Source organism: Lampetra planeri, chromosome 5 (genome assembly GCF_965212315.1).
Source record: "Lampetra planeri chromosome 5, kcLamPlan1.2.h2, whole genome shotgun sequence".
NCBI classification, from domain to species: domain Eukaryota; kingdom Metazoa; phylum Chordata; class Hyperoartia; order Petromyzontiformes; family Petromyzontidae; genus Lampetra; species Lampetra planeri.
The window spans coordinates 18,481,783-18,549,598 of record NC_136111.1 but is presented as its reverse complement, the minus strand read 5'-3'; the positions used below and the strand labels follow the sequence as shown (position 1 = coordinate 18,549,598).

At 50.3% G+C, this 67,816-nt stretch overlaps 2 protein-coding genes across 25 annotated transcripts; one reads left to right on the top strand and one right to left on the bottom strand.

Moving 5' to 3' along the window:
• The first annotated feature begins 8,295 nt into the window (after window positions 1-8,295).
• Window positions 8,296-22,008, top strand: SYT17 (synaptotagmin 17). The gene is made up of 6 exons (XM_078593962.1): window positions 8,296-8,540; window positions 8,673-8,848; window positions 10,191-11,044; window positions 13,503-13,623; window positions 16,430-16,585; window positions 21,812-22,008. Exons 1-6 carry the CDS (start codon window positions 8,296-8,298, stop codon window positions 22,006-22,008), a joined length of 1,749 nt encoding a protein of 582 aa, XP_078450088.1.
• Window positions 22,009-34,280: 12,272 nt separating this feature from the next.
• LOC144719079 (CCR4-NOT transcription complex subunit 3-like) lies at window positions 34,281-66,690 on the bottom strand. Of its 24 annotated transcripts, none has more exons than XM_078594888.1 (22): window positions 66,605-66,672; window positions 61,623-61,798; window positions 61,146-61,218; window positions 54,432-54,499; window positions 53,754-53,792; window positions 52,866-52,940; window positions 51,081-51,102; window positions 49,006-49,134; window positions 48,232-48,258; window positions 48,000-48,068; window positions 46,647-46,866; window positions 45,752-45,888; window positions 44,626-44,673; window positions 43,936-44,177; window positions 42,853-43,022; window positions 41,253-41,490; window positions 40,258-40,594; window positions 38,803-38,908; window positions 37,772-38,009; window positions 36,538-36,670; window positions 35,181-35,306; window positions 34,281-34,785 (listed from the first exon to the last, which is right to left on the bottom strand). In XM_078594888.1, exons 6-22 carry the CDS (start codon window positions 52,931-52,933, stop codon window positions 34,687-34,689), a joined length of 2,409 nt encoding a protein of 802 aa, XP_078451014.1. In that variant the 5' UTR covers window positions 52,934-52,940; window positions 53,754-53,792; window positions 54,432-54,499; window positions 61,146-61,218; window positions 61,623-61,798; window positions 66,605-66,672; the 3' UTR covers window positions 34,281-34,686. The 24 variants fall into 24 exon arrangements, with proteins under 24 accessions (XP_078451014.1, XP_078450994.1, XP_078450999.1 ...); XM_078594868.1 differs by lacking the exon at window positions 51,081-51,102 and adding an exon at window positions 50,900-50,989 and having other exon boundaries at window positions 52,866-52,974; window positions 53,755-53,792; XM_078594873.1 differs by lacking the exons at window positions 51,081-51,102; window positions 61,623-61,798 and adding an exon at window positions 50,900-50,989 and having other exon boundaries at window positions 66,605-66,690.
• Between the last annotated feature and the right edge of the window lie 1,126 nt (window positions 66,691-67,816).

Sequence of the window (67,816 nt, the reverse complement as noted above, 5' to 3'; positions counted from 1 at the left end):
GGTAGAGAGAGAGGGGGGGTAGAGAGAGGGGGTAGAGAGAGGGGGGTAGAGAGAGAGAGGGGGGTAGAAAGAGGGGGTAGAGAGAGAGATTAACAGGTGGGACATAGACATGGAGTAGGGAGAGAGGGGGTAGAAAAAAAGTGAGGGCGGGGTAGAGAGAGAGGGGGGGGGTAGAGAGAGGGGGTGGAGAGAGAGGGAAGGGGTAAGAAGGAGGAGAGCGCAGAGCGTGAAATCTTTCGTGAAATATTTCATTTAAAAAGGGGGGTGGGTGCCCTTAAAGCAAAGCATTGGAAAAAAACATAAAAAATGATGAACGAAGCAAAGTGCCGCCTACACCGAGCATCTTCTTGTTTCCACTGATCGTAAAAAAAAGAGAGAGATGGCGGCGAGACACACAGAGAGAGAGAGGTGGGGAGAGAGAGGGGAGAGAGAGAAAAACAAAATGCAAATTGAGAAAACCGTGAGAAAGCGAGTGGGGAGGGAGGAGAGAGGTAGGAATGAGAGAGGCTGGAAGGGAAACATGGAGAGAGAGAGAGAGGCGAGGGGGGGGGAACTGGACAGAGAGTGAGTGGAAAAGATGAGGGGAGGAGGGAGTGGGGTTAAGAGAGAGGGCGACAGCGGACGGACGAGAGAGGGAGACAGAGGGGGGGGGGAGAGAGACATAGATGAGGAGGGCGATAAGGAGAGAAATAAACTGAACACGCCGATAATGGGACACTGATGATCAGACAGGTGCACGCTTCAACCGTGTTCGCATCATTAACATCATCATCACCAACATCATACATATCATCACCAACATCATCAACATCATCACCATCATCACCAACATCACCACCACCAACATCATCATCATCAATATCATCAAAATCATCATCATAAACATCATCACCATAAACATCATCATCACCAACATCATCATCATCATAAACATCATCACCAACCTCATCAACATCATCACCATCAACATTATCATCAACATCATCATCATGAACATCATCACCAACATCATCATCAACATCATCAACATCATCACCATCATCAACATCATCATCATAAACATCATCACCATCACCAACATCATCAACATCATCATCGACATCATCAACATCACCACCGTGTTGTCCACACTGATGGGTATATTAATCGATCTCCGTGTCCTGGTGTTTGTCTGTGGCGTGCACACAATCGTGTGTAGGGGTGCGTGCGTGTGTCTGTGCACAAGTATAAAGATCCCACCCCTCCCCGTGTAGCCCACATAGACTCTTGGGGCAAGGGCTTATTATTGAACGCCTATTAAGGTTGGCACGTCGCACGACATCGTAGTGTGGCCATAACCACGCCCGGCCGCCTTTGTCTCCCCAGTGCTCACATCTAGATATGTCACGCAGTTTGGTCGTGGTGGTGGTGGTGGTGGTGTTTGTGAACGTCATGGGGAGCGGTGGCGCAGCGCTTAACGCTCTCCGCTACGAACCCGGCGACCAGCGTTCGATTCCCCCACACGGCCAGCGTCAGTGGGACATATTTGAACCGCCCCTGGGTCTCCCCTAGGTCAACTCAACCTTAAAAGGGTAGCTAGGTGCCACGTGTAAAAACACAGGCACTGGGGAGACGAAGGCGGCTGGGCGTGATGCTGGCCACCCACCCCCTCGTGTGCCCTACCGGCCTTCTTCATAGCTTCTAGATTTGAAGCTTTCGTGACTGCAAAGATTCATATGCTTAGGTTTTTTTCGGTAAAGTCACCATGTAGGTAAAACATCAAAATTATTTTTTTTTATTTTTTTTTTATCAATTTTGATGTTTTACCTACGTGACTTTACCGAAAAAACCTAAGCATATTCTTCATAGCTGCTACTCACGAATAGCACTCGCCCCTAAACAGCATGCCTAAAGGCTATACGGGGGATATTGGATCGTCAAAAGTGGATTGAAGGCAAAGGTGGCCTAGTGTAGCATGCCACGGTTTGCATCGGCGACACCACCACCGTTATTATTTAATCGTTGCAACTTAATGGGTGCTCGCTAACAGCATGCGGCCCGAATTGTGCGGCCATCACCTGACAATTGTTGACCTCTCTCTTTCTCTCCCCGTGTCCCTCTCTCCCTCTTCCCGCCCACCCTCTCAAAGGACAGTTGGACCCTAGAGATGGGGTGAGAGTACGTATACACACACACACCACCACCAACACGTCACACACACACACCAACACGTCACACACACACATCAACACGTCAACAACAACAACCGCCATTCGCCACAAAGTGGCGGTGACGTCACCACGACGCTTGTGCCAGGCTATGTGCACGTTGAGGCCACGTGAAGTGTCGAACGCCCGCTGGCAGGAGGTCACGGGGCAGACCCAGGTGCCACGGGTCGACTGACTGAGATGCCTGGCTGATGCACCACCTGTGCCCCCTACTGTGCCAACTTGCTGTGCTTTAGCCACCCGGCACTCTGCTCGTTGTTGTGAGCATCGCTCTTTTCCCTCCGTTGTTGTTGGAGGGCGACTGCCTTCAACTGGCCAGTAGCGTCCTTCACGAGCCTCCTCCACAGAGGCTGATCTTGACACCGCTGGTACCAGTCATCGTCAAGTCCACTCAGCTCCACGTCCTCCTGTACCACATCGCTCCATCTCTTCTCTAGCCTGTGCCGCGCCTGTTTAGCCCCCTCTATCCGGCTGAACAAAAGCTGTTTAGGCATGCGGTGGCTGGGCATGCAGGCTACATGACCCAGCCAACGCAGCATTGCCTGCCGGAGGAGCTCACCGATGGGACTGTCCACATTTTTCAAGGATTTGTGAGCTCCTCACACAATCCAGCCTGGTTAAACCCAGGATGGATCGTAGGCAGGCCAGACTAAATGTTTCTAACTGGCGAAGATGTTCCATTAGGGGGGTCCACATTTCGCAGGCGTAGAGAAGGGAGGGATTGACCGTGGCCGAGAAGACCTGAAGCTTCGTGTGGAGCGACAGACCAGGTAGCTTCCACACAGCGTTACGCAACGGATGAAAAAATAATGCCACTTGACTGATTCGGAGTGAGACCTCTGCTATCAAACCGGAGCCGGTCATGAGAACACTGCCTAGGTATGAGAAACTCTCCACTTTCTCCACAACTGCCCCATCACCAATTGGGAGTAGTGGGGGTGGAGTGTCCGATGGTACAAAATACCTAGGCAGGTGCTTAGTTTTGGTGGGGCTGATGGTAAGGCCCCACCTGTTAGTGGCAAGCTCTAGGTTCAGCAGCAGCGCCTCCAACTCCTCCTCTGAGTGAGCAGCAATTACCAGATCATCGGCATATATAACGTGGTTGACCAATAGGAAGCCATCCCTTGACCGCAGCGGGTCAGGGATTCCGAAAGCACGAAGAACAACCCATTGCCCAGGCCTACTGATGGTATCACAGGCCTTGACCATGTCAATAAAGCAGAGATGTAGGTCTTGTTGGAATTCCCTACACCTCTACTGTAGCAGACGACAGAAAATATGGCATCTTTGCAGGACTGCACTTTCCTGAAACCGCACTGGTGCTCCTCAAGCCTCTCCTCAGTGTGCCTGGACCTTTCCCGGCACACTGAGAAGTGAGATGCCCCTGTAGTTGTTACAGTCTGTGTGGTCCCCCTTCTTAAAGAGGGGGACCACCAGGGCGTCCTTCCAATCCTGCGGAACCCGGACAGTGGTCCAGACTGTTGTTATGATGTCATGTAGGGCAGTCTGTGCACAAACGCCACCCTCCCTCAGCATTTCGCTTGGGAGTTCACTATGGAAGTCCAGTTCACCATGGAAGTCCAGTTTACCATGGAAGTCCAGTTTACCACGGAAGTCCAGTTCACCATGGAAATTCAGTGCACCATGGAAGTCCAGTTTACCACGGAAGTCCAGTTCACAATGGAAATTTATTTCACCATGGAAGTCCAGTTTATCATGGAAGTTCGGTTTACCATGGGAGTCCAGTTCACCATGGAAATTCAGTTCACCATGAAAGTCCAGTTTACCATGGAAGTCCGGTTTACCATGGAAGTCCAGTTTACCATGGAAGTCCGGTTTACCATGGGGGTCCAGTTTACCATGGAAATACAGTTCACCATGGGAGTCCAGTTTACCATGGAAGTCAGTTCACCATGGAAATCCAGTTCACTATGGATGTCCAGTTTACCATGCTAGTCCAGTTTACCATGGGCAACCTGCGGCCCCGGGGCCGCATGGGGCTCATCAAGGACTGTTTCTTGACCTTATTTATTAAGGACCCACCCTCTCGTACTCACCACGTGGCATTGCAGCTCTTGAAGTATTGGGGGTTATTTTTCACCAAATTCTAAAAAAAACGCAGGGCGGGTGTGGACAACAGATCACTTAATCAGAATCAGAAGAATCTTTATTTAGACTGGAGGAGGAATCCGATGCGCCATGAAGTTCTTATTTCACAGATGTCCAGTCAGGGCGGGTCAGAAAACGACAGACAATACAAAAACACATGACAGGAGTGGAAAGTGTAGGACAGGTAAGCAAGTCGCGAAAATAAATATAAAATGAATTAAGTATATAAGTACAATTAGCGAACGTTTTTCAATTCCTGGCAATTTTTCAACACTAAATGCAAGCTTGGCCAAGGCAGAAAAACAACAGCAACAACAACAGCAGTCCCAGACCACAGCAAGACAACAACAACAACCACAACAACACAGTCCCCCGATAAAATTGAAGAGCGTAAATCTTAGAAGTAGTTCTGCGAAAAGCCGCTTCCCAAGGACCGCTCTCCGACACGGCCTCATGCACGACTGTGCGGGAATGGCTTCTCGCGACACAACTGGGATTAAAGACGTCTTTAACAACAACAACTCCACTAGTCTCTCGATAATTCATTTTACGCGTGCTCTGCAATATTAACACTTTCCTGCTCCCGCACAGAAGCCTCGGCCCACAAAGTTGACAGCAGCAGTGCCACGCCAATCAACATCAATCAAACTCCGCCCACTGTGTGTAAAGATATTGCAACTACTGTACTGTAGAGGCGATCACGTGGATTTCGAATTAACCAGAGCAGCATATTTTTTGGTTTAAGCACGTGACTTGTCGTAAAGATTTCCAAGAATAAAAATATTTAACTGTTTTTAGATTACTAATTTGGGCTTAAGGGAAAATCTCAGGTGCGCGGTCAATCCGCAAATCGGATAAACCGCACGCTGGTAATCGAGAGTCTTCCACAGTAAATGTTCCCCGCGGCTCTCACTCCATTTACGCTAATGAACGGTAACGCGATCAAATTGTCCTTCTAAGCTGCGAGGCCCTCCGTCATTCCACCACAAACGAGATTGCGCGCGTGCACGCACACACGCGCATACACGTGCGTGCGTGCGCGCGCGTAACGGGCGTCCGCGTGTCGATTTCGAATTGACAGCCCGTGAATTACGCGGGCCCCCCTCTCTTGCACGAGAGGGCTCGTCACCGAGGCTAGAGACTTTGTTCGCTCGAAGACGTTTCCTGCTCCGTCGCGATGTTCGGCCGATTCGACTCGCGGGAACGCGGTTTGCCTGCGGGAGACGGAAACCGGATTTGCCGCAGGAGAAGCATTGCTCGCGCGGGGATAACACTCAAAGCTCCACACACATGGACCCTTGAATCCATTGCTGTACTTTGCCATCTCCCCTGTACACCTCCCCGAGCCCACAGGTGCCTACGACACATGTGGTATTTCGATTTAAAGCTTTCGTGACTGCAGGGATTCATCTTCTTGGTTCTTTCGGTAAAGTCACGTAGAAGGGAAATAATAAAATAATAAAAATAAAACATAATAAAATACAATTCTCACGACGTTTCGGCCACAACGCAAGCAGCCGTCCTCAGGTGAAGAAGAGGTCTTTCCGACAGACCTTGCGTTGTGGCCGAAACGTCGTGAGAATTGTATTTTATTATGTTTTATTTTTATTATTTTATTATTTCCCTTCTACGTGACGTTACCGAAAGAACCAAGAAGATGAACCTGTGGTATTCTTATTTCGTACGGCAAGGTGATGTAAGCCACGTCACAATCATCGGGTGCGCCTCAATAACCTCCTTCCGCTCTTCGCTTGAAGCCTCACCTCCATCGCCCATTCTCTTCCTCTTCCCTCCCCTCGCCCCCTCCCCTCCTTTCACCCCTTCCCATCCCTCCCCTAACCTTTCGTGATCCCTAAGCATCCCTCCATCGCTGTCACTCAATCCTCAACCCTTGTAGCCACGCCCCTGCCATCCAAGTCATTCTATTCTGTCAACGTTTTTTTGTTTTAAAACTGTGTCGTGCGCCTAGGCCATGAGCAGAAATCGAACTCAGGTTGGCCAGAGTTCGTCGCGCTAACCGCTGCGCCACCGCTCCCCGCAATACGGCAGAACGCTCACTCGCTCGGCTGGCTAGCAGTAGTCGATTATCAGCGTAAGGTACTACCACTAGAGTACAAGTTACCGCTTGTTCATAATAAATCCCAAGTATAATTGTACCCTACGTTACTAAAATCCGACGAATGGTTGTTGTAGAACAAAATGAGTGGCAGATGGATGTGACGTGCCCAAGAAATACCCGGGGGGAGCGTTCGGGACTGGTTCCGTCTGAAAGTACAGCACTCAAAACGGCAGATTCCAAGAACACAGGATGAGATGTTACTATCCTTTGTGCAAGCACTTCCAAGAGTTCATGAACAGCGAGCCTGGTGACATTTGGGGAGCGCATCGTCAGTAGTGTGCCTTTGGATCCTAGGGTGTTTCGGCCTTTCACACTATACACCCTCCCCAAAGGCGGCCAGCGACAGGGTGATCAATCCTACGCTTGCGTCCCATTCCCAATTAGTCATAGGAGTTGCCTTGTTTGATTGTACAGGGCGCTGTTCACACGTTCAGCATCGCGGGGAGCTCTACGGGATGGTCCAGATGTCTCGTGTCCCCCAATTAATGATAACTGCATATTCTCTGCAAACGCTCAGATGTATGTTGATTAACTCCGAATAGCCCAAGCAATAATAGGTTCTGCAATTTAGCAAATTAACATGATTCATTGTAACTTATATGACGTAATTAACCCCCCCTCCCTCTCTTGTTTTCGCATCTGATAGGACCACAGTGATGACATCACCTTTACCCCCTCTATTTAAGACCGACATACTGTAGGAGGACTGTCTTCACAACTCTGGCTGTCGCCTGATGAGGCTGGTTGTAAGAACTGGCAAAACGTCGCAGTACTCGAATTGTAAATGTTCGTGGGTTTACTCTCCAACACACCGGGGTGCTGAACTAGTAACGAATTGGCGTTTGTTGACGTGACAAACCTTACTAATTGGCTGTGTCGGGTGGTGGCTGGTTTAACGACACATTTATATTTACGAGATCTAACCCCCCCACCCCAAAAAACTGTATTATGGATAATATTGGTTGTGAAAACCTAATACGTATTAAACTGACCCCCAATTAATATTGACCCCAAACTTTTTTTCCCTTTGCCTATTAATTTCTCTTTTAAATAAACCTTCCTTGAAAAAAATAATTAAGGTTAAGAGAATTCAATGGGGGGGGGGGGTCACAAGACATCTGGACCAGCTCCTGTAGTATTAAAACAAAACCTCATTGGACAATCAATGCAGCTCAGGAGGAGCAAGCTCACTCAAATATGTTTCTTCATTAAATTTCGATTGTCGCACTGACAGTGTCTTCCACCCCCCCTCCCTCCTCCATTGATTCCTCCATCTGCTACGACTGCATATGATGGGCAAGTGCTCTTAGCGAGCACCTATTAAGGCCGGCATGGCACAAGTGGGGGGTGGGTGGCCAGCACCACGCCCGGCCGCGTTTGTCTCCCCAGGGGCGATGCTCACTACACACCACACTAGGTACTCATTTGAGGCTGAGTCGACCTAGGGGAGGCCGAGGACAGGTTCAGATAGTCGTCACTGGTATTGGTCGTGAGTGGGAATCGCACGCGGGTCGCTGGGTTCGTAGCGCCACGGTGGCTAGGAGATGTTAACTCCCTCGCCAAGTGTGCAGGAGGTCGTGGGTTTGATCCAGACCTGACGCCTGCTGCTGTATATTTGGAGTTTGCGTGTCTTTCTCGTCGTGGTCACGTGGACTTTTTTCTCGGGGATCCTCCGGTTTTTCCCTCCACATTTAGAATCCACATCACGCGTTCAGAGTACTTGGCTGATATACATTTCCACACGATGATAAGCCACTTCCTCGAGCCATCATTTGTGACCAGGTCGCTTCTGAAAAAGAGCTACGTAGAACTCAGTGGGCCTCACCTGGTAAAATAAAAAATAAAAACGAGTAGCGCACCATGCTAACCGCTCCCCACACATGCTCGCACGCGCGCACACCCGCACACGTGCGCTCGCAGGGTGTGTCTTCTCGCGTGGCCGAGCTTCTCCGGTACCGCTGGAGCTGCCCCCAGTCCTGGAGCCGCTGCTGGAGCCGCTGCTGGAGCCGCTGCTGGGCAGCGCTGTGCGCCTGCCTGGAGCCGAGCCACGACCAGGAGGAGGTGCAGATCCTGGGCCCCTTCCCCGCGCCTACTCCGCCCTGGCTGTGAGTCCCACACGGAGCCACCAGAGCCTCCTGCTGAGTGGAGCGCATTCACAGAGTGTACCCAACAAACACTGGCACATCCACTTTGACGCGCCCTCTCGCTCCGTGTCTCTGCGCGCGCTCTCGTCGCAGGCTGGAGGAGCGCGATGGCGACGCGGAGGCCATGGTCATGTCGGCGCACGCTCACCCCCCGGCGGCTGCTGCCAGGGACAGCCCCGCCAGGACAACGTCGCTGTCGACGTCGTCGTCGTCGTCGGCGTCGTCGCGAGTGCCCTCCTCATACAGCCTCGCTAGCCGCAGGGTCTCCGGTAAGATCTGGCACCCCACCCCACCGCACCCCGCCCCCCGTAGATGTCAAAATATATCCCGGAAAGAATTTCGACATCCATAACCTCAACACGGCGGCTTTCGTCCGCCTTGCTCAAGCTCAAGACTGGAAACAGGAAGAACCTTGTTCACAACTTCGGCAGATCTGCCCGATGAAGCTGGTTGTAATCGACACGCAGGCAGTGTGCCGATCGGCACGTTTCGTTCACATGGCAAACCAGCTAACTTCACAATTTTTTTTTATTTTACCAGGTAAGGCCCACTGAGCGACCTAGCTCAACAAAATGGCTTGTCAAGTGGAAATTTATAACAGCCAAAATAATGTCAATAATCTAAATGTGGAGGGAAAAATCGGAGGACCCGGAGAAAAATCCACGTGACCACGGAGAGAGAGAGAGACACGCAAACTCCAAATATACAACAAGCGTCAGGGTCGGGATCAAACCCACGACCTCCTGCATACCAGGCAAGGTAGTTAGCATCTCGCCACCGTGGCGCCCTTTCTGATTGGCTGCGTCGGCTGGCGGTGGATTTTAACGGCGCATTTATATTTACGCGATCTCATCCAAAACAACTTAGACAAACCTCGATTTGCGAATTATTCTGGGCAAACCTGAAACGTTGCATTCTGGTGCTGTGTTCTGGTGCGGTGCGTGTGCTCTCTCTCTCTCTCCCCTGGACCACCGCCACTGGCTCCTCTCCCGTCAGTGTACTGACCAGCGCGCCACGCGTTGTGCGGACCACGCGCGTATTTAACGAGACCGACGGCGAGAAGCGTTGGGGCCGATGGAAAGAGCGGCTCGCTGTGATGGCGAGCGATGGCCTCGATTGAAAAGTTGTGACCCCCGTGGCGAGTAGCCACCGGTTGGGGTTGGTAGGGAAGGTGGAGGGTGGGGGTGGGGCAATGGAACATATTCTATGAGAAATCAAGCTCTGCGGGGGGCTGACCTGGCAAGGGTGGGATCCTAGGTCCTGGTTCCAAATGCTGTTTTTAGCCACCTGCCCTTTAAACTGGAGTTGATTTCTGGGTACGTTCGCTCCTACGGGGGTGACGTTCCGCTGCTTGCAGTGAGCGTTGAAAATCGGATGTTGTCCTCGCATCGCCCCGTTCCATCACTCACCCCCCATCGCTTCCGTAAACCAACCACCCCGTCGCCCGCCGGTCACCCATCTCATTAACCACCCCATAACCTCTCCCATCACCTCCCCCATCACCTCCCCCATAACCTCCCCCATCATCTCCCACCATCACCCACGCTAATCGCGCACCTCCATCGCCTCCCCCCCCCCATCGCGTCCATCGCCGCCAACGTCGTTCGCCAGGCCTGGACTCGTACCGCCGCTCCAGCTCCTCGGCGCCGGACAGCCCGGGGCCGCGCGTCACCTCGGCGCCGCTCGACCAGTGGCCCCGCGTCACCGCGGCGCCGCTGCCGCCCGACCCGTGGCCCCGCCCGGTGCCCGGCCGCACCGAGGCCGGGCGGCCCACGCAGCGCGTGGTGGCGGCGCCGCCCCCTTCGCCGACGACGACGAGCTCGTCGTCGCGGCGGCGCGACACCCGCGGCTCCGTCCGCCACGCCGAGCGGCCGAGCAACATCGAGCCGCGCCTCTACCGCGCCGACTCGGGCGCCGGCGGCGGCGGCGGCGGCGCCGGCAGCGACGCGGACTCGCTGACCGACGAGGAGGTCCTGTCGCGCTACCGGCTGGGAGCGCTGCACTTCAGTGCGCAGTACGACCTGCCGCACGGCCGCCTGCTGGTGCGCGTCATCGAGGCGCGCGAGCTGCCGCGCCCCTCGACCCGCACGCGCCACGGCCCCGGCGACGGCCCCGGCGACGGCGTCGGGGTCGCGGGCGCCGTCGCGGGCGTCACCTCGCTGCGCCGCCGCGATTCGCCGCCGCCGCCGCACTCCAACCCGTACGTGAAGCTCTGCCTGCTGCCCGACCAGAAGAACTCGCGGCAGACGGGCGTCCGCCGCAAGACGCAGGACCCGCTGTTCGAGGAGCGCTACTCCTTCGAGCTGCCCTTCGTCGAGGCGCAGCGGCGCACGCTGGCGCTCACCGTGCTCGACTTTGACAAGCTGTCGCGCCACCGCGTCGTCGGCAAGGTGGCCATGCCACTCGCCGAGGTGGACCTGGTCAAGGGGGGCCACTGGTGGAAGCCCATCGTGCCCAGCTCGCAGGTGCGCGCACCTCTCCGCGGAGGCCCAACAAATCCCCCTGCGGTTAAATCTGCCCGATCGGGGTGGGGCGCTTGTAATCACCTTCGCTGAAACACATCACGAAAGTACCCGGATTGTCAGATGTTTGTGGGTTTACACCCTCCACCAGCACGCACACATCGGTGTGTGCGTGTGTCTTTGTGCTGAGGGAGTGACTAATGGGCAACGTTTTGTTGTGCGTGACAAACCTTGCTAATTGGCTGTGTCGGGTGGTGGCGGGTTTAACGACACATTTATAAAACGAAACTATTTTTTATTTTACTTTACGAGGTAAGGCCTCACTGAGCTGTATAGTTCTTTGTCAGAAGCGACCTGGCTATCACAAATGATAGCTCAACGAAGTGGCTCATCACGTGGCAATTTATAGCAGCCAAATATTCTCAACGCCATGATGCCGATTCTAAACGTGGAGGGAAAAACCGGACGACCCGGAGAAAAATCCACTCGACCACGTGGAGAGAGACACGCAAACTCAAAATATACAGCAGGCGTCAGGGTCAGTTTCGAACCCACGACATCCTGCATACCAGGCGAGGTTCAATCCTGATTGCTAATCAACCTAAATGTGGCGCTTGGGCAGGACACGTCGCTCGAAGGAACGCTGGCCGGTGGTCGAGACTAATCGCAGAGTGGCAGTCAAGGGAAGGAGACACGAGCAGAGAGCACATCCAGCGCAGAGATGGAGGGGGCGCTTGACGCATTGTTGCAGGAACTGATCCACGTTTATATTCTCCATCGAGTTTCCCGAGTACTTTGAGTCACAGAAGGCGCTCTGTCTAAATATAAATTAGATCGCTGTACCGTACTTCTACGCTTCCACGTCCGCGCGCCCCGCTTTCACCGAGCCGCGCTGACCGGCGTGGTGAAGTATGGTCAAACAGCCCGTCGGGGCCCGCGCTATGAGACCCTGCTGTTGACCTACAATGCACTCGATGGGTTGGCCCCGCAACATTGACGAGGTGCCGCAGATCTTGGGATCGCCTTCTTCGAAGCACTCCGAGCTCAAGGGCTCCGTGCCTGGGGGTGATCGCGATTTCGCCCGGCGCTGTGCAGCCCCCAGACTATGGAACGACGCTTTGCCCTTGCTGATAAGACGGAGTCGTTAGATTTATATTTCAAACTCACCTCTTGAAATTGGCCTTCATTACACCCCTGCCTATATCTGGCCGTTCACCCTGCAGGTCCTGCTCGTTTCCTGGCTTTCCATACAACGGCGGTGGCGCTTTGGTGCCATCTACGGATGAAATCTGCCGCCTTGAAAATGTAAATTATCATTATTTGTAGCATAGGACCGTTCGAGACTGTGATGGTTTGGGGAGGCCTTTTTGTCCAACGCTGGGTGGACAAGGTCTGATGACGACGACGATGATGATGAAGATGATGCGTGTGTGTGGGACCGCAGAGTGGGGAGCGGTAGCGTAGCGGTTTAGCGCGCTGCGCTACGAACCCAGTGACCCGAGTTCGATTCCCGCTCATGGCTATCACCGGTGATGATTATAAATTATCTGAACCGGTCCTGGGCCTCCCCTAGGTCGACTCAGCCTCAAATAAGTCACCCGGTGCGGTGTGCGGTGAACATCGCTGCTGGGGAGACAGAAGGCGGCAGAGTGCGGTGCTGGCCACCAAACCCCTTCGTGTGCGGTTTAACACGTGTGAGGCTTTCGCGACCAATATTATTAATTCATAATCACCGTTTTTGGGTTTAGATCGCGTTATTTATAAATGTGTCGTAACCCTCCACCACCCGACACGGCCAATCAGTAAAAAAGTGTCACGTTGACAAAAGACAAATAGTTCACTGCTTTAGCCCACCGGTGTGTTGAAGCGTGAAACCACAACATTTACAATTTTTGAGTAGCACGACGTTTCGCTGGTAATTGCATCCAGCATCATCGGGCAATTCGCCAGAATGGTGAGGCTCTGCTCTGGCTCCCGGTCTTAAATAGAGCAGCAGCAGCAGCAGGGTGACGTCATCATTAACTCATCAACTCATCAGGCAGAGGCGTAGCTAGGGGGGGGGGCAGGGGGGTACATGTGTCCCCTGGCGCCAAGGTAAAGGGGCGCCAAAATGAGGCTTACAACGTTACATTATAACTTATTGCGGCGGGCGCGGCAGCCTGAAACTACTGCACAAATCTACACCTCAACCTAAAAGTTTATATATCCCGCCACACACGGCCTGCATGTCATGTAATTACATTTTGGTATGTGATTAAACGGGGGGGGGGGGGGGTGGCGCCAATTTTATAGTTCGTCCCCGGGCGCAAAATATCCTAGCAACGTCACTGTCATCAGGTGCAACGATTTGAGGCCACGGTACCGGTGGCCTCCACGTGCACTGCTGCTCGCTAACAGCGCTTTGCCCCGGCAGTCTGTTGAGGGGTGGCTGGGGGATCTTTGTCTTTGTCTTTGATTGCAGAGCGAGGTGGAGCTCGGCGAGCTGCTAGTGTCCCTCAACTACCTCCCCAGCGCCGGGCGACTCAACGTCGAGATCGTCAGGGCCAAGCAGCTCCTGCAGACCGACATGGCGCAGGGTTCAGGTTCGACACTGGGCCCTGGTGCCCTCGGCTCTCCACCACAGAACGACTCTTGCCGTACTAACTGACCGTATTCTTGCCATCCTCCCTGGATTAGGACGCAGTTGTTTGCCCTGGATTTTAAAGCAGAGGTCTGGGGCGCGTTGTGTCTTACCACCCAATTGTTTTTTGATGTGGGCACGAGAGAGATGTTAACTACCTCGCCTGGTATACAGGAGGTTGTGGGTTCGACCCTGACCCTGACGCCTGCTGCTGTATTTGGGGTTTGTGTTTTTCTCTCCCCCCGTGGTCGCGTGGATTTGTCTCCGAGTCCTCCGGTTTTTCCCTCCATATTTAGAACGAACGTGCGTGAGAAGGATTTGGCTGCTACACATTTCCGCGTGATAAGCCACTTCGTTGAGCTATCATTAATGATAGCCAAGTCGCTTCTGAAAAAGAGCCATGTTGCTCCGTGGGCCTTACCGAGTAAAAAGATATATTAAGAGTTTGCGTCGTTTAAATCGTTTTAATCTGAACGAGACAATTGAGTTACCATGCGATCATTGTGTTACCGAAAGGTACGTTGTAATCTAGTTGATCGGTCAAAACTTCCGGAAGACGTTTGATGATTTCCATGTTTTCTTCGAGGTGTAAGTTCATTTTAGTTGTTTGGCTTTTGTCATTTTTGTTGGTGACGCAGGTCACTCGTGCGGACGAGACTCATGCTGCCCGACTTTGAGTTCTCACCGAGTTTAAACAAACGTCAACAAACGTATTTCTCACAGCATAATCACCTTCTGGAAGACCGCTTCCCCCGCAACTACCGCATTCTCCCAATTATAAAACACGCCCTCGTTTTTTTCCCTGCGTCCGTTCCGTGTTTCCTAACTTCATCATTTCTATATATCTTACATCCTTGTTTTACCCTTTTTCCCCCGAGACACCCTTGTACTCTGAAGGATGACCGTAACCCTTCTCTTGACTCCCACGCGTTTCATTCAATCAGGGTTTAGCAACAAGCAAAAAAAAAGTCCAGCCGTAATCTGGTCCCGAACGTCGTAAATGGCGCAGATTCTATTTGAAGACCGAGATTGTGTTTGTGCGCCTGTGTGGTCCGAGTGTGTGCTCGTGTGTGTGCTCGTGTGCGTGGGGAGCGGTGATGCCGCTGTTACGAACCCGGCGGACCCGAGTTCGATTCACCGCTCACGGCCAACAACACCGGTGACGATTGTCTGAACCGGTCCTGGGCCTCCCCTAAGTCGTCTCGGCATCAAATGAGTACCTGGTGCGGTGTGTAAGCATTGTCACTAGAGAGACAAAGGCGGCCGGGCGTGGTACTGGCCACCCACCCCCTCGTGTGCCGTGCCGGCCTTCATAGGTGCTACTCGCTAACAACACTTGCCCCAACAGTCTGTTCAGGCTATATGGGGGATCTTTGTCTTTGTGGATCGGTAGTGCAGCAGTTAGCGCGCTGCACTACCAACCTAGCGACCCCAGTAAATAGTGATAATTATTTGAACCGGTCCCGGGCCTCCCTTAGGTTGACTCAAATGAGTACCCGGTGCGGTGTGCAGTAAACATCGCCACGCGGGGGAGACAAAGACGACCGGGCGTGGTGGCGACCACCCAACACCCCTCGTGTGCCGTGCCGGCTTTCGTAGGTGCCCCTCGATCACAGCACTTGCCCCAACAGTCCGCTAGGGCCACCCGGGAGACCTTCGTCTTTGCGTGGCTTATTTGTGTCCCTCAATTTGATTTGGCGCTCTCGATGCCACGCGGTGGCTCTGCGAGCCACTCGCTCCACCGCTGAGCCACCGGCCTGGTTTATTATCTCGGTGGAAGGTGCCTGACCTCTGATGCCACCCAAGGACCATTTGTGCTGCTCAGCTCATCCTGAAGGGGCATCTGTCCTGTGTGCATGTCCGATTGATGACGTTTGTCGGAGGAAGTTGTTGAGGTTGCCGGAGGGAGTGAACTCTCTCTGTCTCTCTCTCTCTAACCACTATCCGAGAACACCAACCCAATAAACTACAGATCCTATTTTTTCTATTTTAGCAGGTTAGGCCCACTGAGTTGTGTAGCACTTCTTCAGAAGCGACCTGTCACAAATTATAGCCCAAACGAAGTGGCTTAACATCGGAAATTTATAGCAGCCAAATACTCGAAAATGCGCGATGTTGATTCTAAATGTGGAGGGAAAACCCGGAGGAGCTCGAGAAATATCTACACGACCACGGGGAGAGAGACACGCAAACTCAAAATATACAGGAGTCAGGGTCGGGATCGAACCCACAACCTCCTGCATACCTGGGCGAGGTTGTTAACAGCTGTGTACGAGCACAGGCACTGGGGTGGCTCTCGAGAGTGCAGGCGGTGCAACTGCACTGAGGCGCGTGGCTTAGAGGTGCCCAGGCGCCAGACTACGAAGACAAGGGGGGGGGGGAGGTAGGTGCAAAATGGACAGGGGGCAGGGGCCCATTGCATTCACCCGAGGCGCCCACCCACCACACTAACGCCGATTAGGCTGGAGCAAGTGACTCCTCCTTTTAATGGAAAGTTTCGTTTTAGTTGCCGGCCAATTTGTGTTTGACGGCAGTGGTTCTCAAGCGGTGGGTCGCGGTCCCCCTGGAAAAGCCTTCCCACGGGAGGGGCGGGGGGTGGGGAGCCCAGACTGTGGCATGGACACCGTGCAGGAGAAATTTTGAATGCCACGACAAACAAGTCGAGGACCGCTGCGGCTTTTGCAGGCGTCTGCGCCTACCGCTCACTTTTGCGACGAAAAAAATCAATGCGATTTCTGCCCCCCCCCCCCCCAACACACGGTGGCCAGACCCGTTTGCGAGGGTGCAGCTGGTGCACGCACTCAAGGTGGTGAAGAGCAAGCGCACGGCGTGCATCCACGGCACCGTCGACCCCTTCTACAACGAGTCATTCAGCTTCCACGTCACCCCCGACCTGCTGGACGACGTCAGCCTCGTGCTCACCGGTGAGTCCAGTCGCCGCCCGGTCGCGCGAGGCCACCAGATCCCCAGATACCCGGACCCTGGCCAACGGCCCCTGGTACCTCCGACCCCCGACCACCGGTCCCCGGACCCACGGCCGTGGACCACTTGGCGCGAGAGGAAGGACCGGGAGGGGGTTGAACTAAAACTCAACCAGTGTTTTGTTTTGTTTTACCAGCTAAGGCCCACTGACAGAGGTCGCAACCGGGTAATCGATACCCGGCTACCCGTACCCGATACCCGGGTACGGGTACCCGTTTGCAACCCTGGTGCGGCCGGGTACGGGTAGGCCGTGAGTCACTGGTGAGTCACCGTTTGTCACTCATTTCCCAACGTCTTGTCTCTTCTCACAATTCAAGTTCCTAGAATCAACCCACCCGCGCCTGCAACATGGCTTCATCCCAGAGGTCACAATCAGGTACCCGATAGGGTACGGGTACGGCCGGGTACGGATACGGGTACCCGTTTGCGACCCTGGTGCGGCCGGGTACGGGTAAGGAATCAAAACCCGTTTGCGACCTCTGCCCACTGAGCAATGTACGAGCTCTTTTTCAGAAGCTACCTGGCCACACGTGATTAGAGCTCAACAAAGTGGCTCATCATCATCATCAACACGTGGACATTTACAGCAGCGGCCATATACTCTAAACGCGTGATGTTGATTCTAAATGCGGAGGGGGAAATCCGGAGGACCCGGGAAAAAAAATCCACAGCACCACCAGGAGAGAGAGAGACACCGCAAACTCCAAATATACAACAGGCGTCAGGGTCGGGATTGAACCCACGACCTCCTGTATACAAGAGGCAGTTAACATCTCACCACCGTGGCGCCAAAAGAGATGGCGCCAGGGTTAGCGTGGGGGATTAAGGCTGGGCTTTCAGGGTTTGGGTCGGGGTTAAAGCCGGAGTTGGCATTGGGGCTAGGCCAGGGGTTAGCAACCCGTGGTTCTGGATCCGCGTGCGACTCTCTGCCAGGACCGCCGCTCCGTGACGTTGTTCATTCAGGACTCACCGTCTCGTATTCACCACGTCGCATATTGCGGCGCTCGATATATATTGAGGTTTTATTTTATTTTACCGAATTCTAAACGAAAAAAAAACCGGATCTTCTTGTCATTGTGTTTGCCGACCCCCCCGGGGTTAGGGATAAGACCTGGGTTAGGACTTGCGTTAGTGTTCAAGATAGAATTAATGATAAGGGTTAGTGCTACGGGTAACAGGAAGGGGTTCGGTATCCCAGTTCACGTTCAAGCCAGGGTTAATGAGAAGGATATCATTGAGATTTGAGTTCAGCGTTGGGTTAGGAGGCTGTGGCGAGCACCAGCGTTTGGATTTGGATTAGGTTGACCCCTAAGATGGCTGGGGCTCTACGGCTCGGGCAAATTCTTGGCTCCGGCGCTTGGTCTGTACGTCCGCATGCGTTGTGTTTATGCGTCTACGTGTGTGCATCTGCGCGCGTGTGCGTGTGTTTGCACGCGCGCCATAAAACGACTGCATCTCACAGGAATGGAACCATTAATCAAGCTATAAACCAGTGGACACACTCACGCAGAGCCATAGACCCAGCCTCATTTAGCCTGATGGAGCTGAGCTGCAACAGCTGTTAGCGAGCACCTATTAGGTCTGGCGGGGCGCACGAGTGGGGGGAGTGTGACCAGCGCCACCACAGCCGGGGCCACCGCTGTCTCGCCAGCGCTGATTGCTGGCGCGCCATCCCGCTTCGCTCGCATGTGGCTGAGTTGACCGGGGAGAGGCCCAGGACACGTTGCGAATATTACCGGCCACCGACGGCGTGTGTCGACGACCAGGGGTTGAAATCCAGGTCACTGGGATTCTAGCTCGGAGCGCAAAAACCCAGATGAACATCTCGCCGGATATTTTTTCTCTGGTCGCTGGCAGACTGCGCCAGAGTCGGTTGATTGATACGCGACTCGTAGCCAAAGCGAGAGAGGTGGTTGCTGGATCCGGCGTTGCCCGTGTGCGGCACTGTTCTCTCGGGTCGCCGACAGAGACAGACTTGCCCGAAAGGAATCCCCGCTTGTAACAACTGCACTCGCCACACGCACACACACAAGTCGCAGTGAATTCCTGCTCAAGTGAGCATTGAAGTGGTACTCATGCCCCGCCACAGTGGATAGGAGATGTTAACTACCTCGCCTGGTCTACAGGAGGTCGTGGGTTAACTCCCCACCGCCGATGCCTGCTGTATATTTGGAGTTTGCGTGTCTCTCTCTCTCTCTCTCCCCGTGGTCGCGTGGATTTTTCTCCGGGTCCTCCGATTTCCACCTCCACATTTAGAATCAACATCGCGCGTTTTACAGTATTTGTCTGCTATATATTTCCACGTGACGATAAGCCACTTCGTAGAGCTATCATTTGTGATCGCCAGACCGCTTCTGATAAAATAGCTACATAGCTCAGTGGGCCCTTACCTGGTAAAATACAAAATAGTTTTTAGTCTTGGTGTAAATTCTACATTCCTATGGCGGGGGTGGTGGGTGGGTGGGTGGGGGGCGGGTGTGAGTCTCTCCTTGCGACGACCGCTGTCAACGTCCACCACAAAGCCAACGCTCATCTTATCGACCCCGGATTGGTGACGGTCTCGGTTCAAGCCCCGGTTAAGATTGCATCCCGGAGACGTTCACGACCGCGAGCCGCCCCCTCCCACCGCTGAGCAGCGCCGAGGGGTGCACGAGCCTGGTAATTTATGGGGCTCCTCTGCGCTGGATTTTCCCCGCGCGCGCATTAATCTCACTTTGGGGCCGGGCGCGCGCCTCCCGGTATTGAGCCGCCGTTCACCCGCCCGAGCGAGCATTTTATTTACCGTGCACTTACTGTCACGCTCGTCACGGAACCGCCCGGCTCGCCTACACGCACGCGTCACCTTGTGTCACTCTGTGTGTCACCCTGTGTGTCACCCTGTGTGTCACCCTGTGTGTCACTCTGTGTGTCACTCTGTGTGTTACTCTGTGTGTCACTCTGTGTCCCTCTATGTGTCACCCTGCGTGTCACCATGCGTGTCACTCTGCGTGTCACTTTGTGTGTCACTCTGTGTGTCACTCTGCGTGTCACCCTGTGTGTTACTCTGTGTGTTACTCTGTGTCACTCTGTGTTTCACCCTGTGTGTCACTCGGTGTGTCACTCTGTGTGTCACTGTGTGTGTCACTCTGCGTGTCACTTTGTGTGTCACTGTGTGTCACTGTGTGTCACTCTGCGCGTCACTCTGCGTGTCACTCTGTTTGTCACTCTGTGTGTCACCCTGCATGCCACTCTGCGTGTCACCCTGTGTGTCACCCCGTGTGTCAGTCTGTGTGTCACCCTGCGCGCCACCTTGCGTGTCACCCTGCGTGTCACCCTGTGAAAAGTGGTAAACCTATTCTCATAAACTGGGATTGTTTGTCCGCGTGTTTGAGCCTCGCATGGGTGTGTACGCGGCATGCACATCACAGCTAGCCCTCGTTTTACGCAGGGGGTTGTGGCCTTGAAAAGCGGCGAGTAACTCAACATCGCGTCGATTAAACAGAATCGAGACGAGACAAAGTTCACGCGGACAAGATCTTATAAATGGCGAGCGAGAAGGGAGATGTTGACTGGTGCTGCTGCTGCTACACCGCAGGCATCATCGCGACTCCGACTAACGATCAGATCCCAGCGCGTTCCGTACACCGCAAGCCAATGCACTGCAGCGCGTCATCTCAACAATAGTGCGCGCGTGCACGCACAACAACGAAAAGCGTAAATTATGAAGAAATAAGGAGAGCTTTGACCCTTTCTGGCAATAAAGCAGTTGTGTTAAGATGTTCAAACACCAAATAGAAACCTTTTTGCGAGGGATCAAGTCTGTATTAACCACGCAAACTTGTGGTGATCATGAAAACAACACGCGGCTCTGATAGTATACGCACTAAATTTAGATTTAAAGCTTTCGTGACTGCAGGGATTCATATTCTTGGTTCTTTCGGTAAAGTCACGTAGAAGGGAAATAATAAAATAATATTAATATAAAACAACACAAATTTCTCACGACGTTTCGACTGCAACACAAGCAATCATCATCAATTATAATTAATATACGCACTGTCTTTGATTGGCCTACAATCAGAGACGGCTTTCTTCATGGCCTTCTCTCGCCAGTGTCAGACCAGATAACGCCAAAAGACGAACAGCACAGCTACAATGCAACTATCAGATCATTTATAGCTCGGCGCGAGCAGCTACAACACGGGACCCTTTTCCCCAATATCAAAGTATTGTATTGCCAGCAAAGGCTAAAAACCTACTCTTATTTTGCAATACTCTGATCCCGGCAAAAAGGTCCGAGGCGTGAATCAATCGAGCGCGCTGCTTCAAAAATCGCGTTACGTAAAAGCGCGTGAGACCCGAGACCACCGCCCCCCCCCTCCCTCCCCGATGTCACCACTAGAGGGCGGTCGTTGTCTCTCGCTCATCGCCACACAGGGTGGGGGGGGAGGGAGCCCCTTGCACAACTGCAATAGAGTAGAGCGGCGCGCGAGACGTCACCTGTTGTGTTTGCTGTTGTTTCCCTCCGATGGCGCTCGTAGACGAGTCGTACTTCATCGCCCGTCCTCACGCGTACGGCTGCGCGCGTTGTATGCTTGTATGTATGTATGTATGCGCTGTATGTGTGAGTGTATGTATGCACGCGTAGATGTATGTATGGTGTTTGTATGTATGGTGTATGTATGGTGTATGTATGTATGTATGGTGTATGTATGTATGTATGGTGTGTGTATGTATGTAGGATGAATGTATGTATGTATGGTGTATGTATGTATGGTGTATGTATGTATGGTGTGTGTATGTATGGTGTATGTATGTATGTTGTATGTATGCATGTAGGATGTATGTATGGTGTATGTATGTTATATGTATGTATTCTACTATGCTGTATGTATGTATATTGTATGTATGGTGTGTGTATGTATGTAGGATGTATGTAGGATGTATACATGTATGTATGGTGTATGTATGTATGGTGTATGTATGTATGGTGCATGTATGAATGGTGTATGTATGTATGGTGTATGTATGTAGGATGTATGTATGTATGGTGTATGTATGTAGGATGTATGTATGTATGGTGTATGTATGTATGTTGTATGTATGGTGTGTGTATGTATGTAGGATGTATGTAGGATGTATACATGTATGCATGTATGTTGTATGTATGTACGCGTGTCATCGCGCAGTGTTCGGCCGGAGCGCGCGGACCAGCAGCGAGCTCATCGGACGCGTCGTCCTGGGCCGCTTCCCCAGCGGCGCCCCCGAGCTCACGCACTGGCGCCGCGCCATGGCCTCGCCACGCACGCCCGTGGCGCAGTGGCACAGCCTGCGCTCCCGCGGGGCCTGCGACCGCGTCTCGCCGGCCTCGCTCGCGGTCACCTGACGCGCGACGCCGGCTCCTCTACCTGTGGTGTGTGGTAGTTGTGGTGGTGGTGGTGGTGGGGTGGTGGTGGGGTGGTGGTGGGGTGGTGGTGGTGATGGTGGTGGGGTGGTGGTGTGGTGGTGGGGTGGTGGTGGGGTGGGGTGGTGATGGTGGTGGGGTGGTGGTGGGATGGTGGTGGTGGTGGGCTGGTGGTAGTGGGTTGGTGGGGTGGTGGTGGTGATGGTGTGGTGGTAGTGGTGGAGTGGTGGTGGAGTGGTGATTGAGTGGTGGTGGAGGAGCTGCAGGAGACGAACCCATACGACGCACCTGTAAGGCACCTCGCACGCGCGCACACCTGCGACTGAATACAGCAGACGAGCACGCACACAGGTAGCTACTTAAGGGGAGGTGGGCAAACACACGCACACGAACAACTACAGGTGAACACCCCGCACGCCTGCATAGCGCACGCCCTTCAGTTCACTAAAGCACGCGTACCGTACGCCACATACCCACGTGTCCATGAGCGTGTTTTAATAGCGCGGCTGTGACGCAGCACACCTGTGACCACATGGGTGGTGATACACGGCACACCTGTAGGAAGGCACACACACTCACACACGTGTGGTAGAGTGCACCTCCGGTGACGCATCACACCTGCGGTGACGCGGCATACCTGTGACTACACAGGACACATCGCACTGCGTATCTGCAGGGCATCGCGGACACAGCGCAGGCCGGCACGTGGAGGCGACATCGGGCCCAAATAATTTCTCTCCGCGGCCTGAATTCTCAGCCCGAGTTCAGTTGACAAATACACAGAAACGCGCTGCTGGGATGCTCACTCGGGTTTCCAGTGCGAGTTACGAGGCTCGCGGAAACTCGCTACTGGAGAGACGAAACGACCTTTGTTTGAAAACGTGGAAGAATCTATTGAGGCCAGGAGACCTGGGGGAAAAAAACAACTAAAACTCATACTAATAGGGGTTTTCCACCTTTTTTCTGGCAACAAAACTGACACCTTTTGCAAGGAATCATGTTTACATTGACCACAATACTTGCAGTCAAATGCAAACAAAAAACAATACTCTGATAATGTATGCATTGTCCTTGAAACTGATTGGTCCACACCAGAGACAGCTTTCTTTAGAGCCTAGTCTCATATGGTGTTCGACCAGATGACGCCAAAAGGCGCACAGTTCAAGACAACGCACTACCAGAGTAATGAGAGCTCGGGGTGAGCAGCCACATCATGGGACCTTCTTTGCCAGTACCAACATATACTACAAGTATTGTGGTTCATGTAAACATGATTCCTTGCAAAAGGTGTCAGTTTTGTTGCCAGAAAAAAGGGGAAAACCCCTATTAGTATTTTTTGGTATTGGCAAAGGAGGTCCCATGATGTAACTAAAACTCAATTCGGCGAAACGAATTCAGAGCGCAGCAAAGCAAAGTGCCATAATCACCTGCAGCGCGCACTATGTGCTGCGTCCCATGTGCCGCACACCTGTGTACTCTGCTCCTGTGTCGCGCATCTGTGCTGCGTCCCACGTGCTGCCCGCCTGTGCTGCGTCCCACGTGCTGCCCGCCTGTGCTGCCCGCCTGCGCGCGTAAAACCACATTTCACACGGCGCCCTCGCGCGGGGGACCAATACGTGCAACGCGCGGGGTTCATGCGCGCAACGCAAGACGACGTCACCGCAACGAGAAAGCAAACGGCGATATGCAACACGTTAAGCAATACAAAACAAACAAACACATCGGTACCATTGGAACATCATTTGCCAGTAAAAAATATGATAATTGTTTTTTTACCCTTTTATCTGGCAAACTGACACCTTTTTTTTACAAGGAGTCATGTTTGCATTACGACTGCAGGTATTGTGGTATATGCAAACATGACTCCTAATTAAAAAAAAGGTGTCAGTTTTGTTGCCAGATAAAAGGGTAAAAAAACAATTATCAAACAAATCGGTACTTTCTAAAAACGCGGCAACGGTACGACCGTTGCTGAGTTCGGTGACGACGATTGACGAGGATGATGATGATGAGGAGGATGATGATGACGATGATGACGAGGGGGGCAGCAATGACGCGCGGCGTAACGTTTTCGCGAACCAACCCGCGGACGTCTCCCCTTATCCCGAGCAGTTACTTTGCGCGAAAAAAATATTTTAAAATACATATATATATTAATATATCTTTAAGCAATTACTTCATGATGGCTGATTGTAATTTCGTTGACGGCACACCGCCTCGGTGACGCCGTCCCATTTGGTTCAGAGCTGCAAACTGTGATTCATCGTTTAGTCGATCGTTAGTCGATAAGGAGTTGCGTGTACGAGTCGACCGTGTCTATTTCGCAAAGCATGCTGCCTCATTAGGATTTCGTAATAATGATCATTAATAATAATAAGAATTATAACACGGGCGGCATTCGCCTGTGCTCTGTGAGCAGTTAAAACAACCGGGCGAGATTAAGATTTAAAGCTTTCGTGACTGCAGGGATTCATATTCTTGGTTCTTTCGGCAAAGTCACGTAGAAGGGAAATAATACAATAATAAAAATATAAGACAATAAAAATTCTCACGACGTTTCAAGAAAATTTGAAATTTTCTTGCTGTGGATTTCACACCTGATGATGATTGTGCGTGTGTTGCAGTCGAAACGTCGTGAGAATTGTTATTGTTTTATATAAATATTATTTTATTATTTCCCTTCTACGTGACTTTACCGAAAGAACCAATAATATGAACCGGGCGACAGTTCTGTATCAGATGAATCGAGGGATCTGTATCAGATGACACCAGGGTTAACCGGATGAGACGAGGGTTCGGTATTGGATGAGACACATCTACTGTGAGAGGGGTTTGCGTGCTACGCGTCTCTTTGGCAATTCTCTTCTGAATGGAAGAGAGCGGCCCAATACTCTGACGCGTCACGTTGGTGATGTCACTAGAGTCTTATGCCTGGCCATGACCTGAAATGTTTTCTTTTAATTACCAAAGCTTCAAAACTCGTGTTGGACAGCCTGGGACACATAGTCTAGGTCAGTATTTGAAAGATTTTATTTTAATTTTACCAAATAAGGCCCACTGAGCTGTATAACTCAGCAGGCGTCAGAGGGTCGGCCTGGCGATCACAAATGATGGCTCTACGAAGTGGCTTATCGTCACGGGGAAATGTATAGCGGACATCTACTCTGAACGCGTAGTTGTTGATTCTAAATGTGGAGGGAAAAACCGGAGGACCCGGAGAAAAATCCACGTGACCACGGGTAGAGAGACACACGCAAACTCCAAATATATAGCAGCAGGCGTCAGGGTCGGGATCGAACCCACGACCTCCTGTAAACCAGGCGAGGTAGTTAACATCTCGCCACCGAATAGCGACGAGAGAAGAGCTGCTGTTTGGATTGTCTTCCTTTCGCCCACATTCTCGACATAAATACAGGTATCCCTCGATTTATGAAAGGGATGCGTTCTTCAAAGAGCATGCGTAAAAACGACATTTTCGTTAATCGGAATTGCTATTCCCATCCGTTTAAAAGAAAACCCTACTACCTCCGATCGGCACGGTGCAAATATACACCGATATCACTTTCCACAAGACAAAAATAATAGATGACATGGCTATTAAAACGAATAAAATAATTTAAAAGATTTAAATTTCAAACAAAAATGATTGACCTTTTCAGGGCACTCGCCAAAAGACCTGCTGCTGCATTGTTGCATTGATGCATTGTCTTGAGAGGTAATGTTGACGCCGCCTTCTGCGTTGGCTTCGCCGCGTTTGACGATCTCGCGGCGCGCGGCCAGAGCGAAGCTTCTTTCGCGAGGAACAATTCGATGCCATCAATCGGGGGGGGGGGGGGGGTGAGGGGGAGTGTCCGTAATTTGCCAAATGCCGTGAACGCGAAACGTCGTAAACACCTAAACGTTCGCAAATCGAGGGATACCCGCGATTCAAATCGCACGCTTTTTAAACATCGAAGCGAACCCGTGTCACTTACCCCAAGAACACCTTCGCAGAGTCTCAATAATTTTTCTTTATATTTTAAAGAGGCCCCTTGCCTGCCTTGCGGCGCCAGTTGCGGGACCAGTTGCGGGACCAGTTGCAGGACCAGTTGCGGGACAAATTCCGCGTGAGAGGAAACCGGAGTTCAGCTCCGCACAGACGGAGTCACGAATCCAGTGCGTTATCACTGCCATCTCCTGGCCCACCGCGCAACACAATCCCGCCCCCCTCCCAAAAAAAAACCCACCCCGGCGTCCGCAGGCAAGGGGCAGCCCCAGCCAGCCGAGCCGGGCGGTCTCCCGTCCGAGTACTTAGCGGGGTTCAAACCCCCCCCCCCCGCTTCGCTGTGGCTTCCGAGATCGGACGGGAAGCGGGGTGCATCACGAAGGGCGTTCACTTTGACGGGGGATGAAGCGGCGGCTCGTCGTCGCTCAGCGTCCGTGCCACGCGCGCGCGCGCGCGAGAGAGTTTATTTCAGCGTTGCTAAATATTGTGCATTAAACTATTACACAAGCAATCTTTACGTTACGTTCTCACACACACACACACATTGCGGTGCTTATACTTGAATATACTTCGTTCATATGCATCGTTTATGACGAGTGACGGTTACGGTAACGCACCTTTATTTTTGTTTAATTCGCGTTGCTTCAAATGGACGTGGTCGCTCGCTCACTCGCGTCGGTGTTTTGTCGGCGCTACGGGGGAGCCGGGGGCAGCAGGGGGGGGGGCAGGAACGACGTGCCGATTTACGCCAAGTCCAATGTGTGGTTTTTCTTTTTGTGGAGTCATACGGGTTTGCAATGTCACGGGGAGGAGGGGGGGGGGGGCTTCGCGTGCGCATGAGCCACGCAAGCCCCCTAACAGCCTCTGACCTCCCGTAACCTCCTCCTCTGATGATGATAATAATGTCATTTACACACCCAGAAAAGCCTCGCCGAGTCTCAAAACAGATTTTTATTTTTCAAGAGGGTCCTGCTACATTAGGGTGTTTGACCAAATGCCTTTTTTTAAATATTTTTTTAATTCGTTTTTGTTGTTGTTGTACACATGAACGTAGGCCCACAGCTAAAGGGGTTGGGGTGACCAAAAAATATACAGCCGGGGCAAGAGCATCCGTGAGGCTTGCGCAGCCGACGCGTTCAGCAATGTTCCACTCCCGTGTTTGGAGGAAATCAGAGTGTACAGTGACACCCCGATGTTTACGTGTCTCCCCCCCCCCCCCCCATCTTTCACGTCGTTTGGCAAACACGTGCGTCGCCGATCTGCGCCCACAACGACCCCAACGCTGATGGCATCGCCTCGTCCCTTCTCGTTTATCCGTCGCCTCATCCTTCGCCTCCACCACCACCTCCCCTACTGCCCCCCCCCCCACCCCCCGTAAGTCGTTGCGATTTGACGCCGTTTCGAGATTCGTCATCGCACATTTCAGGGAACGTAAACCCACCGGGGTGTTACTGTACCTGGAATAAATAAAAAAAACTCACCACCCAATTCAAGGGGAAATATTTCAATTTTTTAGACTCCGTACAGACAGGTCAGCAAGCCACGCCTGCTGTACTGACCATCTCCTGACCGCCCCATATCTCAGGAGATTGTTGAGTTTCAACCCTTGCCCTTCCAAAGCTCCGGGGGACGCTCACTTCGGGACAAGTGTCGTTTGCGAGCAGCTATTTTTAATTCCTGCGCAAGCTTATATGCCTCTAATATGTCCACACGACGTGTTCTGTTCTGCGTTGTCAAAGTACTTTGACGTCTTTCGTTCTGTGCGCCGTTGTTAGTGTTGTTACGCTTAAAGGGAGCAAAGGGTATAACTTTCTACGCATTTTTAATTAGGCACGTAACGACTCAATAATAATAATAATCGACACGTCCGCAATTGATTGCTTTTTAACGCCGATGGCATGCAGTTCGCGAAATCGAATCGTGCCTGCAAAAGCAAAAGTCGATCATTTTCTGATGTATGCAAATCATATGCAAAGTATACTGCTAATTGAGACATGCTAGGCTTAACGCAAGGGAACGAGACAGAATGACAACAACGAACGAGACCGCAAGCGAGGCAAGGAGTGAAGATTGGAGTCTCAAGTCAACCACGATCGTGACAATTTTCTGCGTCGGCTGGCGGGCGAATCATTGCATGCCCGACGATCTGGCATCGCTACTCACGACGATGACGGGAGACGTTGTCGGGACGGTCTGTCAGCGTCCACTCTGAACCCTCGGGTCAAGCAGCCCCCCCCCTGCCCCCCCCCCCCCCGAAATGGTCCCCCCGGAACTCGTCGCCTTGAATATCCCTTCCGCGTCGCTTACATTCATAACCGCAAACGCGCGCACGTAGTGACATTCGAGTAATTATACATAGAAATATTGATTTTCTCAATCGACGTGAAGAAAACATTCGAACACGACAAACATACGAAACGTGTCGCCTGTACGACGAACCGACCTGTGGAAACGAGCGATGTTGCGCAACGCGACCTTGATGATGTGATCTTCGTCGTCTGCTTTTGTTCCGATCAATGTCTCACGGTGTCGACGATTCACGTCGAGCCATTTGTGAGAACGCCGCTGTCACCTGCTTGCTCGCCGTGTCGCACCCAACATGCCAAAAACAACAACAAAAACAACAAGTAGGACGCTCGTACCCGCAAAGGGGGTCGGCCATGAACACCGAACGTGAAGAGGCGGAGTTTGAAGTGCCCGCCGTACCTTTCTGCATTATTGACGACTTGCAGCTCGGCACACGGCAGATGCCTGCGCAGTGCGACTCACGACCTCCTCTTGATACCAAGATCCAGGATGGTCACGTCTATGCGCCGCTTCTCGGTGGCAGCCCCAACAGTCTGGAACGCAATCACCCCTCTGCACATTCGCAGCATCACCTCAATCGCCTCCTTCAAGAGACACTTAAGAACTCACCTCTATAACCACGTGCTTTCGAGCGACTCTGAGCTTGGCTCCGCGCCTCTGAGTTGCGGCCGTTACGTCCGCAAATTTGCGCGCGTTATAAATTGCATTATTATTATTATTATCCGAGGCAATGAATGAGGGACCAGGCGATTTACGAAGACCCCCTGAGCCGTAGCAACTCACCAAGCTCTTCGCTGTACCTCGAACCCTTTAAGCACGCCCGTCAACTCAACACCCGAACCTCGCTCTCGAAACAAAACCCTGCCCTGCTCATAACCCTCAGCGCCACTAACCGACCAGACCCTAACCGTACACGTACTCTGACGTGTCGATAAACCCGTGGTCCTTACCACGACCAAATCCCAAACCGAAGCCCTCAACCACTGGCAATGAACCCGGTGCCCCCCCCCCCCGCCACCTTTCTTACTCGAAGTTTCACTTTCGGTGCTCACGGCATCATTCAACGGTGTAAAACCAATCTTCGACAACAATGCCATTTGCAGAATTGAACGATTCAAACACCACGCGACGTTCTAAATGGGAGTAGGACTCAACAACTCGTGCGTGATTGAGAGTGAAACCAAGACGACGCTCGATTGGGGAAAGCGATTCGAATTCACGGCGAGTGTGGGCTTGGCATTCAGACACCCAACCTCTTGTGGAAGTCGGTGAATCTGTCTCGGACTTGGGTTTTCGCAAATTCAGTCCGGAATCGCACATCGCACATCGGCATTGTGCGAGCTTAATCGTACGAGGTGTAGGGGGTCCGAGTTTGTAAGCCTTCTGTGCTCGAGGAATCAAGTAGCACCGATCCATGCACCACACACACGGACGTAAGGACCCGCACCCCCGAGCTCGACATGAAAAGTTTCCAAAAAGAGAACAACCCTTCAAGTGGGAACCATCTCCTCTGAACACCGCACAGTATCATCGATTGTGCAGCTCCGCTATTATCTTCGCGTGTGGCGATAAGACGCGATTCGACATCCGGTTGCTTAGCGCAATCTGAAGGTAGCGACTTCCAATCTGGTTTGAGGTGGGGGTGGAGGTTAACTCAGCCAATCATCCCTTTGGGGTTGATAAAAATGAGTACCATTCTGCGGGCAAGTCAAACAGGAGTTTACCCGACGGGAGAGACTCGCCCTTGCCAAAAGGAACGTGGAATTTCCACCACAGGCTCAGGGCTGCAACGGGATGTGAACACCGACTCACCGCTCGTTTGAGCAATAATTTTTTTCTTGGGACTAGTTTGAGCGATACGTGTTTATTTATTTATTTTTGTGCCGCCGATATTCTAACGAAGTGGGTTCTTCCTCTGCAGGGTCGTGCGTCAGCTGTTTTTTTTCTTTTGCTGCGGTGCGAGCTTCGTTTCTGTTCACCTCTTCAGTTTCTTGGCGTCTTTTTTCTTGTTTACGCTCTGCAATGCTCCGCGAGCCTCTGCCCGTCGCGCAAAACGCCAGCGTCGGTCTCGCGTACGCGCAATGCGTTTGGCAACCGCGCGACGTTCGCACGCGTTGTTAGAACCGAAGATGGTACAGCACAGGGTGCGCGCTTTCAAGCACGCTTCAGCGGCCGTCTGGAACGCTCTTTCTTCTCCGATATTAGGAAGTCGCCAGGAGCTATGCACTTTTGAATCAACCAGATTGACCAACTCACGTCTTTGGAACTGCTTTTTTGTGCGTTTAGTTTGTTGTCCTTCCACCCGCACCTCCGATTAGCGGGGTTGGCCACGTTCGGTGCTGCGAAAGATGCTCAAAGGATTCAAACTCACAGCCACAAACTCAACGTCGGGGCAATCCTGTGCCAAGTCCAGGAGGGACACTCCTCATGTTGACTCGGTACAACGAATGGGTTTCCATTTGTGGGTTGTTCTCGTTTTGAGCTTTCAAAATGTTGTAAAGGAGGGGTCGGGCAAAAATACGACCTTTTTGTATGTTGGCGTTTCTCCTAAATTAGACAAATGTAATCAAATACAAGTCTGTCGTTTAAAAAGAAAATATATATAGTTGTATGTGTTCAGCGGTCAGAACTAAGCTATGTGCGTGGCGGTGTCTGTGTTAATCGTTCATGGGTGACTTAACAGCCCAACGATTGTTCAACAACGGGGGGGTCAACGATTCCGGAAACGATCCTCATCGTAGCCTCTCCCGTTATTCGTACTCGGAGCCGCGCTGTTCGTGTTCCTGCAAACAAAAAATGAACATGCTTTATCGACGCGCGGAATATGAACACACGTGCACACACGCTCAAACACATGTACACACACACGCCCTCATACCTGTATAAACATTTGCAATGGGTTTCCAAACTGAAAGATGCGAAATAACTTAATTTGTATTAACAAAAATCATTTTTTAAATGTTTTCAGTCTTAAATGGATTAATACAAAAATATATACAGTATTAAAGCAGGTTTAAACCAAAAAATAAGCTATCTATATATTTTCGAAAGCCGCTTATTCGAAAATAAACCACTTCTTTAAGCAACAATAATTCTCTCAACGTAAACCCAGCGATACACGCACACACGAAACACTCGCACGCTTGAGCGTGTGTGGTTGCGGGTATACTCACGGTTAGGGAAAACACTTGTGCCAATCGCAGGATCGCAGCTTCTGTTGTCCAGCAGTCGTTTTCATGGAAATGTTTTGAATTCCTGTGCAATGTTCGTGGCCAAAAATGCAACCGTACTCATGGGTTCGGCGTGGCGGTCTCGCGTGCGCCGAGCCACCGGCAAACCACTTCGGTGTACGGATGGCGAAGGTTCGAGCCCCATCTCGAGGAAGTTTAAACATTTTGGGACGAGTGCAAGCCAAGGTTACACCCCCCCCCGCCCGCTGCCCCCCGCACTAAACTCAAAATTGGTTGCACATTCTCGTTGTGAAGTATTAACGGTGTGAAAAGTGTCCGTGGTGCCAAAACTCTCTGCCGCCAACTTACACGTGTGGTTCAGGTCTGCCGATGTATTAATAAACGAGCTGGTGTATTTACACAGGGTACCACAAAGAGGGGCACACCTTCGTGCCCACTCATATTTACACAATGCAAATCGATGTCACGGCTACGTGGCATGAGCGTGGCTTGACCACACTCCTGGGTGCACTTTGAGATTCTGTTTCACCTTCCGAAAAGTGGAAACGGGCGATCCAAAGGGGGCCACCACTTCACGTCGCTGGATGAAATAGTTGCGCAGCGCGGCTTCTGTAAACGTCGTCACTTTATGTAATTCCCGCTGTATTGTATTTCTACCGTACTGTAACGTTAATGTAAAAATAAATCTGCAAATGAAAAAACAGAAACACTGCTTTTTATTGAACGCCAGTCACCACAAGCGTTGCTGTTGCTCTGGAGACCGGTGGAAGATCGATGTTCAGTCGTCGCGTTGATTGAATTCGTCGTGAATTCTCACTTAACAGAGTGGGCCGCGCGAAGGCTGCCACCCTCAATTAAAGTTTCCTTCTTTTAGTTAACCCAAGAGATGTGGATTGCGTAAATCCTTGGCAACCGTAGGACTACTTTCTTTTAGGATCGGTGGCACTAAGCTCAGGACCAGGAGATGGCGGCCACCTTGATGGGGCTGCGAAATAAGCCGAAGTGTTGACGAAGCGAATGGGTATTTTTGGTTATTTCGGTAAAGTCACGTAGAAGGGAAATAATAAAAATAAAACAATAAAATTCTCACGACGTTTCAGCCACAACACAAGCAGCCGTCCTCAGGTGAAGAACAGAGCTGTCGGAAAGACAGCGTCCCAATGAACACCGCTAAGCTTGGCAGCGTATTTTTAAGCTGTGTGGGAGGAGCAGAGCGCCTTGACAAAGGAGTTTACATATCAACAGAGGAATTTAGTATATTGACGCTAAAAAACTGCAACTACCCTACTACCATACAATAAACCGATGTGAAAAAACTAAACATAAACTACATCAATATAATCAATGTACTCAATATACTCTTCAATAAGCTGAGCTATTAACATTTTAACAAGCATTAAAAAATTATCAAGCTTTAAAAAAAAAATTGGGGATTTGCGCATTTCCCGCAACTGTCTTTTTAAATCCTTTATATTAAGTTCGCTTGCTTGCTTACGACCGTGCAAATATTTCGGTCGTTTTTTAACCCACTTCCCGTGATCCAATCGAGCTGACATTTTCCACACAGACTCGTTGTGCGCGACAATTAATGTTCGTGAAAATGTTTTTCCAAAATTTAACACTTTTTAGGACAAAAATATTATATTTAATTACCAATTGCTTAATGGTGCAATGCAATCATCTGACCCATAGGTGGCAGCCATCTGAAGCCAGAGGACGAGAGGACTCTAGCCGCCACGCATATAAAGGATTTATAGTGAAAAACTTTGTTTTTACGGGTTATACTTGTTGGGTTTCACCTTGGCCCGTCAAGAGCTGCGACTGTTGCTGCAAGAGGCAAACGGCACGGCACCTCTTGGCTCTGTCGACTGCTCGAGGAAGGCCCCCCAACCCCACCCCCACGCGCTGCGCGAGAGGCTCTTGGACGCACAGATTTGCTCGCCACTGGGAGACGGATCATTTGACTTCGGTGTCAGGACGGCGGGCGCGAAAACGAAGATCTCCGCCCGGCAGGAGCTGGCGAAAATTGCGTGAAGCGTTGCGAGCATAACAACAGCATCTATTGGCTTTTTATACAGATATATTGGAATATGGAGGCGTTTTTAGCTAGCTGATGGGAGTTGAGAGCATTGAGGCAGAGTTCAACATGACGAGTTTGGCAGTGTGCAAGAGTTGAGAGTTTTCCTAACGTCTCACGTGTTCCGTAAACAGGTTGCAAATTTATGAAGTTGGGAGAGAAAAATAATGCGAGCAAGTCTGCGTAAAAAAAAATCCAGGCTTAACTCACTTGCAGGCAGAAAGGTAGTTTCTGCACATATTTGGCAGAAAAGTGGCCAATAACCAAGGATATTTCCTGGAAACCGAAATGTGATCTGCACTAAAATATGGATTGCGATTTTCTTCAAAAAATTTTCTTTCCTCTAGGTGATGCTCACGGTTTGCTTTGTATAACCATCATCATCATCATCCACGGTCAATGCACCGCTGGGATGAATCCCTCCACGAGCCACCGGCACCTCTCGTGATCCTGCGACGCAATAAGTCAACCGGGCACCTGCAGACGAACCGATTTCTTCGCTCCATCTCCACGGCGGACGTGTTACTCCACACTACTACGACTACTGCTACGTACACACCGAGGGGCTTAGGCCCGTCGGGTTTTTCACGCTCCGTGACCGGGCAAGTCGTTCACGACGCCCGGGAGTCGATCCAACCCACGACGCAAACGCCAGCGGCGCACGGGCAGGGAACAAACGAGACGCAACAGCGGCCCCTGAAAAAGAAGACTTTTTTTATTTCGTATCACAAGCGCTCCGAAACGCTTGCACATCGTTAAGTTTATAACCAATACTGTACATGATCACAGGAAAATTCTCTCCCTCTTGGCCATACGACAACGTATGCATAATCAAGATGCAAAATACACGATTTACAAGACCCTTGGTTTACTGTCCTTTATGGGATGATGGAGGTTTGGAATTCGAAGATTTGTTTTTTGAGCGGGAGCGGCGTTTCACTGATGGAGAACAGAAGGGTGGGGGGTTAGCCGAGGTTGGGTGGGGGTTGAGGAGGGGATGAGGGTCAAGTTGAACCCTCGGTGTCTCCACCACCACCGCCACCCGCCCAGCGAGAGAGTCACCCCCCCCACCATCGCTCCTGGTGGTCGTGGCAGCCCTCTCACTGCAGGTCGCGGTCCTCCAAGTAGCGATACTCGAAGGTGAACCCTTCCTTCTTGCGTTGGCCCCACTTCTCGTAATCAAAGTAAATGTACGTACCCTGTGCAGAGACACAACAAAGACAAAATGGTCCCCCCGTACAGCCTTTATAAGACTGCTGGAGCAAGTGATGTTAAGCGAGCACCTATGAAGGCCTGCGCGGCCTTTGTCTCCCGAGTGGCGATGTCCACACATCACGACAGGTACTCATTTATGGCCGAGTAGAACTAGGGGAGGCCCAGGACCGGCTCAGATAATCGTCACTGGTATTGGCCGTGAGCGGGAAACAGAGCGAGCATGTAAGCGGGTGTACAAGCCTGGGAGTGAGTGTGTCGGTGAGCCTGTAAGCAAGTGTGCAAGCCTGCGAGTGTGTGGGTCAGCGTGCACGTGAGCACGTAAGCCTGGAAATGTGTCGGCGAGTGTGTAAGCAACGAGCGAGTGTGCAGTGCTACCTACCTGCTCGTACTCGTCCGTGATGGTCTTCGGCTCCTCGTGCCGCTGGAACCACATCATGTACTTGGTGTGGAACCTCCACGACTGCTTCTTCAGGGCCTTGGCTGCCAAGTACTGCGCCTTGGTGCCCTACAGAGCATGCACGACCCACAATGCCTTGCAGGCGCCACAAGCACCACCGCCACTTCTACCGCCACCTCTAAAACCACCACCACCACCTCCATCACTGCCACGACCTCTATCATCACCACCAAAACCACTACCGCCATGGCTCCATCTACACGACAACTCCGTTCAGGTTTCACGCTGTTTTGGGATCGTCTGTGCTGCATTTTCCCGCTACCCCATATGACAACAACAATGATATCCGTGCCACTATAATTACATAGTTTGGTGAGCCAGGTCACCCGCACAAACGAGAAGAAAACGGTCTCTTGAGTCCTCACCTCGTGAAGATAAAGAAACCTGAATTTGATCTGTTAGGGAACATTAGGGCAGTATAGTCATGCCATGCGACGTGAAATGTAAATGTTGCAATTTAAATGAGGGACTGTGTTGGTTGGTGTGGTCTGGGACGGTTTTTTGTTTTTCTGCCTTGCCCAAGATTGCATTTGGTGCTGAAAAATCGACAGGAATTGATGTACTTACGCAATTTGTACTGTTTATTTACTTATATTTAGTTCCTTGCTTAGCTTTCCTATACTTTGTACCCCCTATCGTTTTTTTGTACCGTTTGTTGCTTTGGTAACTTTCTGACCCGCCCCGACTGGACATCTGTGAAAAAGAGCTTCACGGCTTGTCAGATTCCTCCAGGGTGAATAAAGATTCTAATGATTCTGAAACCAGTTTCACCTTTTATGCAGTCGTCAACGTCGCGTTGTATTGCTATCGCTCGTGGCAAACATTGCGCGCGTTTCAACCCAATAAACTATATATATATAAAAAATATATTTTACCACGTAAGGCCTCACTGAGCTTTATAGCTTTTTTAAGAAGCGGCCTGACCATCACGAATTACATCCTAACGAAGTGGCTTGTCGTCACATGGACATTTTATAACAGCCAAATACTCTAAACGCGTGATGTTGATTCTAAGATGTGGAAGAAAAAACCGGAGGACCCGAAGAAAAATCCACGCAACCACCACGTGGAGAACGTGCAAATCCCAAATATACAGAAGGCGTCAGGGTCGGGATCGAACCCACGACCTCCTGTATACCAGGCGAGGTAGTTAACACCTCGCCACCGTAGAGCCCAAAAGCTATCGTGCACAGCTGTCCTAAAACCGGTTTCCCGTTAGAATCCGACCGAGACCATCGGCACAGCGTGGACAGGGGAGGGGGCAGTCACGGCACTTTACCTCCAGGTAGTAGAAGATGAAAAAGAGGGTTTCGGTGGAAAGGCGCTGGTAGAAGTCGAGGGAATCGTAGCTGCCAGGCAGAGCGGGCTGGTGGTACACGGGTATGGGGCACGGACTCCTGGGCAGGTAATGCCTGTGAGAGGAGCAGGCACGGGCGGGGGCCACATGGATGTGGATCGAGTGTCCAGACGCTGGGATATGAAACTGGACGGGAGGGCGGGCCCCATTTCATTTCTCGCAACCAGGGCCCGTGGCAACCAGGCCATGCCATCGACCGTCGAGTAATAGACGAATGCGCGGACACGTTGCGTGAATACATGCACGCAAGAGCAGCTACACGCTAAGGCTGAACTTATTTATATTTGACCAGGTAAGGCCCACTGAGCTACATAGCTCTTTCTCAGAAGCGACCTGGCCACAAATGTCAGCTCAACGAAGTGGCTTATCATCATGTGGAAATGTAAAGCAGCGAAATAAGCTGAAGGCGTGATGTTGATTCGAAATGTGGAGGGAGGGAAAAACCGCAGGACCCGGAGAAAAGTCCACGCGACCACGGGGAGAACACGCAAACTCAAAATATAAAGGTGTCAGGGTCGGGACCGAAACCACGACCTCTTCCATACCAGGCGAGGCAGCTAACATTTCACCAGCAGCGCCCCTGCAGCATGCCTGTGCAAGAATGCACTTGTGCGCACAATTTAGCAGTAGGCAAGCACATCCACTTTTACACGACAGGGCCAATAGAGCCAACAAGACAGAGATCCCCCATGCGGCCTCTCACGAACTTTTGGCGCAAATGCTGTTAGCGAATGGCACCTACATGAACGCCGACACGGCACAAAAGAGGGTTGGTGTGGGACAGCACCACGCCCGGCCGCCTTTTGCCAGCCCAGTGCTGATGTTTACACACTGCACCAGGTACACATTGCGCTGTATAATATACACGCTGCAAGAGGCTGTGCCCACCTAGGGGAGGCCTGGGACCGGCTCAGATATTCATCATCAACTCGGGTCGCCGGGTTTGCACCGCGGTGCACGAACCGCTCCACCCATCACACACGCACAACAGCACCACCTCGACTGACTAAATAAAATCACTGAAGTTGCAGTGCGAATGTAATTCTACAACACAATTCAAGCTTGTCTGTAAATGTGGAAATTGCTTCTTAGCCCGATGGGTTATGGTTGGGAGGGGGGGGGGGGAAATTTCAAGAGGCGTGAAATCGACCCTCACCTGAGCCTCTCCGAGTCGGAGGGGTGCGGCATGTGATGCCACACCGCCTCCAGCATGGCCTGCTGGTACAGCAGCTCCTTGACAAGAGGCACGGGCGCCAGCGGGCAGACGCCCATCACGGGCTGCAGCCTCGCCTCCACCGTCGCCACCTCCACGCCGGGGGACGGCGCGTCCGAGCCCTCGCCGTCCAGCACCACCGGCGGCGGCGGCGTCTCCAACTCCTCCTCCAGCAGCAGCTCTGGGGGGGGGGCAGGGGGAGGCAGGGGGAGACAGGGCACGGGCAGTGAAGTTTCACGAGGAAAATGTCACGGCCGTGCGTAGTGGCACACGAGCGTCTGATCCAGCAACATACAAAAAATACACCCGAAGTGAAAAGCTGTTAATTGGGGCACCGCAGTGGGGCAAGGTGTTAACTACCTCGCCTGGTATGCAGGAGGTCGTGGGTTCGATCCCGACCCTGACGCCTGCTGTGTGTTTGGAGTTTGAATGTTCTCTCTCCCCAAGGTCGCATGAATCTTTCTCCGGTTCCTCCATTTTTTCCCTCCCCATTGAGAATCAACATCACGCGTTCAGAGCATTTGGCTGCTATAAACTTCCACGTGATCAGCCAATTCGTTGAACTATCATCGCATGTGGCCAGGTCACGTCTGAAAAACAGCTATGTAGCTCAGAGGGCCTTACCTAGTAAAATAAAATAGTAAATTTTTTATAGTTTACAGTTTCATTAACACTTTGAATAGGAGCTAAGGCAATTTGTTATTAAATAATTTGTGCAAGGATCTCATAAAGATCGGCGGAGCAGCCAAACCTGCTGTGCTGTGAGCGTGAGTGCAAGCCGGTAGCAAAGCAAGTGAAACTTGTCTGCGTGGACCTTTGAGTGTTACATTCTTGTGTGTGTGTGATGGTGGAGACTCCAGGCTCTCTCGATCGATCGCTCGATCGCTCGGTCAGTCGCTCGCTCGCCCACACGGTTTACTTGTTTGTACCATCGCTCGCGAGTGGGTGCGTCATCTGGCTCGCCGCATTCTCACCGCTGTGGTTGAGGTGCAGCGAGTGCACCTGCTCCTCCAGGCCGGCGCTCACCACAATGTGCGCCGCCAAGCTCTTCGGTGAGCTCAGACGCTCGGGGCTTGGGCTCTGGAGCGCCATGTGCGAGCGATTGGCGGAGACGGTCGGGGTAGGGGGAAGAGAAAAAATTATAATTACGCTTTCGTCAACAAATGTCAACGTACAACACCACGCAGGAAGGCGATTTTAAATAAACTTACATGGAAAAAACGCAACCTCGACGACAAATTGATCTTGTAATATACGCGCCGAAGGTGGAGCGTGGACGCACTGGTTTGCGCACTGCGCTATGACCCTGGCAATCCCGAGCACGGTTCCTGAACACGGCTATCATCGCTGGCTAAGAGTAACATCATCACCGGTGCTGGGCCTCTTCGCCTTCACCAACCAACGCTGAACAGCTCACCGGAATCTGCCCTAACTTTCCTCTGGCAAAAAGAATGCGAAAAATCAAGCGACAAAGCTGCTGAATGGAGCCGGTGAGGAATCACCCCCAGTGAGGAGTTCGCGTCTGGCTCCAATTCCGAATGGCTCACATGGCGGAGCCGAAATAGGCTAAGAGTGGGTTTCGGTAGATGAAATCATGGGGGGGGGGGGGGTGGTGCACTTCTGCTGCACAACCGACCTATGTGCTTTTCAGGAGAAGCAAACCATGGATCACATCTCCTGAGATGCCCTGCAGCAACCACAACTTCTCAAGATTTGGCAATGCCAACAACGGAAGCGGTGGGCCTGTGCAGAATATTGAGATCTGACTAAAAAAGTTGGACAGGAGACGCGACGGAGACTGACCAGCTTGGCAAGTATTGTCCGTCATGGTATGGGGATATCTTCATCCAGCAGTAGCTCAACAAAAGGGTTGTAACTTATAATTATTTAATATACTCCTAGCCTCTGCGTCCCAGGCTGTCCGATACATCCTTGGAAGCTTCGTAAAATTAGAAAAAAAATACTTGAAAGTTACGGTCAGATGCGTCATCATGTTTCAGTAAGTTCATGTTGACGTCACTCCTATACGCTTCAATTAAACGGAGCGGTGATGTCACTAGTGAGCTATAATGGCGGGCAAACAAAGGAGGGCAGAGGAGCGACGCTGACAAAAACGAGCGGAGCGCCGGGCGGCTAAAATACACCAAGTTGGCACAGCAGGGGACACAGCTGGTGCCTTTGCCGGTCATCTCAGTCAGTCAACTCATGGCACCTGGGTCCATCCCGTGATCTCCGGTCAGCGAGCCTTCGACACTTCACGTGGGCTCAAAGTGCACCTGGCCTGGCACAGGCACCATGGTGACGTCACCGTCGCTAAGTGGCGAATGGCGGGTATTGGCATTGGTGACCGAACACAGCAATAACCCCCCCCGGCCCGCCCCCAATTTGTAAATCTCTAAATGGTTGGAAGCCGGAGCGCGTGCCCCCACCTTGGCGTCGCAAGGCGAGTGAGCGAGCGGGCCGTTGCTGAGCGCAGGTAGCGACGCCGCGACGCTCGCTCCAACGTCGTGGAACGCCGCCGCCGCCGTCGTCGTCTGCGTCACGGTGACGGTGAGCGTCGCCGTCACCGTCACGGCGGCCGTGGCGATGATGGTGCCCGGAGTCGCCGGGGTGGCCGGCGGTGACGGTGCACTGGCGCTGCTGCTGGCGCTGCTGCTGGCGCCGCTGCTACTGCTGCTGGCGCCGCTGCTGTTATTTGTGGCGGGAAGGGTGGCGTTACCGCTGGGTGGCCTCGGCAGCCCTGAACTCGATGAGTACTCGCTGGTGCTGTGCACGGAATGGGGGGGGGGAATGAGAGGAGGTCGTTAGGCTCCGTTACCTCGGAACAGCGGCCAGGGAAAATTGCCGAGTGACGGTGGCAAAAACGCGGTTGGCATGGGCCTCGGTACGCAGCAAGAACAAGGAATGGCATGGCTCCCGCCGTCCTATCTCCAACCCTCTTGGTAGCACGGGCACCTCGGCCCTGGTGCAAGTTGCACCTCCTGCACACTTGCTTGCTAGCTACTGACAAGAGATGTAACAAATAGTATCCGTTGATCTACTACAGATTCCTGCACCCACGACACGCGCATCGATAATTATGAGTGCAAGGGCCAACTGTCTCGGATTCACCAGTGTGTGTTGCATGTGACCGGCACATAGGAACTATGCAGCCATTCTGTACAGTGTACGTGGTTGACAACAACAGCTGCTAGCAAACCCTGTGCCGGTTTCGACTTATCGCGTCTCCTCAGCAGGGTCCCCCCCCCCCCCCCCGTTCCCCCACCCCCTATTCCGCACAGTGCACGTTAACATACAAAAGCCCGTCAAGTTCCAAATTTACCTAAATCCACCCGTTTCACACCAACCCCTTCGACGACGTTAAGCGCCGTTCCCCACGAGTGTGAGGAATGGCTGGCAGGGAGTTACATCTGGGACTCAGTACCCGGTGCTGGGTGAGGGGGCGGTAGACAGCGGAGGTTGCGCCGCGCTGGGCAGCTGCGTGTGTTCGCTGCCGTTACTGCTGCTGCTGCTGCCGCCGCTGTTTGTGCCGCTGCTGCCGCCGCTGCTGCTACTGATACTACTGCTGCTGCTGCCGATGTTGTTGCTGCTGCTGCTGCTGCTGTTGTTCACAGACTGCGATGGCTCCAGGTTACCTCCCTCCGCAACCACGGCGCTGTAGCCTGAGAACCGATGCGGGTGGAGAAAGGGGAAAACGAGGCGGGATAAACAAGCGTGTCGGTACAATCGAGTTTAACACGTAGGCTTTCGCGACCAATATTAACCATTTGTAAATGTTGTGGGTTTACTCTCCAACACACCGGTGTGCTGAACTAGTAACTAATTGGCATCTTTTGTTTACGTGACAAACCTTACTAATTGGCTGTGTCTGGTGGTGGCGGGTTTAACAACATATTCATACCTACACGATCTAACCCCAAAAAAAACCTCTATTACGGTACAATCGAGTCATCTTCAAGACAGTGCTCAACATGTGCCGGGTGTCCTGTAAAAAATGTTGATAACCCACGAACATCAATGCCCAGAGAGTATTAACCCCTTCCCGTTCCGATGCCATACGTGTACATCATCAGCTTTTCTTCCAATTCCGAAACCGGAAGAAAAAGTATAAAATAACTTCATCGGTACCGATCCTCCCACAAGGCCATGCGGGAGGGCGTGCGACACTGTCTGGCGCCAGCGGCCGTAGAGTGTGGTCGTGTCGCTACGGTTCTCTGCGGTGAGTAAAATGTCTTCAAAACCAACGGCGCTACTACACCTCCCTGAATAAAATTAACAAGGAGCCGCTTGCACATTCTGAGATTCGGCGGTGAACGGGGCACGCCACCCCGCAACTTGTAGACGTCTCGGAAAGGGTTGTGTGGACGAGAAAAGCACGAACTGTTCAGTTAATTACGTAACCATGTGTGGGGGAGAGATCATAATAAGTATGATCGAAAGTGGATCGTAAATGTATTCTCCATTAGGTTAACGTAAATACATGTCGGTTATCAACTCTTCAAGGACACTCCCCCGTTGTTTTGGATGAAGAAATCATTTAAAGCCGCGAGTAGAACCTCTCGGCACAACCCCATTTATAACGCACGAGCTGGTGAAGCCAAAGACGCCGACGCTGCAGAATTCCTCTGCAGCGACGCCTCTGTCTGAAGCTAAGGAGGGGTGGGGGGGGGGCGGTCGCTATCTGTCGTTCACCTCCCACGATGCACTTCCGCGGCGTGAAATCAACAAAGCATTTGATTTTTAGACAAAACTCAAGTGCGACCTTTGCAAGGTCAGGTGGCGTTCCGAGCACGAATTCTATCGGCGTCACGAAAAAAACCACGCCCCACCGCGGGTTAAAGTTCAGCGAAGTGAGGTCATATGTCCCTCACTTCGACTCCTGAAGGTGCCCCACCACTGCGGCGCTCGGGAAGGCGGTGGGAAAAGCCGTCGCAAATGGATGCCGAACACGGAAGGCCACGCTTGCGGGTGACGAGCGGCGGCGAAGAGCACAAACGCACTTAATCGAAAAGAGGCGCACTCACTCGTGATGCCATTGGGCGGTTTGGCGGGAGTGTTCGGCATGGCCACGGCGGAGCCGGGAGGCCGGGGCTGGGAGGTGCCACCGGCTGTGCCGCACGGGGCGCTCGCTCCCACCGCCACCACCACCACGTAGCCCTGGTTCGGTGTGGCCGGCGCCGGTGCCACGTGGTTCCTGGTCGACACGAGAGAAGCGCAGCGCAACCGCGGCATGGCACCCTTCATTGACACGGCCTCCCCCACCCACCCCCCCCGGTGCTCCGAACGAGCGATGGTTTTTGCGTCAGCCGAGTTACAGGCGCATCGAGCCGTCGATGGAAAAAGTCGATTCTTGCGTTCGCGGTACGCGTCGGATCATAGCGCGCATGAGAACCGATAGGTTAGAAATCGGAATGCAAAACTGCCAAACTTTACGAGCGAGACAGACAGAAACAAAACAATAAAAACAAGACAGAACAAATGAGACAAAGGAGGATAATTGAATCAACTAGTGACCATGAATTGGCAATCTTCATTAAATCAACGTGTATGCATAACACGACTAATACACGTCAGATGCCCGACAAGCCTAAAGCACCTGTAAGGCAAGTAACGATCAAGCGAGTCGATTCTTACGCTGAAATCGCACAGATCAAAATCAAAGTAAACGCCAATTGTGAGAATGAACTTCGTGGAACAAACGAGACGAACGGTACAGACGACACGGAACGAGGCAGTAGACCGCACAGTTCCCCTAAACCAGTGGTTCTCTCTACCGTTTGGGTACAATAACCCCCTCCCAATCAAGACCAATGGCTCTGCACCACCTCCCACCCCCTCGCCACCCGCTACAACACACAAATAATCGGATCACAAATCCAAGTCTCTCATCAATGCAGCGTTTAGTTAGGCATTTGCTTCACGTCGTGTGGCGCGCATTCAAACATTTCTCCTGCACGGTATCCATGCTGCAGCCTGTGCCCTTGCCCACCGCCCTGAAATGCTTTCCCGGCGCCCTGGTAGAGCGAGCGAAGAGCAAAAAATCTATAAACGATCCCGCGAAAGCGTACAAAATAGGAAGCGCGTGCACCAAGCGCACAGGGGCTTACATCGCGGCGGCGGCGGCGGCAACGACAACGGCGGAGTTGGCGGAGTTGACGGTCCGGGCAGGAGCCGAGCCTCTGCCCGCTGTGCCGGGCGCCGTCGCATTCTTGGCCGTGCCCCGGCACGCCACGGGGTGGCTGGCGACGGGCGACGGCGGCGCGTGGTTTGTGTGGTTCGCCTTCACGCACAACAGTTTCGGTAGTGACTGCGTGACAGGGCGGAGGGGGTGGGGGGTGGAAATGGCATGCTGAATATTGATTATTCTTGTCTACCCAGAAGAGGCACGCCGAGTTGGACGATAATTTTCAGGAGGGTCAGATCCTGCGACCGAATCAGTAGACGGTAAACACCTACAACTGGTCAAGTAATAATAATGACAGTAAAGGTTTTGCGTGGAGTGGTGGTACAGTGGGTGGGCGCACTGCGCTATGAATCCGGCGACCAGAACTCGATTCCCAAATTCATATTCTTGGTTCTTTCGGTAAAGTCACGTAGAAGGGAAATAAGAAAATAAGAAAAATAAAACATAATAAAAAAAATCTCGCGACGTTTCAGCCACAACGCAAGCAGCGTCCTTTCTACGTGACTTTACCGAAAGAACCAAGAATATGAATCCCTGCAGTCACAAAAGCTTTAAATCGAAATTCCCAAATTGTTTATGTCGCGACTGAAATGGAAAAAAGTGTGACCCCCACCTGCGTCATCTCGCAGTCCTTACTCCTCTTCTCCTCATCGTGGTTTTCCTGTGAAAAGAAGCAAGTTGTAATCTACGTCACCCCAGGAACCGCGACGAACGTTTGATTAGGGAAAATTATTTTCTTTGAAGATGGGGAGAGTAACGAGGTACGGGCAGTCCCGGAGATACGAACGTCCGACTTATGAACAACTGCGCTTACCAACGGACCACCATAAGACATTGCGAACATTCGGTCGTGTTCACGAACAGAGGAACTATTTTGTTCGGTGGAGCAATCCTCCGCGAGATGTAATGAGTCCCAGCATCCCGCGTGATGCACAACAAAAGTGAACTGGCTGACTCAAGGTAAGTGAAAATAAAACGATGTTTTTTTTTTATTTCATGTTACCAAATCACACAACCAGGCAAGGTAGATTATTTAAGGAACCACTGCAAATCACTCTGTGGTGTCAAGGCTACTACCATCAACATCATCATTTAATGTTTTATTTACTGTACAGCATGTATTACAGCAAGTGTACAGTATATATTTTTTGTTATTTATGACTTTAGCAACGCTTCCCTTTTTTTGTTGAACCACATTTTGTAACACTGACTGTACGTATGATAAAATATTGAGTTACGAGATAAGAACAAATTGACTTAAGAACAAACGGGTCTCTGGAACGCAACCCGTTATTCATAATTTTCTTGGTTTTTTTAGTACTGCCTGTGCGCACGTGTATTTTTTTTTTCATTGGAGAGGAGAGGTGTTGGACGTTTGAGGGGAGCTGAACTATTTTCACAATCTTTATTTTACCAGGTTAAGGCCCAGTGAGCTATGTAGCTCTTTTTCAGAAGCGACATGGCCACAAGTGATAGCGCAACGAATTGGTTCATCACGTGGAAATTTACAAGCGCCAAATAACTCTCTAAGTGCACGTTTCTAAACGTGGAGGGAGAAAAGAACCGGAGGACCCGGAGAAAAATCCATGCCACCACAGGGAGAGAGAGAGAGAGAACACGCAAACTCCAAATAAACAGGTGTCAGCATGGTCGGGACCGAACCCACGACCTCCTGCGTACCAGGCGAGGCAAATAACACGGTGGCGCGGGGTGGGGCCAGGGGGTTGCATGGAACGTACCATGGCCAGGAGGGCGCCGGGGCTGGCAGGGAGCGGTGAGCTGCTGGGGCTTGACGCTGGCGAGCTGTTAAACTGCAGTGAATCCTCCTCCGTGATACTGTTACTGCCAGGGGATGTCGCCATCAACGCCGCTTGCGCTGCGGAGGGGACGAAGGAGAATGCGTGTGTGACGACGAGGAGGGAGAGTGCGCAAGGAGGAGGGGAGCAGTGTTGGGCAGGAGACAGGTGTGGGGAGGAGTGTGGTTGAGGCAAGGCGTGTGACAAGTGTAAGGAAGAGCAGCGTGGAGAGAAGAGTTTGGGGGAAGAGAGGAGTGTGTTGAATGGGAGCAGTGTGAGAAGGAGTATGGGGAGGACAGGGGGGAGTGTGGGGAGGAGCACAGGGAGTGTAGGGAGAACAGCGTGGTGAGAAGGGGTTGGGGAGGAGTGTGGGGAGGTGAGGAGTGTTGGGAAGTAGACAAGTGTGGGGAGGACAGGAGTGTGGGGAGGGAGTGAAGTGAGGGAGTTAAGAAAATAAATTGCGGGGCGCATATCGTGCTCCCACGTCACGTAACCGCATGGTAAAAACTTTGTTTTAATTGCCAAATCGTGAACGCGGCTGATACGCTGACAAGGGCTCTTCACACACCGAGGTAGCCAGACAAGGTAGATTATTTAAGGAACCACTGCAAATCACTACGTGGTGTCAAGGCCACCACCACTACACCATCAACATCATCATCCTGTAGGAGCCAACAAGATAAAACCACTCACGGCTAAGTGCCGCGGTCGCGTTGCATTCTCACAGTGAACCAAACACGCAGGATAAAATTAACGCACAAAGCCAAACGACGATTACGAAAGCAACCAAAAAAAAAGAACAAGCAGGACGAAAAGGAAGTGGTCAAGTTGCACTCACTGATGTCCTCCATGTCGATGTCATCGTAAAGGAATTCGTTTTCTTCGAAGTCTGGGTCTTGCGAGGAATCGACGTAGTACTCCACGTCGTCCTTAATCTTCTTGATGGAGTCAACGTCTATCGTGCTGTTGTCCAGCATCCGCAAGAGCGTCTCTAGCATTCGTATGTGGTGCCTGTGCCTCTCAATGTGCCTCTTCAGCTCCTCTAGCCTGTCCTGCTTCTACACAACACACAAGGCAAGGAGGAGGAGGCAGCGGGGGTTGGGGGGGGGGAACCAAACGCTAACGCTGAAATAATAGTAATGATCGTAATAGTCCTTTGTTTTAACACGTTAACGCCTCGGCTGAGTCTCGAGGCATGCTTTCGAGAGGGTCCTGCTCGGGACGTTTGGACAAATCTGCAGGGGGCGGGTGGGGTTCCTGGAGAAAACCCACTCGTATGGGGCGGTGTAACTCTTACGCACTACACCGACAGGGCAACAACCTACTTGGGCTGTACAGCTGTCTACTAGGCGATCCCTCACAACCCCACCAACCCGTATCCCTCGCAGGGTTGAGTGTCTCAGGCACATGTTGATGTCTGTGTGATTCACCAACCCCGCAACCCAAAGGCTGGACCTCTAGCTTGTATGACCGCCATCCCTTATTCAACTGGGTGACCCCCTTCTCCACACCCCCCACCCCAGCGATTGAGGTTCATCACACTGCTCTTGACCGGGGAGTTGCACTTGATCGTAGTTACGTCGGAACATTTAATGTCGAGACGCCCCCAAAAAACACAAAACCCTAAACGGAAACAAGGATGCAAAGGAAAATAAATGAGTATTAGCAGGAGAGTTTGGTTCGGGTTAAGTTACGCATAAATAATAATAACAATAACATAGTATTGTAATTAGAACAACAAGAACACGGCCACAAAGCCCAGGGATAAAAAAAATTAACTAAACGAGGGTGTGACGTACTCTTTGTCGGCAAAGAAAAACGAACCAACAGCGAACACGCGAACGTTCGTGAAATTTTACAATTTTTCCAAGAGCTATTTTCCAAAAGATGAAACGCACAAATGAGGAAATTTCAATGCAGCGGCGGAAGATCGAGCAAACCTCAAAGAGGACAGCAGCGCCGCGTAAAATAGAGCACATGCCTGCGTGCGTTCCGTGGCGTAACGCGCTTCGGGGTCGTTGTTTTTTCTCGAGCGTTTCGAGTCATTTGAAAAGTCTCTGATCACATGAAAAAGGGGGGAACCCAAGCACGCCTCTCGCTTCCATCTTATCCGACCATCGCGTTAAAAAAACCCCTGCGAGCCTGGCGTAAGCGAGCTAGGATGGGACCAACGGATCCGGACATTGCTCACCTCTTTCTCCGCTTTCTTTTTCCTCGTCTGTGCCGATATCGACTCCACCTCGCTTTCAAATTGGTCCACCTACCAGTAGGACAGACGGAACACCCAGGGGGGGAGGGGGGAGGAGGTGAGCGACGCTTGTCTAAGAAAATAGCCGCTCACTCTCCGCAATTTAAAGCCCTTTATTTTTGTTGTTTTATTTTGCGTGTTCAAACCGAACTCAGGGCGTGGGCGACGCTCTTACCTGCATGTTGAGTGTGTCAATGGTGTTCTGCAAAACAATGCGTTTATTTGGATTAGAAGCGAGTAGGCAGGTGGGCCTGTTATTCTTTCATTTTACGTCCGCTCGTTTTACGCGAGCTAGAGACGGAATTATTTCGGCAGCGTCGCCTTAGTGTGGCCACAAATGCAATGCTTTGTTTTACAAATTATTAAAGGTGACCGTTCAGACATTGAGCATTCTTTAAACTGTGACGACTAAAATGGAAGGCACAACGCCCGTTGATGGAATTAGAGGACACACACTGCCGGACGATTGCTGGTGATGGAGATGCCGTTAGTTTTTGTTTTAAAATCGGACAAAAACTAACATCGGTCAACACGCAAATCGCGAGATACAAGAAGCCACATTTTAAAGAAGTAATTCAGGACAAACACTTGGCACATGAGTAGTTTGCCAAAACAACACATGAAGTAACAAACCTTAAATAATATAAACCCGAGGAAGGGAATGTTAACCAAATATCGAGGTCTTGCTTTCCACTCAAATTAACCAATTTACCAAACAAGTGATTTAAATCCCAACAAACGTATAAAATGTTTCATTTTCTTTTTAAGCAACGTAATGTATCGTCTGCATTTATCTCGAGAAAACCTCCATCCGAACCCAACATGACATGTGCACCACTCACTCATCTCCCATTTACTTAGATGTTGCTTTCCTGGCCTAACACCTCACAAGACACAACGAGGGTAGAAAGCACAAAAGCTAATGATACAATACGGAAGTGAAACTCACGGCCAGCCACTGACAAATGTCCTCCTTCTCCCGCTGAGCTGGGTCCACCTTGGCAGCAAGGCCTAGGCCTTCCTTGGAGTACGCCTTGGTCTTCGTCTCCCGCTCAATCACCTTAAACCTCTCCATTTGCTACACGCACGTGCACATAAAACACACCGTTCCACCATATAGCCTTCAAAGAGACTGTTGGGGCGAGTGCTGTCAGCGAGCACCCATTACGTTTGGCCTGGTGCACAAGGAGATGATATTTTTGTCAACACCGCACCAGGCATTCAGTTACGGTTGGGTTGACCTATTGGGAGACCCAAGACAGATTAATACGCTACTTGAGACTGATGTCAGCTGTGGCTAGGAATTGAACACAGGTCACTGGAAAAAAATAACTGTGCAACCATTGCACACATATACACACACACACACGAGTGGTGCATGAACGCACATGTAAAAGTACAAAGCTCCCCAGTATAACGTTAAAGACTGTAGAAGCAAGCACGGTTGGCAAGCACCTATGAAGGCCGGTACAGCGCACGAGGGGGTGAGTGGCAAGCACCACGCCCGGCCACATTTGTCTCCCAAGTAGCAATGTTTACACATTGCACCAGGTACTCATTTGAGGCTTAGTCGACCAAATACACACACACCGCTAGGGGAGGCCGAGGACCAATTCAGATAATTGTCACTGGTGTTGGCCAAGAGCGGGAATCGAACTTGGGTCGCCAGGTTTTGTAGAGCAGCGCGCTAACCACGACACTACCGCTCCCCACACTCCCCACATATAAAATTACACTCAGATATTATATATATATTTAGAGACATTGCGGATGTCGCTGTGTAATGTATTGACATCGTGGACACCACGTATATGTGGGTGCAGTACCGGCCCTAGAGGGGCTCGGTGAGCGCTGTCTGACAGTGCTGGATGGCACCACGCTCTACAGGATAGGGTGTGAAAGTGCCGGCTATGGGAATGGGGTTACTAAGAGCCATGGCACTCTGGTTAACCTCGAAGGACACGTGACCGGTAAAGTCTACACAGGGCCCCCAGGTGGGGGCTATGGGTGGTCACGTGTCAGGGCCAAGATCCTGCTTGAGGGTTATCGAAGGTGGTCGTGGCTAAAGGCGGAGCCAGTCACACCAGAGGATAGAAGCCGGGTCCCCGAGAGGGATCGGCTGCTGTTGTTATCCTGAAGAAAGTACGTTCTAAGTCAGAGAAGAGTCACCAACACGTGGACCTGGCGCCAAGCTGGGGTCCTGTCCGTTTTAGCTACTCCCAGTGTGATTAGTGCAGTTAGCCTGGGGGTCCACCAGCATAGGTTGTTATCTGGTTAACGAGCAGTTACCCCTTTGTGTTGATATCAATAAATGTGTTGCCTCCAAAGAGTACGTCTGCGACTCAGTTGAACTCACTACATATATACACACACACACAAAAACACACATGCGCACACATATTCATTCATGCACAGGCAGCCCACATTCAGCATGGGAAGCCCAAGGTTTCAGCCAATTAAAAGTCTGCTGAGACAGAAATCTTGGCCAGAGACCATTAGACCAATGCTTCAATTGATCAGTCCTTTAGATTGAGGTCCTGAACAACCAGAAACTGTAAAGACTCAGGTCGGACACAATCAAAATCAATGAGGACACAAGGTTGTAGCCAAACAGAATAAAGTTACACTGCGCTTTCAACACGTAAGATCAGACAAAACTTCTCAGCCAATCAGATCCTTACAAATTAATCTCTGCCGACTGAAGTCTCTTTACGAAGAAATCTCAACCAATCGGATACCGTTCACACTCAAGTCTCGACCAATCAGAGCAAAGGCCTGAGCGTATCCGCTGGGATTTTGATTGGTTTATTATCCGGGGCCGCCAGGCCACATCGGTGGCACACCGTCTCTATGAGTTTCCGGTTCTCCAACAGCTGCCGCTTGTCTTTGATGTCATTGGAGGCCACCCATGTCTTGATTTGGTCCCGTAACCTCTGCAGCCACACACACACGTACGCAAGCACGCACGCAAGCAGGCACGCAAGCGCGTACACATTGAACGTCACTCGCTGCTGCAGAACCCACCTCGCAGTGCAAGAGCTCATCTCTGCGGAAAAAAACAAGAAACATTCTTTTTACAAACGTGTAAGGCTGCCAAGTTTAAAAATAAAAATAGGAAGCTAATTATGTTTGTCCAACAACAAGGGCAATGGGTTTTTAATAATGTTCTTCTTCTCTGGAATGTGCTAATTATGAGTAACAAAAAATTGCAAAACCAATAGGTTTGATATAATGACCATACACCTATTTCAAATAGATCCCAGGTGTTGACATTTAAAAAACACATTTGAGACGCAGAGAAAATAGAACCTTTTATTTGTATTAACAGTGGGAATATTCCCTACTTTTCATGGGAAATACGAAGACATAACTCTCCGATTTATCTTCTTGGTTCTTTCGGTAAAGTCACGTAGAAGGGAAGTAATAAAATAATAAAAATAAAACATAATAAAATAATTCTCACGACGTTTCGGCCACAACGCGTTGTTTTATTATGTTTTATTTTTATTATTTTATTACTTCCCTTCTACGTGACTTTACCGAAAGAACCAAGAAGATGAATCCCTGCCGTCACGAAAGCTTTAAATCGAAAAATAAAATCTCCGATTTATTTTAGAAGCAGCGATCCCTGATGAGCGTAAGGGGCATAACGGTAAATCCTTTGTTGATTTGAATCGACGATCACGCTCACGATACACACATCGAATTGTGAGTGTGCGAACCAATCGCTTCACAAAAAACGCACGCTGCCTGCAACCGATTCCTACTAAAAACCTGCAGCCGCGAGACTCTACGGGAGCTGTGAAATACCCGACGAAATCACCAATCAGTCCATATGTGGATGTTGGCGTGGCGTTGCCGGTCTCTGCCCATATATGGTCTTGTGGAACCTTGAATCGAGGTGTCGATATCGTATCGATTCTGCTCACAGTCGATCCGACAGCATTGTTCTGAGCATAGATTCGTCGAGGGATAATCGCTGCGTCGGTTCATTGGCAAGAGATTTACGGATCGAGCAAATCCCCATCGGTTGGTAAAAAGCGTCGCGTGAAACGTCGCCCCTCTTTCTCGCGATTGGCTAACGTCCGTACGATCAGCGATTCTCTCATAGTCCGTTGTCATCGCGCGTTACAAGACAGAAAAGGAGGGGGGTGGGGAGAGACTCGTGATGACAAATCGAGACGTGTCTCGAGCAAGCGGCCGACATCACATTCACCCCCTCTATTTAAGACAGAAACAGGAGGATTTCTCTTGATATGCAAATTCTTTTGTCAAGGCTCTCTTCCCCCTCCAACCCAGCTTAAATATACGCTCCAAGCCTGGGGTGTTTCATTCAGACGCTGTCTTCCCGACAGACCTGTTCTTCACCTGAGGACGGCTGCTTGCGTTGTGGCCGAAACGTCGTGAGAATCATTTTATTATGTAAAATTTTTATTATTTTATTATTTCCCTTCTACGTGACTTTACCGAAATAACCAAGAAGAGGAGGATTTCTCCACAGTTCTGGTCGTCGCCTGATGAGGCTGGTTGTTGTAATCACCGATGAAAAGTCACGGTACTCGAATTGTAAATGTTGTGGGTTTACTCTCCAACACACAACCGGTGTGCTGAACTAGTAACTAATGGGCATATTTTGTTTACGTGACAAACCGAACGAATCTGGTGGAGGATTTCACGACACATTCATAGTTACGCAAAAAAAAACCTGCATTATGGATAATATTGGTTGCGAAAGCGCTGCCACTACGTGTTAAACTGACGAGGAGGGGGTGGAGGGGGGGGCTGGAGTTGGCAGCTCGCGGCGCTCACCTGCAGTTTTTTGATCTCCTTTTTGAGGTCGGCCTCGTACTTCTCCTTCTGGTTCGCGTTGGCCGCATTGTGCACCTGGGTTTTGTCGCCGGCATAAAATTTCAGAGACAACGCAGGGTATCAGCGACGTGCGTTCACGTTACGGAGAGACGCGCGCAGTTCAGCCGGGGGTCCACGCGAGTCCGTTAATAGTGAGACCACAAGGCACGTCGGAGTCTATATTAGAGAGACGGGGGGGCTCGTTTAAAAAAAAAGCTTCATAGCTCCAGCATAAACACACATTCCGATTCTGAAATGGAGATATAGGTTTGGGTCGGGCTCTCTCGCGACGACGCTCAACACACACTGTGACCGGCGCGGCGAAGTGGGGGTCAAGGGGAACCTTCGTAACCCGCAGGGTGTAGGGGAGGCCATTGTCCAGCAGTGGATTAACAACAAATAGTTGGTTGGCAAATGTCTCATCAAACCGAGGGTGGTGCATAAAGTTTGTTAGAGAGCGTCGCGGAACACAGGCAGGCAAATTAGATCAAACTGTTAGATTGAGGTCGGATCAATAAGTGCTCGTTGGCTTGAAGTTCCGACCATTGACAGTCGAGTCAGCTGAGGTCACATCCAATTAAAAGTCTGTGAAGCCAGGAAAACAGCCAATTGGAATCAGTGAGAGCTCATGTCTTTTACAACAAAACTCGCACCTCCAGTCTACAAGAGACGGCTTCATTATTTACTTATTGACAAAGGTGAAGCTCTCTCATTGACGACGCAAACAAAACGATTTCATCCGGTCCGCTCTCCCATGGGGACAGCGGGCGCATGAGGCCGTTACAATTAAGTTAGAGGAAAACAAAACCCCAAAAAACAAACAGGTGTCTATGGCGTGTGGATATGCACCTCGGACGTGTGAGCAGGAGTCCGACAAGAGGTCTGAATCTTCATTAATGAGACAAAAAGCATTTAAAGTTATGGTCGGGCGAGCCGTAGCAACATCTACAAATATCGTCACACCTCAAGTGACATCAAAGCGACAGCAGCGTGTCAGGCCATAACTTTACAGGTTTTTTTAAATTCACAAACAAAGCATCTTAAGATCAATGTCTACATTACATCCAGCTGTTTGTTTCTGTGTTTTCCTTGATAAGCGGGGTGGGGAAGCTTTTTTTTTGCCGAGGGTCACACATTAACACATCCCAAGTCCCTTCTGTCACCGCAAGAGGCACCTTTAAAAGTGGTTGCATTCTAAATTAACAAGACAGTGTTGTGGGGTAGAAAATATGCCCCTCTAGTACCTTGATTAGTGCAGCCAAGCTGCTTGGATTTATGGGTAGTACTAAAGTTGAAGGCCTCATGTGACTGCGGGCGATGAAGTAGTGGGCCGTATTCAGCCCGCGAGCCGTAGGTTCAACACCCCCCGCACCCCACCCCCTCCCCGACTAGCACGGTTGGCTACGTACGGTGCGAAAAAAGTTCAACATACACACACACACGTACGTACGGAACCTCAAAAAGGTGCGGATGTGGGTGATGCGGACCCCCGTGTGTTGAGGGGAAGATGTAGGGGCAGAGCTTTACCTTCTGCCAGATGTCTTCAAACATCTCCACGCCCTCGCAGACCTTTTTTAGACAGCGCTCTATCTCTCCTGCACCCCGCACGAGGTAAACACGCAGCTGATTTCGTTCTGCAACACGTCGAACCAGTGAGCTACGGTTTAAGGCTGGGATATATTTCGCGTACGTATTCATGCATGGTAGGCATCTAACGATGATGGCATGGACTGGCTGAAACCCATTCTTATCATCAAAATATATATACACAGAATCAGACGTGGGAGAAATTATTATTATTATTTTGGCAAGCATATTCTGCGTGTGTCAGTGCGATTAAGTTTCACCGCACTGTGAACCTGGCGACCCGTGTTCGATTCGGCAGCCGTGCAACCGCTTATTCCTGCTTGCGCGACGTAGTTCCATTCACTCAAATCGCGTCATATCCAAATCGCATCCGCGTTATACAAAAAATATGTTCCCTAACACATCCATCGCGTTATATCCAATTCGTGTTATAAAAACACGCGTTACAGGAGAACTGTAGAATCAAACCGACAGTTTGAATTCTAATACAGTAATCCCTCGCCACTTCGCGGTTCAAGTTTCGCGGCCTCAGTGCATCGCGGATTTTTCGAACTGATTTAAAGGCCTCATTATACCTGTGCAGTAACACTATCATCATCATCATTCATCATCACATTCATCGAACTGCACAGGTCTGTCATCGTCATCATTGTCATTGTCATGGTCGTCATCGTCATTACTGGAGTCAAGTCTCAAGATACTACTGTCATTGGTGAGTGTAGAACACCATAATACGTATCGTATGAGAGAGAGAGTGTATAATATTAAGGTTTTATAATTAAATAGATTTAAGTAAAATATATATATATAAAGTATAAATATACATATTTTAAACATTCTGGTACCCACACAAACATATACGGAAATTCCTAGGGGGCCAATCCTACTTCGCGGATTTTCACCTATCTCGAGGGGTTCCGGTCCCCATTAACCGCGATAAACGAGGGATCACTGTACATTTTTTCTCACATCCATGCCACAGCTCCTGGCAAGCAAGTGACTCTGGGCTGTCATCCTTGCACGATTCATCAACATGACCTCCGAGTCGTTCACATCGAGGCGTGCGGCGCTGCCAGATGGTTCATAGAGCGGCTTTTACTCCCTACGACGGCTTTTGGCTAACGGTTGAACAATGATGGTCACCGCAACGCGCGCTTTCAGATGCGCTTCTGCGGCCGTCTGGAACGCTCTTCCTTCCGATATTAGGAAGCCACTGTGGAGCTATGCACTCTTAAATCTAAATAAAAATAATAATTTCGTTAGAACTGCTTTTCGTGTTTATTATGTCGTCCTTCTCCCACACCTTCGATTAGCACGGTTGGCTGCATAATTGTGCAAAAGAAGTTCAACAGACATACATACAATGTTTCGATTTAAAGCTTTCGTGACTGCAGGGATTCATCTTCTTGGTTCTTTCGGTAAAGTCACGTAGAAGGGAAATAATAAAATAATAAAAATAAAACATAATTAAATAATTATCACGACGTTTCGGCCACAACGCGACTTTACCGAAAGAACCAAGAAGATACATACAATGTGTCGGATCTGGCATTCAACGGATTGGTTGTTGGGAGACTTGTGTGTGTGTGTGGGGGGCTGCAATGTGTGCAATTCACCCCACTCATTGGCCTTTTATACAAATGGCTCTTTTAACACCACGCAGCCCCGCAGCGAGATTTACAGCTCCGCCCGTGGCGACACGTTAATAAAGGGTGATTTATCCGAAGGCATCCCCTACGCACCGCCTGTACCGATTGCCACAAATCCAGCCATCCGGGGTGGCCAGGCCAGGAGAGGAGGGAGGTATGGAGGGAGCAAGGGAAGGAATTGGGTCTTAAAAAAAAACACACGGCAGGGAAATTACTGTCTGCCGGAAATACTATTATGTGTGTGGTTATATTTATGAAAAGGGAGATTCGTTTTTCTTACTGACCAGAGGGATGGGTTGTGCACCTGCTACGCATCACGTGACTGCTACGTAATGCATTTCAAAACGTCTGTGCATTGCTTAGTAATTAGCGAACATTCCTCTGATCTCGTGATTTTTATCTCCTGCTCCCTCTCCCTTTAACTTCAGCGAACACTAACTTCCTTTGTCTCTCTCTTTCCCTCTCTCTCCCCGCGTGCCGCCATCGTACCATTGATTGCATTTTCATATTCTTAAGCCAAGCGTGGGCAAGTGTTGGTAGGTGACATCGTTTTGTGAGACTGATATTGGCCTAACAGATGAGAAGGAGCCTGGTGGTGTGTTCATTAACCCATCTGTATGGGACGTTGATATCTACGCGACCTTTTTGCCAGTACAGTATAAATATTATGGAGTAAAAAAAAAGATAGGGGTTAGCCTTTCTGGCAATAAAAAAAAGCAGGCATTTGATGTTCAAACACCAAATAGATACACATTACGTCTACATTGACCATACATACTTGTGGCAAAACATGTAAACAAACATGCTCTGATAATATGTGCATTGACTTTGAACCCAAATGACCTACGCCAGAAATAGCCTTCTTTATTTTCTTCACCGTTGTATTTGACCCTTTGCCCTGTAATGCCCTCATACGCGTAGATTTTTCTGGGGTAATTTGATTCCCTCCCCAAAACAAATTGGGGGGGGGGGGGGGAATCCCAAATGCCATTACGACCCTATTCTCCATATTACAAGATACTCCCTTCCCCCTCCTGCCCCACCCCGCCCCGGTAGTTTAAAGCAAAAGGTGGAGGTGCAAACCAGATTTCTAAAACTGTGTTTACAATAGGGCACAAACTTGTGGTGCATCTTACTTTCTGGAGCATCCTATAGTCCCGAGACTACGCATTAAGTCTATACACGATGGGAAGTTGCTCCTTTTTCCAAGGCAATTCTTTGGTCTGAAAACAATATTGCCCCTTTATTTGAGAATTTCAGACTTTCTTTATGCCAATCTTTCTCCCTCCACTACTCACTGTGTGCTACATACATCGTTTCACACTTACATCATTTATTTAGACGTACACAGCAAGGTGTGTATTATGTGTTGAAATGCGTTTACTCTTAACCCAACCCTGAGAATAATTACACATGTGCAACTCGGTAAACAATATAAATATAATTGTATTATGATTCACCGCAAAAGCAAAACTGTAGGATTCAGTGTGGAGTGCTATATTATAATGCATTTTATAATATAATTATTAACTGTTAAAATGTGTATCCTTGTGACCCCATGGTTTTCTCGGTCTCTCCTGTCAAAAATATAACAACTCTCAATGGGCACTCACCTTGTTAAATAAAGGACACTGATGAATTAGCAAGTCAACTTTTATCACTTCTTTAGAACTGCTTTCTGTATTTAGTTTGTTGTCCTTCCCACGCAACTCCGATTATATTCATCACGGTTGGCTACGTACGGTGCGAAAGAAGTTCAACATACATACAACTTGTTGCAACACTATACTGCAGACTACAAGCCAAACTAATTTCCATATTACTATTAAAAACAATGATTAAATAACGATCAGTTATTGCCAAAGAGGAATAACGTTGCAGTTCAGACGACAAAGGGACAGTTCAGCTACGGCAACGCACAAACTATTGTTTGTTGCTCAGAATCACAAACCAACCCAGCACTCACAAACAAGACACACATAGCTTAACCCAACATAAACCTCCAGCCGGTGCACGTAGCAGACACACAAGGGACGTTGTTACGGGCCACCCACAGCAGGCAGTCCAACGTCAGCAACGTGTGACGCAACATGTGACGCACGCGTGCAACTTAACCCCAACGTGTACGGACAAACCACACAGGCAGCGCTTCCAAGACATGAGAAGCAAGTGACCTAAACACAACCCGCACGGTTGAAATTTGCCAACTCCGTGCGCATGCATACACACAAAAAGACAAAGATCCCCCGTATAGCCTTAACAGACTTGGGGAAAGTGCTGTTAGCGAGCAACTATGAAGGCTGGCATGCTACACGAGGGGGTGGGTAGCCAGCAACCATGCCCGTCCGCCTTTGTCCCCCTAGTGACGATGTTTACACATCACATCACTTAATCATTTGAGGCTGAGTCGACCTAGGGGAGGCCCAGGACCGGTTAACATAATTGTCACTTGGGTTGCCAGGTTCGTAGCGCGGCGTGCTAACCGCTACACCACCACTCCCCGCACACATACACGCACACACGCGCACAACTTGATCTGAACACATACGAATAAACCGCACGCGCAACGCAAACACTTATCCCAAACCACAGGATTGGAACTTGCCAATACGACGCTCACATAACTGACAGGCACACAGAACACTTGAGACGTACGGGGTGACAGAAAACCCCACAAAATGAAACTCACCCACAAGCACACAACACGCACAAAGTAATTACACAACTTGAGCGCTGCGATCATCTAGCAATGGCTCATACATTGACGATTTGCTGCAATGTATCTGAATATGGTTGCAAGAAACTATTAATTTTGATTGACGAATTAAATCTGATGTGCTTTTTTTCTCTTTCTGCAACTTTTCTCGAAGGTTTCCTTTACATATAAAGCGTGTTAATTAATGGTAAACGTGTTTAGAACTGATTTAACACAAACTTAAATGAAGATAAATGAAGAATCCCCATATTAATAACCAGGTGTTAGAGCCTACTGAGACAAGCATCCAATTCAAAGAAGACCTGAAATGCAGGAAAATCAGGACATAATCTGGTACATAGAACGCATGAAAACAAAATTGAGAATTACTTGGCCAACCATCCCAATCTATTTTTAAATCCCGGCGTTCCGTTTTTCCGTCAACTAAATTACAAGAGCCTCTCAGAAGGCCTGAATCAAAAAGTTAGAGAAACTGGACCCTCCCCCGAGTGTGGGGGTAAATAGTTGATCCAACAGGTTACCAAAAATTGTCGACCCCCCAAACTTTTTTTACTACCCCCGCCCATCCGCCACCCCCCAAAAATGTTAATTTATTTTGCAGGCATATATGCCGAGATACCCTACATACAATAGAGGCAGTAGTATCTGCACACATTTGGGGGGGGGGGGGAGAAGAGGACATCAGTGGGGGCGACGGGTGTTTGCAAAAACGTGTCTGGACACAGCGAAGTTCACCGCGATAAATGAAATGCAACTTTTACGTCAGTTAAGCGTGAATGTGCACAGACCAACAGAATTAAGATTACATTTATTTTCCAGGAACATACCACTTATATAAAATAAGACAGATCATTCTGACCCAACAACAATTCAGCCCTTGAGATGAAATATACTCAAGAGAGCAGTTAGTACACCAGCTGATAGATGGAGCGCAGATGTCAGGAAGCTGATAAAAAAAAGACCACCTCTAAATGAATCCGTGAGGAATTTCACATGAACACAAACGTTGTTGTTCCTTGAACGTTAGCAGGAGGTTCAGAAATCTTAGAGAGCGATAAGAAGGGGGCAATGTCTGCCATATATAACGCGAGAGCGAGGGATTTCTCTGTGCCCCCTTTGGGCGTGCGATGACAGCTTACAAGACACACAGCGCTCCGATGTACTCCAGGAAGAGGAAAGCTGCACAAGGGTGTACGTATTTCATGTGTGTATGTGTCCTGTTCATGGCCAACACCAGTGACGATTATCTGAATGGGTCCTGAGCCTCCCCTAAGTCGACTTAGCCTCAAATGAGCACCTGGTGCATGGTGTGTAAACATCGCCACTTGGGAGACAAAGGCGGCCAGGCATGGTGCTGGCCACCAATCCTCTCTTGTGCCGTGCCGTGCCGAGCGACCTTCCTTAGGTGCTACTCGCAAACAGCACTTGGCCCAACAGTCTGTTAAGGCTACACGGGGGATCACTGTCTTTGTGTTTTGCGCGCGTGCAAAATTCTCAAGGCGCGAGGCTTGTGCTTTCGCCAGCTGCTCTCCCATCAGCAGCAACTTCTGTTTTAAAAACATCCTTGTAAATGTGTCAGAATAACAGGACGCCCGATCCGAAACGTTGAGTGCAGTGATGCGCGGTTCATGCTGCTAGGCATACACTGTACATGCCATCTGTGCTTATCGCAAATAATTGTGCGGGCGTTTTGTTCCCTGTAACACCGTGAAGTGCAGAAAGAATTAGTAACAATAATTATGACCATGGTTTATATCCAAGATGGGGACGACGGAGGGTTGTGGGGGGGGCATGTGTGCGTGCATGGTGGTGCCTTAGGTAGTTCTGGCCACGGGTAACGTTAGTGGCGAGTGACACCAGACCCGGTCCAATGAGCGCGGTTGGCTACGTATGGTGCGAAAAAAGTTCAACATATATACGTACAAAGTGGAAACCCCTTCAACAACCTGCATTGACCAGCGTGGTGAAGTGTGATCACCACACCGGTCCGTGAGACTTTTACGGAGGGTCCTGCTTGTGCTAAGATTAAACAGCTCAGAAAGGTTTTTCTTTGCACAAGGAAAACTGAGGTACCTGAAAAAAATCGACACGCATGAGGTAAACACCACTAAAAATCCAATACTTAAATAGTCTCTCAGAGATACCTATTTACCATACTGACACCTCACAGCGTCAAAGATGGCTCTGTCACGTACACGCCGATGACTGGCGTGATGGCGTGAACCACCACCCCCCCGGCTCGAACGACGACGCGGTCCGTTCGAAAGTCGTGCGGTCGCGCCAACTTACCTTGCAATTTCCGCTTGTCAGCCATCGCTGCTCACGTCACGATCTCTCGCTGCTCCGCACCATACTCCACCTACTGTGAGAGAGCGCGCGCAAAACCCGCCCACGCTCTTTGTCAGCGAGGGGTACATGCCGCGCGGCACGGCGTGGAAACACCGTAGAATGGCGTGGGTCACGGCCAGGCTCCTCCGATTAGCGGGGTCGGCTACGTACGGTGCGAAAGAAGTTCAACGTGCATACAGTACATAACACAAAGGCTCACCGCGAGCCAGACATGAGCGTTCCGGCCGGTCTACACAGCGCACGGCGGTCGGTCCGCTGCACCAATAGCAGCGATGTGCAGGGAAACAAGTGTACGGATATCGTAACGGCCCGGCCGTAACATCAAACATTTAAAGGTATGCAGGAGCGAACAATCAGCCAAGAAGGTTTGTCTCATGTGCCATTACAAACACACAATAAACATGTATATGTACACACATCCCTTTGTCATCCCACTGCTGGATGAAGGCTTCACCAAGCCCACGTGGGTCATGTGGGTAATTTGACAACCCGTCCGTATTTTATCCAGGTTTAAATCCAGCTTAGGTTCCGAGATCTTCAAGTTCATTTATTAGGTATAGCCCTGTGAGCCATTCGGCTCTTGAATCGGGTGCCTACCGCAACAAACAAAAAACAAAAACATGAACAAGAAAACATATTAAAGTGAATATGTGACTAAGTGCAAACAGAAAATCCAAGAAAAGACAGCAAAACATTGCAGAAAAAACACCGTACACCAACGCTGTGTGCAAAAATCCCAGTGGGATGCAAGTCAAACAACAACAACAACAACCACAAGACAACTTAGATTAAGGCCATCAGTCTTACTCCGTACTACAACAAACAAACATAGCATGCACATTCCAATTGATATTCTCTTTGGCTCAACACACATACATTTTTAAATATTATATATCATAACAAGGCCAAAAAGCTAGAGCTGGCGGCAGGCTGTCAACATGGTGGCGAGATGTTAACTACCGGGCCAGGTATACAGAAGGTTGTGGGTTTGATCCTAACCCTGACGCCTGTATATTTGGAGTTTGCGCATCTCTCTCCCCGTGGATTTTCTCCGGTTCCTCCTGTTTTCCTCCCGCAATTTTTTAAACATGCGTTTTAGAGTATTTTTCTGCTATATATTTCCACGTGATGATAAGCCACTTCGTCGAGCTCTCATTTGCGGCAAGGTCTCTTCTGAAAAAAAGAGCGTGTCGCTCAGTGGGCCTTAACTACTCAAATAAAAACAATAGTTTAATTTACTTTTAAATTCAGTGTGCAGAAAAAAAGCAAAAGGCCCAACAGGGACGAAGGCTTTGTAAAACGACCCAAGCATAAAGACAGCAGATGGTCATCCTATTAAGTCAAATAGCTTTTAAAAGCTGGGATCAAGATGTTTGTAGGGCAAAAATAATTCACAGACTGCATGACTGGCGTTGAAATTAAACGATTCCTTGCGGGCCCCTATGCCGTTTGTTTAAAACGTATTATATACGTCATAGGTACACACTGTACACATTAAAGTGTTTTAGAAAACTGCATGCCGTAAAAAAATGTGTTTGCATCAAACAGTCCAAAAATATATTTGAAAGTCGCACAAATTGTACAGGCGAATGCAAATTTTCTTCCCCTTCACATCACTGCATCCGTCAAATCCACCTATGCCCGTTTTTACAATCTTTTGGAAATAAAGCATGTGCTCATAAGAATTATCAACAAATTACCCACAATGCACCTGATTAGAGAAGCTCACCCGGTACAGAGCCTGGATAGTGCTTGGATGAGCGATAGGAGGCTGCTGCAGAGATATGTTGTCAACAGAGGACAGCGCAGCAACATGCAATGTTGTACTGCAGTATGCTCCACCATCTATGCTATCCACCTTTATCAACTCACACTGACCAGCGTGTTTAAGTGTTTGCTAATAACCCCGACGACCAACAGTGCGTGGAGAGGCCCTCATCCAGCAAAAGGGCTGGTCATGTGCACATGTATACACATTACAGATTCTCACACAAAACGCATGCATGGGCCTATCACGTGCAAACAAACACATGTACATCAATGCCCATCACAAACAATGCACACTCCAAACGTACGCACGCGTACACCTGAAAACCACATAACACACTTGGGCAAATGCACACACAAACGTAACCTTATGCACGTACACAAACCCAAAATACACACATATGGCATACATTCCCAATCATTTAACATGTATCCATCTACCATGCACACACACGTGACATTCACTATCCTATCGCAGACCTACGAGAATATATCATGCACGTACATCCATAAGATGTTTTTGGGTTAGATCGCGTCAATATAAATGTGTCGTTAAACCAGACACCACCTGACACAGCCAATTAGTAAGGTTTGTCACGTAAACGAAACATGCCAATTCGTTACCAGTTCAGCACACGTGTGTTGGAGAGTAAACCCACAAACATTTACAATTCCAAGTACGACGTTTTGCCAATAATTACAACCAGCATCATCAGGCAGACAGCCATAGTTGTTCTTGTTAGGAGGATTTCTCCACAACTCTGGATGTCCGCTTGATGATTCTAGTTGTAATTACTGGCGAAATGTCGTACTTGAATCGTAAATGTTGTGGGTTTACTCTCCAACACATCGGTGTGCTGAACTATTAACAAATTCGATTTGAAGCTTTCGTGACTGCAGGAATCCATACTCTTTGGTTCTTTCGGTAAAGTCACGTAGGTAGAAAAATAATAGATCACGACGTTTCGATCACAACACAAGCAAGCAATCGTCATCAGGTGGGACAACCACAGCAAGAAAAAAAACTGAATTTACCGAAAGAACCAAAGAGTATAGTAAAAAATTGGCACGTTTTGTTAACGTGAAAACCCTTACTTTTTGGCTGTCAGGTGGTGGCGGGTTTAAGAACACATTTATATTTACGCGATCTAACCCAAACCACCTTTAATATGGATAATATTGGTCGCGAAAGCCTACGTGTATGCACATACATGATGTGCACTCTATCCGAGACAACAAATAGAAAACGTGTAGCTGACACATGGACACACAACATTATTATACGCATATCACTGTCGTGTATATACACTTCACACAAACCAAAACACAACGCAACACCCCAATATCCAACACACACACACACAGTCCTGATACAAACACCTACAACATAAACTTACTTGACACACACACACACCACCTCTCACACCACCACTATCCCTCTCTTTCACACCCCTACCTCACACCTCTCTCAAACACCACCTTTCTGTGTCAATTGGGGATCATGCATCACAATCATCACCCACATACGGGCAGAGACGAACGTCCCTTCAGGTCGCTTGTAAAGGAGACTTGTGGTATCGTCAGTTCTCACCTCGTAAAATAAACTTGAAACTTGCACCTACCTCCGTCTGACGCACACAGCTCTCATACATACCCACACACACTCCTCTCACTCACCTCTTTCTCACACAATATATACCTATGTAACGTACACCATTCACTCACATAAACCTGTCAAACACACACACCTATGTCTGGCACACACACACCTACGTCTGACACACACACACCCACTTCTCTCACAAACTCAACTATGTCTCAGACATCTGACACATCAAAGATAAAGTTCCCCCCCCCATAGCCTGAATAAACTGTTGGGGCAAGTGCTGTTAGTGAGTAGCTATGAAGGCCGGTACAGCACACGAGGGAGTGGGTGGATAGCTACGCCGCCGGTCGCCTTTGTCTCCCTCGTGGAGATGTTTACACACCGCACAGGTACTCATGTGAGGCTGAATCGACTTAATACACGCATACCTCTCACACACAAATCACACACCTACACCTCACATACACACACCTGTACCTCACATACACACACCTCACATACACACACCTACACCTCACATACACACACACCTCCACCTCACATACACACACACCTACACCTCACATACACACACACACCGATACCTCACACACACACACCTACACCTCACACACACACACACCTCACATACACACACACCGATACCTCACATACACACACACCTACACCTCACACACACACACCTATACCTCACACACACACACCTATACCTCACACACACACACCTATACCTCACACACACACACCTATACCTCACACACACACACACCTACTCCTCACATACACACACCTGTACCTCACATACACACACACACTTATACCTCACATACACACACCTATACCTCACATACACACACCCCTCACATACACATACCTCACATACACACCTCACACACACCGATACCTCACATACACACACACCTATACCTCACATACACGCACCTATGTTCCACACAAACACACCTCTCACACACACCTGTCTGACACACACACCTGTCATACACACCTATGTCTCTCACACGCACCTATGCTAGACACATATCTCACACGCACCTATGTCTGACACACAATGTTAGACACACACACATGTATGCCTTACACCTCACACAAACCCATGTCTGACACAAACCTATCTCCGACACACACCTGTCCCCCACACACACCTATGTCCGACACACACCTATCACATACACCTCCCACAAACACACCTATGCCCGACACACACAAACCTATGACGGACACACACCTCCCACACATACACCTGCCCTCACAACACACCTACGTCCGACTCACAACACACACCTACGTCTCACACCCCCCCACGTGTACCCGAGGTTCATGTGCCAAGTTCACGCGCTCCCCCCCACCTCCCAACGCTGGCGAGCGAACGTCCAGGTGAACACAAAAGGAGCGCGCTGCTATTGTTTGCGAGCATCATCATCATCAGCATCATCATCATCATCACCACAGCGCACGGTTTCCCATCTTTACCATCGTTCACAAGTTCCACTCGCCTAAGAGTCGAGGACGTAAACATTGCGATGACACACGAGGCCCGCGTTGTCGAGGAACGCAGCAATCCTCAACACCATCACCACCCCCGCTACCCACCACCACCAACCTCACGTTGAGGGGGGCCATGATATATTTTTAAACACGTAACAACAAAATAAAAGATATACATATATACACCCACGACGCCGACGCCGCCGCAAACAACAACAAAATTACCCTCTTGCAAAATCTATAACAGAACGCGAATCGTGAATTCCGTCGTCGTGTGTATGTTTATAGATGCACGCGATAATTTTACGCACATTAATTAAGAATCTGCCTGTGCGTCTGTGTGAGTGAGAGAGTCTTGCAAAAAGCCCCGAGTTAGCGCGCGTAAATAAAATAAAATAAAACCCGCCGTCACACACACACACACCGCAGTGATTTAAAACGTCGCGTGCACACACGCGGAATGTGTAAGAATAATCGCAATCGCGTCTTTATTGAATAAAAATAATAATAATATTCTTACCAATCGCATACCTAATGCTACAGATCCAAGATGGCGTCCCGAGCCGCATCACCTTTTGTTGCGCGGAGGGATACACCGCCGCCCCCCCTCCCCTTCACCCCGACCCCCATCCACTGCACCCTCCGCCCCTCAAAAAAAGGTCGCGTTTCGTTCGCGCGGTAACGCGAAATTCGACGCGATCGCCGCTCCGAGCGACTCGGAGCGACTTCGACACTTCCCCGAGTCGCCGTCGCCAGCGACAGCGCGGAGTTGGCGCTTCCTGTAACGGGGGAAGGGGTTGTGTGGGTCGGGACTACTTGCCGGAGGCGGAAGAATAGTGAATAGCGGCGGCGGAAGAAGAAGGGGGGAGGGGGGGGTGAGAAGTAGTGATGCGGTTTTGGGACTCGGATCGTGTCTGCAACCCGGACTGGATTCGGACCTGATCCGGACCTGGATTTTGCAGGACTAAGTCCGGGACTGGAGCATTAACTGGATCATGACCTTGTCCGGACCTGGATATGTGGGACTGAAACCTGGACTGAAACCTGGACTGGATTCAGACGTGATCCGGACCTGGATTTGCGGGACTAAGTCCGGGACTGGAGCATGACCTGGATCATGACATAGTGCGGACGTGGATGTGGGCCCGAGTTCTGGATTGAAACCTGGACTGGATTCAGACGTGATCCGGACCTGGGTTTGTGGGATCTGGACCGGGATTGGAACCCGGACTGGATCTGGGAGACTAAGAACCTGTTTCAAACCAGAATCACGAGCTAAACGCGGATCTGGATCCCATTCGGATCTGGATATGTGGACCCAGATCGTAATTGATTACCGTGGCCAGATGATCCTTTGTGGGACCTCGGATAAATTTTATCCAAGATTTTTGGAACATGGTCTGTGATTGATATCCTCCAAACCAAAAACTGGAGTCGACGGGACCTGTGTCTAGATTTGAAGTTTTCGTGACTGCAGGGATCCATACTCTTTGGTTCTTTCGGTAAAGTCACGTAGGTAGAAAATGAAATAAATTAAATGACGACGTTTCGGGCGCAACACAAGCGTCCGTCATCAGGTGGGACAACCACAGCAAGAAACTACTGCTGAAGTGCTTTTGTTGCGCCCGAAACGTCATGTTTTAATTTATTTTATACCTACTTGACTTTACCGAAAAAACCAAATAATAAGAATAGATCTGGTATAAACCTGTATCGCCGGTGCGTTGCACCT

Coding starts and splice junctions, on each gene's coding strand:
- SYT17 (XM_078593962.1), top strand. CDS start 8,296: ATGCTAACCGCTCCCCACACATGCTCGCACGCGCGCACACCCGCACAC. Junction 11,045..13,502: donor CCATCGTGCCCAGCTCGCAG/GTGCGCGCACCT, acceptor CTTTGATTGCAG/AGCGAGGTGGAGCTCGGCGA. Junction 16,586..21,811: donor CGTCAGCCTCGTGCTCACCG/GTGAGTCCAGTC, acceptor GTCATCGCGCAG/TGTTCGGCCGGAGCGCGCGG.
- LOC144719079 (XM_078594867.1), bottom strand. CDS start 61,170: ATGGCTGACAAGCGGAAATTGCAAG. Junction 48,259..49,005: donor ACATTTGTCAGTGGCTGGCC/GTGAGTTTCACT, acceptor ATTGTTTTGCAG/AACACCATTGACACACTCAA. Junction 41,491..42,852: donor ACCGCCCAATGGCATCACGA/GTGAGTGCGCCT, acceptor ATCGGTTCTCAG/GCTACAGCGCCGTGGTTGCG.